Source organism: Bufo gargarizans, chromosome 1 (genome assembly GCF_014858855.1).
Source record: "Bufo gargarizans isolate SCDJY-AF-19 chromosome 1, ASM1485885v1, whole genome shotgun sequence".
In the NCBI taxonomy this organism is placed as follows: domain Eukaryota; kingdom Metazoa; phylum Chordata; class Amphibia; order Anura; family Bufonidae; genus Bufo; species Bufo gargarizans.
In genome coordinates, this window is record NC_058080.1 from 752,031,364 (window position 1) to 752,103,452 (window position 72,089).

Sequence of the window (72,089 nt, forward strand, 5' to 3'; positions counted from 1 at the left end):
ACAGCAGGGTACTGTGAGCTCAGTGTTAAGGGAGCAGGGTACTGTGAGCTCAGTGTTAAGGGAGCAGGGTACTGTGGCAGTCACTGTTTAAGGCGCAGTCGCTATGGAGGTCTCTGTTAAGGGGACTGTAACCTATGGTCAGTGTTAAAAGGTGGGTGTTGGGCTGGTCACTGTTAAGGGTATGGGCCCCTGTGGAACTCACTGTTACGGCTCTTTCACAAGTGCGGGTAATCCACTACGTGAAAGAGAGTCAAGCCCTGTTCCGGACAGCAGAGATATGGAGCATTAACATGATTAATAATGCTCCATGCCTCTCAGGAAAAATTAAATTCGCCACGAATCCAAATTTCCTTACGCTTTGTGGTAACTAATTGTTTTTTTTCCGAAAATGGCGGCTACACGTGTTACAAGTGAAAGTAAGAAAGTAGGAACGCGATCTGACTCATAATGCTGTGCAACCAGCCAATCAGCAGATAGTCATGCCCTGTGATGCCATATCCTATGAGGTCTCTGCCATTTCACTGTGAGCTGAGCATAGGGAGAGACGTGACAAGCACTAGGGACAGTGTCCAAGAAGCTTTTAATTGTAGAATGTTGGATAGGGAGAGTGCAGGGACAGTGTAGGAAGATCATAGTGAGAGTTAATAGACACTGTAGGGAGAGCACAGAGAGACTGCAGGGACAGTGCAGGTTGAGTGTAATTGCCTTGTGCATCTTGTTCGACTGCTGCACCATTCATACTTAATCTGTTCTGCTATACATACACTTACTGTGCATCGGACTCAGCATCAACAGTCTGTCTCATATACGGATGGAGTAGAGTTAACACTCCTGTTTTCTGAGATTTCTGAGTTGTTATCTAATCTAAGCAAAGACCTTCAATTTCTTTTGTCTCAAGATAACGGCGATGAGTTAAGAAATTTGAGTTAAGAGCTGGAGTGCTAACCCTACTACATCTGTATAGGAGCGTATATTTCATCTGCTGTGCCATTCATAATTCATCTCTTCTGTTATACATACACTACATGCAGAATTATTAGGCAAATTAGTATTTTGACCACATCATCCTCTTTATGCATGTTGTCTTACTCCAAGCTGTATAGGCTCGAAAGCCTACTACCAATTAAGCATATTAGGTGATATGCATCTCTGTACTGAGAAGGGGTGTGGTCTAATGACATCAACACCCTATATCAGGTGTGCATAATTATTAGGCAACTTCCTTTCCTTTGGCAAAATGGGTCAAAAGAAGGACTTGACAGGCTCAGAAAAGTCAAAAATAGTGAGATATCTTGCAGAGGGATGCAGCACTCTTAAAATTGCAAAGCTTCTGAAGCGTGATCATCGAACAATCAAGCATTTCATTCAAAATAGTCAACAGGGTCGCAAGAAGCGTGTGGAAAAACCAAGGCGCAAAATAACTGCCCATGAACTGAGAAAAGTCAAGCGTGCAGCTGCCAAGATGCCACTTGCCACCAGTTTGGCCATATTTCAGGGCTGCAACATCACTGGAGTGCCCAAAAGCACAAGGTGTGCAATACTCAGAGACATGGCCAAGGTAAGAAAGGCTGAAAGACGACCACCACTGAACAAGACACACAAGCTGAAACGTCAAGACTGGGCCAAGAAATATCTCAAGACTGATTTTTCTAAGGTTTTATGGACTGATGAAATGAGAGTGAGTCTTGATGGGCCAGATGGCTGGATTGGTAAAGGGCAGAGAGCTCCAGTCCGACTCAGACGCCAGCAAGGTGGACATGGAGTACTGGTTTGGGCTGGTATCATCAAAGATGAGCTTGTGGGGCCTTTTTGGGTTGAGGATGGAGTCAAGCTCAACTCCCAGTCCTACTGCCAGTTTCTGGAAGACACCTTCTTCAAGCAGTGGTACAGGAAGAAGTCTGCATCCTTCAAGAAAAACATGATTTTCATGCAGGACAATGCTCCATCACACGCGTCCAAGTACTCCACAACGTGGCTGGCAAGAAAGGGTATAAAAGAAGAAAATCTAATGACATGGCGTCCTTGTTCACCTGATCTGAACCCCATTGAGAACCTGTGGTCCATCATCAAATGTGAGATTTACAAGGAGGGAAAACAGTACACCTCTCTGAACAGTGTCTGGGAGGCTGTGGTTGCTGCTGCACGCAATGTTGATGGTGAACAGATCAAAACACTGACAGAATCCATGGATGGCAGGCTTTTGAGTGTCCTTGCAAAGAAAGGTGGCTATATTGGTCACTGATTTGTTTTTGTTTTGTTTTTGAATGTCAGAAATGTATATTTGTGAATGTTGAGATGTTATATTGGTTTCACTGGTAAAAATAAATAATTCAAATGGGTATATATTTGTTTTTTGTTAAGTTGCCTAATAATTATGTACAGTAATAGTCACCTGCACACACAGATATCCCCCTAAAATAGCTAAAACTAAAAACAAACTAAAAACTACTTCCAAAAATATTCAGCTTTGATATTAATGAGTTTTTTGGGTTCATTGAGAACATGGTTGTTGTTCAATAATAAAATTAATCCTCAAAAATACAACTTGCCTAATAATTCTGCACTCCCTGTAGATTTACTGTGCGTCAGACTCGGTGTCAACAGGCAGTCTACTCTATCACCGGGTTTATCTGGCTCACCTCCTGCTGCGCCATTCATACTTAATCTGTTACATTACTGATTTAGTTACTGTACACTATGGCCAACAGACAATTGCCTGGGCCCTCTAAAGATACAGGCAGTGGCAAAAATTTAGCTGTAGCCGACACAAGTAGCAGCAGAAGGAGGGTTGGTGGTAGCAGCAGCCACAGCAACAGGCCAGAGCTGCTACTATAATGCAGCGGTCGTGTTTTGACCAACAATCCAGCTGTACTGGAATAGTTGACTCGCTCTTCAACATCATCTCACGTGACAACAGCTTTACGCAGCCAGTAATCAGTGGGTTCCTCTGACACCACACTTAGTTGGCATGGCCCAACAACAACCTCTGTGCCCTCACCTGTCCTGAACCTGTCTCTTGCTTTTGGTGCTCCATTTGCTCGGGAAGTATTGTATGCCACCAGCTCTGCTCCGCATTTCAGTAAACATGAGCTTTTTGAGGACAGTCAGCAGTTACAGGCCAGCATAGACTTGGTGGAGAGGTCTGCTGCAGACTCCTCTGGGCGTGCAGCTACCAATGATGACAGTCAGGGGGGAGCAGATATTGCGAGAGGCCATGGACGTGTGCAAGAGACAGGTGAGGGTGACACAAAATATGACCAAACTGATGTTGATGATGATGTAGCCGATGGCATGTGGGAGACGGGTGAGGAGGGGCCATCGTCATCATCAGGGGGCGAGGGTGGCAGCGCGCCCGTCAGACAGCAGGGTTTAAGCAGGGGGAGATCTGCAGCCAAAGGCAGGAGGGGTACTAGGTCTGCTACGAGAGAGACTACCTCTGAGGAACCCGCTAGCAGTGCACAGATTCATAAAAGCAGCGACTAGCAGGCATCACGCAGTGATGGAGGGAAAATGCCATGCTCTGTAGTGTGGAAATGGCGTATGTCAACACATCAAGCGTCACCATAAAGTGGCGTGGGAAATCCGTGCCACTCATTTAGTGTTATAGCATGATGCAACAACCACTGCATCTCCGGCTGTCCCGCAGCCCCTCTCCAGCAGTCACGGCTCGCCAATGTCGGCGGAAGGAAGATGTCATTCCTTCCCATTAACTTCAATGTCGTCTATAGCTCCTGATGCTCCTCCTCCTCCTAGTCACTTGTTTTGACAGCAATCGATCACTGAGGCGATTGCTAAAAGACTCAGTATGCGTGCACTGATACAATGGTGCAGAAGCTGAATGTGCTCCTGGCCAAGTTGCTGGTACTACAGTCCCTCCCTTTCCATGGAGTTGACTCTGCACATTTCAGAGAACTGATGGCTTGTGTCCAGCCAAGGTGGAAAGTCCCAAGCTGACGTTACTTTTCCAAAAAAGCTGTACCAGCCCAGCACACGTACATTGAGCAGAAGGTGGGTCAGTCCTTGGGCCTCTGGATGTCTGGTAGAGCTCACCCCAGCGCTGACACATAGTAACTATGGTCAAGTACAATATATGTCATTCACAGCCCTCTGGGTGAATTTCGTTCCAGGCCAGGCAAACCAGCAACTTGGCCAGGTGATGGCAATGCCGCCTCTGCATTGTAATAATGGGATTTCTGAGCCACTGTCCTCGTCTGCCTCCTCATTCTCCACCTTGTCCTCTACCTCCCCTCTAGGCACAGTTCACAGTGGTCCATCCACATATCACCTATGTAAATCTAGGTGTCGTCACTCAGTTCTGCACCTGGTCAGCATTGGTGAAAGGAACTACACCGAGGAGGAACTCATCTGCATCATCAATAATGAAATCAAACATTGTCTCCTCACCAACTGGAGAAAGAACCCATGGTTACTGATAACTGGAAGAACATTTTGTCTGTGCTGCGTCAGGGAGAGCTGACTTATGCGCCTTCCATGTTGCACATCTTTAATTTCATTGTCAACCGGTTCCTTAAGTCTTCCCCTGAACTGCAAGAGCCGTTTAACAATGTCCAGGAAACTGTGCATGCCCTTCAGCCACTCTTACCGCTCAAAACACGCCCCCCCCTTGAGCCACAGAAGCAAAATGCTAAGGTCCTTTAAGGAGGCCGCTTTATTTGTCAGCAGAACTACAGGATGAATGATATCATTCCACTCCTTCACGTCCTGGGAAAGATGCTGACAAATTTGATTGGCAAGGAGACAGGAGATGTGGCACTTACATTTTATGTCCACCTGAGCCCTGAGGAGGCTGAAATGCCAGAGGAGGAGAATGACAATGAGGAGGAGGACATAAATACATAAATGCACAGGAATTTTATACACAAATAGGTGGTTTATCTGCCCAAGCAGAGGAGCAGAAGGAGCTGAAGGGTGACAACATAGATGACCCCGACAGACCATGGCAGTATGCAGTGGAGATGGAGGCAGGGAGGCCCTTATAGTCCCTGGTCCAAATGGCCAGATGCATGCAGTCATGTTTGTGTAGCGACAGCCACATTGTCATGAATCGGCAGAGGGATGACTACTGGCTATCCACATTGTTAGACCCTTGCTACCGGTCAAAAATGGGGCATTTTTAAGACCTTCTGAGAGGAACAAAGAAATGGACTACAATAGACACATGCAGTGTAGTCAGTTCGTCACTGCCTACGAATGCCATCGCCCATCCTCACGAAGGTCAGACTCAGGAGAACCTCTTCCCTTACGCTCCACTGCCATTAATGGTTAGGGGGGATGGGGCAAGAGCAGCACTAGCTCCATAAACAGCAAGTTCAGTCTGGAGTCTATGATGAGCAGTTTTCTTCAGCCGTCTATTGAAGAAACCACCTAGCAGCAGCAGGTGGTGGCATATTTGGACTGTCACCCATAATCTAAGATTCCCTAGACTACTGGGCATGCAAACTTTAATTGTGGCTGCAACTGGCCAAGTTTGACATGGGGATGTTTTTCTGCCCGGCCAGTAGCGTGGCATCAGAGCGGGTGTTTAGTGCACCAGGGGGCATAGTTACCCATAAGAGAACTTGCCTTCCCTCCCAAAATGTTGAGAGACTAACCGTCTTAAAGATGAATCAGGCTTGGATCAACCAGGACTTCCAGACGCCTGTGCCTGGTGCAACAGAATAGAATTTTCAGCCACTAATGATCATACTGTAGTGTACTGGTACACTGGAATATTGTGCAAAATGGGCCGTTACTTCTGGCCACGTGCTGCTGCCACCATTCTGATGTCACCTACCTGCTGCCTCTACTGCCATTCCTACAAAGGGGCTTCTTGGCCTGCTGATTTGTACATATTACATGTTTACAAGGATATGCATGCCACTTGGCCTCGCTATTACAGTGGTGTTGTTGGGTTCTGCTACTACTGTGATCTGCCACCATCTTGTGCTGTATGCCACTGCTGCCAATGCTGCCACCCTCACCATTCTGTCATGGGGCCACTATTATCCCTGTTACTGCCACTGCTATTGGCCCCCATACCCACTCTGTTATGGGGCCCCCGTTTGATGTTGACATCATAGTTTGTTTTTCCCTTTTTCTAAACCGTCTGAAAACTGAAAAAATTATGATTCTGTATTTATGGCATCTATAAGGCCTTTTTCACATGGTCAGAATTTGTAAGCCAAAGGCAGGAGTGGGACTAAAACACAGAATAGATACAAATATTCGCATGACAGATTCTCTCTGTTTTGGACCCACTCCTGTTTTGGGCTTACAAATACTGATCAAATACGGACAAAATACTGACTGTCTGAAAGAGGCCTTTAGAGTCGTGCATGCAGGACTTTTTTCCTTGTTAAATTTTTTTTATTTGAGATGTAATTGTCCAAAACGGATGCAAATTGAGCAGAAGTCCTCTTTCACATGCTCAGTATGGTGAATCCGTATTTGATCAGTGTTTGTAAGTCAGAATTAGGAGTGGGTCCAAAACACAGAAGAGATGCACATTTTTCTATTTTATCTCTGTTTTGGACCCACTCCTGGTTTGGCTTACAATTACTGATCAAATACTGACCCTCTGAAAGAGGCTTTATGGATACTTCTGATGGATCAGAAGAACTGAAAAGTAAAGAGTGATGGCTGATTTTTTCACGTTTTTTGATGACTTTTACGCACAAAAAATGTGTCAAAGAACGCCTATAAACAGCCTCTCATTATTTTGAATGGGAGTCAGCACTTGCTTCTTTTTTACACGTGCAAAAAAGAAGCATGTAAATAGATGCAGGATGCCCTATCTTGGGGCAGAATTAGTGCAGAATCGAATTAACGGGAGGCAGAAAAAAAATGGGTCAAAAAAGCATTAAAAAAATTTGTAATTTTGGGGGGTAAAAATTATGCTTGTCATGAGGAAGGGCTGATATTTGTCTCTGGTAGTCCGAAATGCGTAGACAATACTGCTATTTTTGTAAACTGATGGATGAGATTTTACCGCAAGCAAAATAAATTTACATTTCTTTACTAAAGTGGAGCTGGATTTTCTTCAAACTTCTTTTGCATTCAGTCACCCGTTGCCTGACTCGGGTCCTCCGTGCTCACAGCTGAAGGAGGGGCAGGTGAGAGCTGCTGAACTTTCTTTCCTTCTCAAAAATTATGCTTGGATTCATTGATAATTTTTTACATGTGTATTTAGAAAATCTGCCATATGAACTGACCCGTACTGTCACTGCTGCTGCCACCATCCCCACTTTGTCACGGGGCCACTATTGTCACTGCTGCCGCCCTCCCCACTCTGTCATGGGGCCACTACTTGAAACTTGGGGCACTGCACAGTTAAGTCCACGGCGATAAATTGGACCTGACACTAACATTGACCTGTAATACTGACGCACAGTAAATGTACAGAATAGAAGTGATTTAAATGCATGTGTTTGCACTGCCACAACATGCATCAACAGAAAAACAAAATTATCCGGTACTTTATTGGCGCTGCCTCCATTTCTTTATTTTATTCCACTAAGGAGCCATCGCACTGCAGGAATGCACACAGATTTTGATGAATTCATTTGTGACAAATCACATTTCTTCTCGAAGTTCGGCAAATCAACCGAATCGAATTTTTCAAAACTTCTCTAATCGCTAATTACGCAGAAAGACCTGGTCTTTCACATATATAGCCTTTTGGAAATATGGCTTCTTAATCGTTACACAGTATAATTAACCTCTTCCCGACAGAAAATTGATGTACGTCATGATTATTGGGCGGGCACTGGAGCTACAGCTGTATCCGCCGGGATCACTGTAAACGGTGATGTCGGCAGATTATCCCCTTGTATGCCATGTAATAGAGCACCAGAGCACGATGGAAGTCAATGGGAGAACCCGAGCATTAAACCAGGCGCCCCCTGCTCTGAAGAGGAGAGGGTGTCTGTTTCACAGGAAAAGGTCAGAAATGTATGGAAACACCACTGAGATGGTTCGGGAACAGCATGGGGAGGATGTCTGGATGCATCCTGGACTCCCAGGTCGCTGCTGGGAACGATGTTGTCCGAGTAGTACGCCACTTTTACAGACTGACAATAATACGCACAAAACCAGAATAGAATTGATTTTAGAGGAAAAATTGTTAGGAAACATTCTTTCCTGTATATTTACTTGTATATAAAGTGCAAGTGCTGCCAAAAGTTACAAGGAAGAGTCACTCCGATACAACCTGTATATTACATAAGGGAGGGCCTCATTCACATTGTGGTACAATTGTTCAGGTAGTGGGATTCCTGCACTCATAAAGCCTATGCACTAAGTGAAAGGGCTGCCAAAAATTACAAGGAATCGGCACTCCAATACATCCTTTATTACACATAAAGGAGACCATCATACACACCCTTAAAAAATTATGATTGATGGCCTGCTGGTGACCCTCAAAAACATTAGAAGCAAGTGCCTGCTGCTGATCTGACCATCTAAAACATTATGGGCGAGGGCCTACTGGTGACCCTCTAAAACATTAGGGATGAGGGTCTGCTGCTGAGCTGCACCTCTAAAACATTAGGAGCGAGGGCAGCCTAATAAGCATGTTGATATGATGGAGGAGGAGGACGGGAAAAGGAAGATTGAACCATATACCCTTTTTAGTGGTGGAAGGGGTGCATGGGAATACAGTGTATTCAATACACTAGAAAAGCCACATTTAAAGTTCCTTTATGTTCAGCCGCTTTCCTCTGGTGGAGTAGAGAAGTCAGGGGCAATCCAGGCCTTGTTCATTTTGATAAGAGTCAACCGGTAAGCATTTTCAGTTGACATTCGGATGCGCTTATCAGTTATTATGCCACCAGCAGCACTAAAAACCCTCTCTGACAAAACGCTGGCGGCAAGGCAGGCCAGCACCTCCAAGGCGTAGAGTGCCAGTTCGTGCCACGTTTCCAGCTTGGACACCTAATAGTCTTAAGGCACAGAGGGATCATTGAGGACGCTAACACGCTCTGCTACGTACTCCTTCACCATCTTCCAGAACTTTTCTCTCTTTGTGACACTAGGCAGTGCATCAGGGTGAGAGTGCTGGTGGGGTGTCATGAAATTATCCCAGGCCTTGGAGAGTGCTGCCCTGCCTCTGTTGGAACTGCTGTGTTCTCATCTCCCCTCCTCGGTTGCCCAAGGAACTACGTACTCTGCCGCCAGCGTTGTCAGCTGGAAATTTATGGAGCAATTTTTCCACAAGGACCTTCTGGTATTGCACCATTTTGCTAGTCCTCTCTACCACAGGAATGAGAGCTGAGAAGTTCTCTTTGTAGCGGGGGTCGAGAAGGGTGAACAACCGGTAAATGGTGTTGGCCAAAATGTGTATAATGCGAGGGTCACGGGAAAGGCAGCATAACATAGAGTCAGCCATGTGTGCCAGAGTCCCAACAGACAAGACTTTGCTGTCCTCATCAGGAAGATGACTCTCAATCTCCTCATCTTCTTCCTCATCTTCGGCCCATCCACGCTGAACAGATGGAATAAATCTACTATGGGTACTACCCTCTGTAGCGGAGGCAACCGTCTCCTGCTCCTCCTCCTCCTCATCCAATTCACGCTAAGAAGACGAATTGAGGGTGGTCTGGCTATCACCTTGTGTACTGTTTTCCCCCATTTCCACCTCTTCCACTTGCAAAGCGTCCGCCTTCATTGTGAGCAGCAAGCGTTTCAGTAGACACAGAAGTGGGATGGTTACGCTGATAATAGCGGCATCGCCGCTCACAATGTGTGTTAATTCCTCAAAGTTGCGTAAAACCTCACAGAGGTCAGACATCCATGCCCACTTATTGCTTGTGAAGAGCGAAAGCTGACTGGAAAGGCGACGACCATGTTGCAGCTGGTATTCCACTACTGCCCTCTGCTGCTCACAAAGCCTGGCCAACATGTGGAACATCGAGTTCCAGCACATGCTCAGGTCGCGCAACAGTCAGTGAGCTGGCAATTGCAAGCGCTGCTGCAGCATTGCCAAACCGGTGGCAGCTGTAGATGACTTTCGGAAATGGGCACACACGCGGCTCACCTTCACCAGTAGCTCAGGCAAATTGGGGTAGGTTTTGAGAAACCACTGAACCGCTAAGTTGAACACCCTGGGCTAGGCCTGGTATGTGTGTAAGCTTGCCGAGCTCCAAAGCTGCCTCCAAGTTACGGCCGTTAACAGACACAACTATGCCTGGTTATAGATTGAGTGGCGAGCGCCACAGCTCAGTCTGGTCCCTTATACCCTGCCATAGCTCTGCGTCAGTGTGCTGTTTGTCACCTAAGCAAATTAGTTTTAGATTGACCTGTTGCCGCTTCCCCACTGCAGTGCTACACTGCTTCCAGCTACTGACTGGTGCTGCAAGATGAGAATTCAGAGGTGGAAGTGGAGGAGGAGGCGGAGGAGGAGAAGAGGAGGTTGCATCCACTAACGTAGGTGGTGGCGGAAATCCTGATGGAAGTAGGGCACGCAATCCTTGGCTAGGGAACACCTGTGCCATCCCATGGTACGACTTGCTCCCGGCCTCCACAACGTTCACCCAGTGTGCCGTCAGGGAAATGTAGCATCCCTGGCCAAAAGCACTTGTCCATGTGTCAGTCGTTAAGTGGACCTTCCCAATAACTGCGTTGGTCAGGGCACGGGTGATGTTACGGGACACATGCTGGTGTAAGGCGGGGACGGCACAACAGGGAAAATAGTGGCGGCTGGGAACTGGCTAACGAGGGATGGCCTCTGCCATCAGGCTGCGGAGAGCCTCAGTGTCCTCAAGCCTAAATGGCAACATTTCCAGGGCCAGCAATTTGGAAAGGTGCGCATTTAGTGCTATGGCCTGTGGGTGGGTGGCTGGGTATTTGCCCTTTCGTTCAAAGGCCTGGGGTATGGACATCTGTACGCTGCGCTGGGACACAGAAGTGGATGTGCTAGCTGATGGTGCTTGCGAAGGTCCAGGTGCAGGGTGGGAGGCACCCAGGCCTGCGTCTTGGACAGGAAAATGGCCAGCACGTAACACAGGGGAAGAGGAGGCAGTGGTGTGACCTGCAGACACTGATTGTGGACCCAGGAGTTCAGCCCACCTATTAGGGTGCTTTGATGCCATGTGGCGGATCATGATGGTGGTGGTGAGGTTGCTAGTTTTCACGACCCTGATCATTTTGGTACGGCACAGGTTGCAAATGACAATTCTTTTATCTTCCGCACTTTCCTCAAAAAAGCGACAGACTGCGGAATATCTACCCCTTGGCAAGGGAGACTGCTGCAACGGGGTCCTCCGGGGAACAGTTTTGGGCCTGTTTGGTGTCCGCCTTCTCCGTTTCGCCACCCCACTGCCTCTTCCAGTCTGTTGCTGTGCTTGCGGATCCCTCCCCCTTTGTACTGCTGTCAGTAACTTGATCGTCCACCACCTCCTCTTCGACTTCCTAACTCTGGTCATCCTCCTGAATTGTTGACCTTACAAGAACCTCACTTATTGACAACTGTGTCTCATCCTCATCATCAACCTCTTGAGACACTAATTGCCGTTGACCTATTGGCAACTGTGTCTCATCATTATCTTCCACCTCATGAAACACTAATTGCCGTTCCCCACCGTCATCATCTTCTTCTGACTGTGGATGCTCAAGAGTTTGGGAATCAGTGCACAAGATCTCCTCATGTCCCTTTGCAAGCGGGCTTGGGGGGAGGCTCAAATCAAGGAATGGCGATGAAAAGAGCTCCTCGGAATATCCGAGTGTGGGATCACTTGTTTGCCAAGACTCTCCATGTGTCACGGTCCCTCAGGTGACTGATGTCAGGAGATCAAGGAGACTGTCTGAGCGTGGAGGAATCTAACAGCCTCCTTGATTTCTCTTGATTCGGTGTTGATAGGGTTAATGACCACTTCCCTTGTCTCAGCTGTTGCTCAGTGATAATCACTTCTACCCTTTATAGTGTGGCCCCATTATTCTGACTTTGCGGTAGATTGCTTCATTTGGGTTTGGATGAGCTGGTGTGAGGTTGCCTCTGGTGTTCCTGCTTTTCCATCACTACTGAAGTTAAGTGTCGCATTTGTTTGTGTTTTTTTTCTTCCATTGATTTTTGTTACTAGGCCTCAGGGAGACACCTGTTACTTCATCTGGAAGGAACAGGTTGTCTCAGCCCTGACAATATTCTTAGGGCTCTCTAGGGTCTCCAGGGTCCCAGGGTATGGGCATTTCTTCCTTCAAGGGGTTGCTATACAGGTTAGGAGTCAGGGCCAGGTGTAGGGTTTCTAGGAGGTGACCTTTTCCTTTCCCTAGCGTTGAGGCCTAGTGGCTTTCCTTTTCCTTCCTGGTTGTTAGTTTGGTGTTTCCTCCTATACCTCATCCGTCACATAATCTACTGCCCTAACCGACATTTTTTGTTCAGGTCAGTGCAGCTATGGATTCTACATCTGCACTGGCCGAACAGATGCAGGGGCTATCTTACAGATTGAGAAACCACAGTCGGCTGGTTCCGGTGACGGGTACCAGGCCTGCCCTGACTCTCCCGGACAGATTTTCTGAAAGTAGTGACAATTTCATCTGGTTCAGGGAGTCATGTAAATTATACTTTAAGCTGCATCCATACTCTTCTGGGAACGAGCGTCAACGTGTGTGTATGATCATTTCTTTGCTTAAAGATGACTCCCAGTCGTGGGCTTTTTCTATGCCGACTGGATCACCGTCCCTCAAGTCAGTAAGATTACTTTTTTAGAGCCTTGGGTCTTATTTATGATGACCCGGATCGGATCTCTCAGGCTAAAACCAAGTTACGTGGTTTAAGGCAGGGAGGGCGCTCCGCGAAGATCTATTGGTCTGAATTTAGGAGATGGGCTACGGATACGAAGTTTAAGGATCCTGCTCTCCATAGCCCATTCTGTCAGGGTCTATCTGAGAAGCTGCTGGACGCGTTGGTATTTCATGAAAATCCTGATTCATTGGAAGCAGCTATGTCCCTTGCTGTACGTCTTGATAGACGCCTGAGGGAGAGATCTAGGGGTCCTCACCCTCAAGACGTACTGTCAAACAAGGTGGCGGCTTTCTTTGAAACTTATGGTGGAAAGACACCTGTGGTTGTGCCTTGTGATGTGCCTGTGCAGATAGGGGGAGCGACTCCTGAGACTGCTAGCAAGAGCTTTGGTTATATGAAGGGAATCTGTTTTTGTTGTGGAAAGGAGGGACATTTTGTAAATAATTGCCCGTACATTCAGTGTCAAGGTGAAAACAAAATAAAAATGTTTAATCCCCAAATAACTATTGGTGGTGTGGGTGGGGAGCAAAAAAACGTACTTTTGTCATTTACTGGTAGTACCCGATTTCTCCTGTCTGCCAAACTGGCGCTAGAGTCCAAAACGGTCGAAATCAAGATGTTTATTGATAGTGGGGCAGGGCTTAACCTTAATGATGGACAGTTCGTTTGCTTTCATGGCTTGACTACTAGTGCACTAGAGAGAAGCATTTCTGTCTTTGTAGGCAATTAAATGATAATAACATAGGACTTACTTTTACGTTCACAGTGGATCCCTGTCAAATTACGTTCCTTGATCTGCTCATAACTAAACAAAATGACGGACACCTTACAACTAAGATGTACCGGAAATCCACTGCTACTAATAGCTTATTACAATTGGTAAAGTGGCCATCCATACGCTCTGAGTCGGGGCATACCTAAGGGACAATATCTTAGGGCTAGAAGGAACTGTTCAGAACCACTCGACTTTAAACATGCAGCCGACGGTCTTAGAATGAGATTCAGGGCCAGAGGCTACCCTGATTCAATTCTTAGAAATGCATATCATCATGAGCGATGCTCTGACCGTAATACCCTATTGGTCCCCAAGGAAAGGAATACGGAGGAGCATATAACGAGAATTGTCGGCACCTTTGACGCTGGCCATAGGGAGGTTAGAGATATCATTAATTGGTACTGGTGCATTTTGCACACAGACCCCGATTTGGCGCAATTGGTTGGTGAATCCCCCTCGATTACATACCGGAGGGGCATGAAACATCAGCGATCGTGTGGTTCACAGTTTTCTTTCTTCTCCGCAACAACGGACGTGGTTGCCCCCAAAACCATCAGGCACTTTTAGATGCAGTGTATTGCATGCGAGTCAATACAGCTGTGGAAAACTTTCCGTAGTTCGACAACTCAGCAGACCTATGAAATAAAATCATTAATTGCAGGACGACAGCTGTGGTATACCTTATTACATGCACCTGCGGTTTGCAATACGTGTGAAAAACTATTCGCGAGTTTAGACGCAAAATAGGGGAACATCTCAATGATGTACGCAACAATAAGGATACCCCGATTTCCAGACACATGAACGAGATGCATGCAGGGAACACCAATCTTATAAGATTTCAAGGGATTAAACAGATTAGGCAGATGCCACGAGGAGGGGATCTGGAAAATAGACTCTTGAGAAAATAGCTCCAATGGATTTTTCGGATGGATACGGAGACCCCAAGAGGGCTAAACGAACGCAGCAGCTTCATTTGCTTTATTGAATAATACAGCGGTTCTGGTATTAATTTTATCTGTAGTCCCTCCTCCTCCTCTGCGGGTTATACCGCAATACGCATCCTGTTCTCTGCTCCATAAAGAATACTCATCCTATTCCTTGTTCTATGAAAATATCAGGTGTATCATTAGCTGATTTTTTTTCTCTTTTTTGTTTCATTTTTCTGTAGCTTTATGCCCCTAACATCATGAGCCCAGATGACTGTGGGTTTCACATTCCTTGTTAACACACTACTAACAGTCTCTTTTGGACTACTGTCAGGGCCTCTTCTAGTACATCTGCCACCCATTATATTCATCATCACTCTGAGGGGGTTAATAAGTTAATAAGTCGCCTATAGGTCCCCTAGACTAACCTGTATGGGAGCCTGGCCGCATCGCAGTGCGATCGGGAGCTTGGCTGTGTGAGTGAATCTCGGTCACGCCCTCCTCCTTGGATTGGCTGCTTCACACAGCGCCCACCCTCCTCCTCACATGCGATCCCGTACAAAATGAGCTGGTGTGGTCGGCGCGCTCACGGCCATCATAGCGCCGCTAATGCTGCGACCCACACTTGCAAGCGTTCCCCGCTGACTCCATGACCATATAAGTGACTGTCAGAAACTGATCCCTTCGGTTGTGCCTGGTGTTCCTGATGAAGTGTCCCGCTGATAGGGGCACAGAAACGCGTAGAGCACATGCAGGGCATTCTAAACTGACACTGGATGTTGCGGCTGTCCACGAGCGCAGGGATTGATAGTATATTAGCCAAGCATAATAGCGCTCAGTCTCAAATGGATACTTGGCTGTAATATTACATAGGAACATAGAATGTGTCGGCAGATAAGAACCATTTGGCCCATCTAGTCTGCCCAATATACCGAATACTATGGATAGCCCCTGGCCCTCTCTTATATGAAGGATGGCCTTATGCCTATCCCATGCATGGTTAAACTCCTCCACTGTATTTGCAGCTACCACTTCTGCAGGAAGGCTATTCCATGCATCCACTACTATCTCAGTAAAGTAATACTTCCTGATATTACTTTTAAACCTTTGCCCCTCTAATTTAAAACTATGTCCTCTTGTAGCCGTTTTTCTTCTTTTAAATATTCTTTCCTCTTTTACCTTGTTGATTCCCTTTATGTATTTAGCAGTTTCTATCATATCCCCTCTGTCTCGTCTTTCTTCCAAGCTATACATGTTAATATTGTCTTTATTTTTCCCTGACGCTCTTGGCACATCTCTAATCAGGTCAATAAGGGCTAACACATATTTTTTGCCCCAATCTGATATAGAGTTTTAGTGCTCAGACGGCCATCTTGTTGTGAGACCTGGTGATTCACCCAGGATATATAAGTAGCGTCTGACACTTACATTATTAGTGGTACTCACTTGTGGATGCATTAAAGGTCCAGTGAGTTTACAAATTACCACAAATTTCTCTCAGATTTGGGAAGTGGCTCAGGGCAGAGATACAGACGTACAGTATTATACATAGGTACTGCTCTGACCACTTTAGGGCCAGTGGGACTGTGGGTATCTTCTCACACAGTTACATTATGGCACCTTTTCCTTTTCTGCCTAGTCCTAGTAAGGGCATTTGAGCTGAGTGATTTTAAACTATTTTCTAATAAAGTATTCCTTTTCACTGTACATTTAGGCAGTGATACAGTCCTGCTTGCTACCAGAAGTAGGTGCGGCAGTTCTGGTTTGTGCTGGTTGAGACTCCATGTTGGAGCTGCAAGAATTCTATCCTACAGATGTACTAGAGTTAACACTTATGATTTATGAGACGTGTTATCTAAATTAAATGCAGTTAAGCAAACACCTTCAATTGCTTTGCAATCGATTTTGTCTCAAGATAACGCGATGAGTTAAGAAATTAATTTAAGAGCTTGAGTGTTAATCCTGCTACATCTGTATTCCTGCTACATCTGGCTGAAGAGAAGTCTGACTAAAAAGTGAAGTGCAGCATAAAGAAGAAGCCAAGTTATCCAGTCAGCTTGTCAGTACAGCAGAGTAAGAAAAGGATATAGCAAAGTTGAGTTTGCCTGCCAGTTTAATGCTAAAGCCTGCTAGAACCAAGACAAAGCCTGTAAACTGTTTGAAGAAGCATAAATTCAAAGTAAAGCTAACACTAAATTTAATCTCAAGGTCTGGACTCAAATTATTCAAACCCCTCAATTAATCCTCCTTATTTTTGCTTCAGAGCCAAAGCCTGGGGTCCAGCAGTATCCAGGTAAGAGCACCGCGACACAGAGACATTTAGGCCGCACTACAGCACTCGGCATTCCTACTACACCTGGGATGCGATATAGAGGCCCTGGGGTAAGGCACTCGTTGCACTTCTCCTACTGCCACCCACCATCTTGTGCTGTCACTACCACCGCTGTTGCGCCCCACTTTCTTGACCCCTCATGCTGTCGCCGCTCCCCCCACTATGTGACTGGGCAACTGTGTTGACTCCTCTCTCTGTTGCCACCCTCACCATTCTATGACAGGGCCACTAGTGTCCCTGTTTGGCCTTGTTGACATCATTTATTTTACCTTTCTTCTGATCTGTCTGTCACAACCAGACAGCTGAGAAGCTCTGACAGAGGCCTTTCAGAACCTCCTCCTTGAGTTTCTGTGTTGTGGTATTCAGCTCCTCCTCTCGTTAGCCTCTCTCAGCTGTCATGTGTTGGACTAATTGCTTCCCTTTAAATTCCTCCCCAGAAGGCTTTTCTGGGCGGCTTATACTACTTCCTGGAGTGTGTGTGCATGCTGACTCTGGTCTCCTGTTTGCTTCAAAGCTAAGTGTTGTACCTTTATCTGTTATTTTCTGTTTGCTGGATCCCAGGTGACCCTGACTCCCTCCGTATCTTGTGTAGGGAGCCGGTGGTCGTGTCCCCTCACTATTGTAGGGTGCTCAGGGCTTTATAGTCAAGGTTCATGGATATGCAAACCTCCACCATTAGGATCTTTGCATAGGCTGAGCAGCCAGGGAAAGTGCCAGGTCTTCTGCAGGGGTCTCCCTTGGTTCCTTAGTTTTGGGATCCAGCGAGTCATTTATACATGTTGCTTTGCCTTGTTTCCTGTACACCGTCCGTGACACTGTCAGAAGAACCAAAAAATAAAAAACACAACGGATCCTGTCTTTAGAGCATCCGTATAGACCTCTATCACACGATCAGTATTTTGCATCAGAATTTGATCATGTTTGAAAGTCAAAAAAAGGAGTGGGTCCAAAATGCAGAAGACATGCAAATATTCTGATCACGTGTCATCTCTGTTTTGGATCAACTCATTTTTTTGGCCTTACCAATACTGATAAAATACTGACCAAATACTGACCGTGTGAAGGCAGATACTAAAAAGACAGGATCCGTTTTTTGGGGGGTTGTTCAAAAGAAGGGAAAAATAAACAGTAATGTCAACACAAACTTACTGCTGACACCCTCTCCGCTCAGTCATTGGCCCTCTACTTCTAACAGAACAGATTCTGTAGAAATCTATGTGGAATCAGCTGACGATGGTGTAAAAGGAGTGCGCTCTTTCACTCTATAGTGGAACCTTAGGCCACTGCACGGTTCTTTATACCTGACGCTAACATTGACTTGTAAGGCTGAGTTCACATTTGAGTTATTTGGTCCGTTTTTAACCTTTAACTGATCAAATAAGGGAAAAATTAAGTGACGCCTGTCACCTGCCTGTCATACTGACGCAAAGTAACTGTTTCACTACCACAACAGGCTAGCTAGGCATGTTTCTGCAGTGCACAGTGCCTGGAAATAGACTATTTATATTGTAAAAATTTGGTGATGATAATGCCACATTTCTCTATATTTTTTAGTATTTTTCCTTTCTACAGTCTGTCAGCTCTGCAACTGCCCCCCCCCCCTCCTCCTCCTCCAGACTGAAAGGAAGAGGGGGGGGGGGCTGCTTTAGCTGCTCATATTTCTGGCTTGGTACCAGCTAGAGATATGGGGTTTGTATTGTTTGAAAGCTGGCATTCCAAGCTTTCAAACAATACCAGAATACCAGACAGCATTATCTTCACTACATGGGAAGATATCACTGTTAGAAATCCTGGGAGCAGTGAATGTAGCTGAAAGTGAAAGGAAAAGTAGGTTTTACCCATGATAATTCCCGATTCGATTTCTAACAGTGATATCTCCTGCTTATCTTGGACTTCAGCTGTCATTTTGGTCTTGTATGAAAACCGGTCATTTTGGTCCTGCATGAAAGTTACATGCTTCTAGCTGCTACCAATAAGGAGACATCAGCAGCTAAAGCAGCCCCTTCCCTCCACATCTGCCGACCCCAACTCAGGCAGAACAGTTAAAGGGGTTGTCCAAGTTATTTTTTTATGCTTTCTATGTTTCTAACTAGGCAAATGTAACAGCTTTCCAATTAACTGACTTTATCTCCAGTGGCTGGTTTCTTAGATTTCACTGAGGGTCACATGACCTGTGATGTCAGCTTCTCTCCCTGTGCTGATAATGTTCGTGCACAAACCTGAGAGATCTGTACATGAGAAGTCACTGTGCTGGCCACGCCCCCCTACACTGCCGTCTGCTGCTTATTGCTCTCTCCCAGGATTCTTAACTCCTTCAGCTGCACAGACTCAGGGCAAAAGTGTTTACTGTGTAGCTGCAGGCAGTGAGTAGACAAATGCTGGGCACAGGAGCTGAAAGAGAAGTTCTGCAGAGCATTGCAGGTAGGGGGAAGATCCTGTGTGTATTAGTAGTGTCATTGTACAGCTAGGACTAGTAGTTCTATACATACAACATGTTGCTGATTTTCCCAGCAGACAGACATGTCACTCAGGGTAGTACTTGTATTCACTCCCTTAGCAGTACAGGGGAAGGGGCAGAGATTGTTTTTATTGCAAGTAAACAAAAGGGCAGAAGAGAACCAGGGAAATGCGGACATAGATATTTTTTTTTTTAGTTATAATATCGTTGACCATCAGATTTACAGTGCTATATCTTTTTTTCCCACAACTTGACCAACCCCTTTAAGTACTTTTCCCACAGCCAGAGCTGAGCTCAGGCAGAACAGTTAGGTGGTTAAATCCACAATACTTTTTCTTTATGTATCTCAGTCACAGTTGACTTCAGATAAATATAATTTGGGCATCTGGCAGGTCCAGGATAATTTCACCCCAAAACAATCATTCTTGAAGGCTGTTAGGCTCGAGCCAATGGTGACATATGTCATGTAATATGAAGATCGGAATGTCACATTGTGATACGGCATCTAATGATTGTCAAAGAGGTTACAATATGAGTTGCTGTAGCGGACACAGGTTGTATAAAGGTCATCATAGAATGCAAGTCATGCAGAACTGCATCTTGCCTGCAATTTTTCTGCAATTTAGGTGTTTTTTTTTACAGCCAAAGAAGCAGATATAAAATATAGCAAGTTATAGACAAGTTGTGTGACTGTTCTGAGACCTGTTGTTTTGCGACACATGTTCCCATGTAGCCCCAATTTTAATGTTTGTGAATAACATAGGAGTAAAATTTTATCTTGCTTTTACAGCATTTCAGCATTACAGATTCTCAGCTGTGTGACTTCGCTCATATTTAACAAGATTTGATTTCTGTGTAAAACATTTCCCTCAGCTTGGAACGTGAATATGGCTTCTCTTATATGTGAGTTCTCTCATGTCTAAACAAAAAAGCCAGTGGAGATAATATATCCAAATTCATATCACTTTATTATATAAAATATAGAGAGAAAGGGCAAGATGGAAAAAGTATACAGAGAAGCAAAGGGCATATATACCACTTGACTATCATGTATCCCCACAAGGCTGGTAAGCACTTAACGGGTACCAGTTCCGTGCTGTGACACACAACCATCCAATATGCACCAAAGAGGTGTAAAGTAAAACGTATACACGTCCCAATGGGGAATTACACAATATATTGCAATTACCTCAAAAGAAATTCATGGATGTTAGTGCGATCCACAGCCAACGTCCATGGCAACCATTAGCAACATAAAAATATATAGTGCCTGGTACCAAAATATCCACAGGCTATTCTACACACAGCACGCAATAATATGTCTGTATAGCCTGATCAATAACATAGGCCTAATATAGAAGCTGTATATGGCAGTGTCTATAATGGCGTCTCAATAGACACTTAAGTCCTGGGACGTACCTGAAGACATGACCAAGCCCAGATGGATGTATAGCCCTAAGCGCAAGACCTTGAGGTGACATGATAGTCCAGTGGTATATATGCCCTTTGCTTCTCTGTATACTTTTCCCATCTTGCCCTTTCTCTCTATATTTTATATAATAAAGTGATATGAATTTGGATATATTATCTCCACTGGCTTTTTTTGTTCTGACATTGCATGTTACTCCAGGTGGAATGTTGTGCTTCTCAACTATAGACAGAGAGGTTTTTTGTAGGTTAACAACTTCTCTCATGTCTACCAAGATATATTTTTTGCTTATAACATTTCCCACATTCTGAACAAGAATATGGTTTGTCCCCTGTGTGAATTCTCATGTATAACATGTGATTTATCCGTAAAACATTTCCCACATTCTGTACATAAATATGGTTACTCCCCTGTGTGAATTCTCTCATGTTTAACAAGAGGTGATTTCTGTTTAAAACATTTGCCACATTCTGAACATGAAAATGGCTTCTCCCCTGTGTGACTTCTCTTATGTTCAACAAGATATGCTTTCTGTTTAAAACATTTGCCACATTCTGAACATGAAAATGGTTTAACCTCTGTGTGAATTCTCTCATGTTTAACAAGATATGCTTTTTTTTTAAAACATTTGCCACATTCTGAACATGAAAATGGCTTATCCCCTGTGTGACTTTTCTTATGTTCAACAAGATGTGCTTTCTGTGTAAAACATTTGCTACATTCTGAACATGAAAATGGCTTTTCTCCTGTGTGAATTCTCTTATGTTTAACAAGATTTGATTTCTGTGTAAAACATTTCCTACATTCTGAACATGAAAATGGCTTTTCTCCTGTGTGAATTCTCTTATGTTTATCAAGATTTGATTTATGTGTAAAACATTTCTCACATTCTGAACATGAATATGGTTTCCGTCCTGTGTGACTTCTCTCATGTGTAACAAGATGTGATTTTTTTGTAAAACATTTCCCACATTCTGAACATGAAAATGGCTTCTCTCCTGTGTGACTTCTATTATGTATAACAAGACATGATTTATGTGTAAAAAGTTTCCCACATTCTGAACATGAATATGGCTTCTCTACTGTGTGATTTCTCTTATGAGTAGCAAGATATGATTTATCTGTAAAACATTTCCCACATTTTGAACATGAATATTGTTTCTCCTCTGTGTGAGATCTTTCATGTCTAACAAGAATAGATTTATCTGTAAAGAATTTGCCACATTCTGAACATGAATACGTTTTCTCTCCTATGTGAATTCTCTTATGTGTAACAAGCTTTGATTTTTGTATAAAACATATTCCACTTTCAGAACATGAATACGGGTTCTCTCCTGAGTGAATTCTTCTGTGTGTAGAAAGACCTGAGCTTTTTGTGAACTCTTTACCACAATGAAACCTTTCACCCCCTTTCTGACCTATACTTGAGGTAACAATCTGTGATTGGTCAGGAAAAGGTTCCTCATGATTAGAGGGATAATATGACAGATCTGTACTTTGAAGTCCTGGATGTACATTAAGGGCAATGAGGTTTTCTCCTGTAGAGTGCAGCTTGATATCTTCATCTTCTACATTATAATTTAATGATAACATGACGTTTTCCTCAGAATTCTTATTTGGATTCTCTGTGAAGATAAAAATTGGAATGTGTGATTTTTTCCCCCTCAAACAATAGAGCAGACAAACTTCTAACATTCCTATTAGGCTGGATGTAAATACAGTAAGTCATTAATTGTGAATGCACTTCTGGCTTTGGTTAAAAAAAACTGCAAGTGTGATTCCCGCTTTATAAAAATTTCTATAACACTGCTGCATGATGCCTTCGTCTTCTACTTTACAAATCAAATTAATGTTTTGGGGTCTGATCTGAAAGGTAATCAGGTATTTTTTGTACTGGCACACACTATAAGGGGGTATTTTTTTGTACTGAGGCACATTTATGGACAATGGGGGCATTATTACTATTTGGGACACTGTTAAGACTATGTACTCTGGCAGATTATTATTTCTATTGGTGGGACTTTTGAGGAGGACTGTTTCTGCAGTATAATATTGGGGCACACAACAGATACAGTATTAGAGTTGGCAGGATGGGGTGTTCTGAATGTGGGAGAATGATGGAAAAGTAGGAAACTAAGATGTTTGTTTGTCAAACTCTGCAGAGAGAAGAGATGGCTGAAAGAAATCACCATGATGGTCTGGTCTGCATGGAGAAGATGAGGAAGGAGAGTATCTATATCAGAGGAGACGTCACTGGATAAAAGAGGTACATATGTGGGGCTGTATTCTCCTGTACGATTTGTAGAGCTGTATGTAATGTTTTCCAAGTATGTCTTTAAATTTTTTTTTACTATTGATGAACTATCCTCAGGAAAGGTCATCAATATCAGATCAGCGGGAGTCTGACTTGACTCCTGGCACCCTCGCCGAGCAGCTATTTGAAGAGAAGGTAGTTCAACCTTTTCTGCTCTGTTAGGTTGAGTTGAGAATTTGGCTGGGGAGGGGGGCTCATTTCATTTTTTACCTTAGGCAGTAGAAGGGTTAGGTACTCCCTTGCCACAGACCCTTGTACCTGATGAAGGGGAGTGATTCCCCTAAACGCATTGTATTGCTGCAATAAAATACTGTACTCCTGATCCTGGTGACCTGTGGACGGTTCGTTGCGCCGTGGGATGTTTTGCTTTCTGCTAACTACTTACCTTCTTGGGGATCCCAGGCATCTCTGATAAGAAGATTCCCTCTGAACCCGTGGCTACAGACCGCCATTTCCAGGTTTTCAGGTCCCCCCTGATGAGCATATATTAGAGTTGTGCCTAACATTAGCACAACCCTACAAGGTGAGCCTTGCAATTTATCATTCTTTTACCCTTTGGTTCTCGCAGAATTACCCTAAGGTGCGCACATCTGTTTCATTACAGTACAAACCAAGCCTGCTTACCGATAAAGCACTGGGGGGAAGGGGGCAAGCTGGACTCTTGTACCAGGGACCATGAACCTAGTCTTAGTTCCTGTTTAGACTGTATCTGTGGTTTGGGTGAATTTTCAAGTTCCAGAGCCTCCTACTGTTTGCATCAGAGTTCTTGATTCTTAAAAGGACTGCTGCCAAGTACATCAGGACCATCCCAGGAAGTAGCGGTCTGGTCACCCTGTACAGGGGTTAAAGGGTGAATACTGGGGAGGTGCCAGAATAACGTCCTTAAGGTTTTGCCCAATGTCAAACTGGTTACTTGGCACAGTGGTTCCACAATCATTGATCTATTACAGATGCCCACAACATCAGCACTAATGTAACCTCAAACCATCAGAGATGCAGGCTTCTGAACTGTGCGCTGATAAGCTGGATGGTCCATATCCTCCTCAGTCCGCAGGACACAGCATCCGTAGTTTTCTTTTTTTTAAAGGCCCATTTATTCAAAGAAACAGTATGTAGAAGGAAGTTCAGTATGCAAAGCAAGTACAAAATATAGCCATGACAAATATACATTTCCAGACAATAGGACAATTAGCCATCAATAGTAAAGACGCCAGTTTCCTTAAACTTTTCTTCATCTTAAATACATAGAAATTAACTAAACATTGTGCAACTGGGCTTCAAAGTAATAGAATTAAAAGACGGTCGCCACCAACAATAGCCTTAGAGGTTTTTCCCTAACAACAGTAAAAACAAACCAACCAAAAATCAGAGAAGGGGAAGAAAAAAAAAATATGGAAAAAAAAGATGGGAGGGGGGGGGGGGGAGCGCAACCTGTCTAAAAGAGGTAAAAGCTAGGGAGCCAAAAGGTCCCAAACCAGTGGGAGGGAATCCTTAAAGGTCTCCAGACCTTGTCAACTTTATCAGGACAACCTTAGGATAAATAGGTAAGCTTAAAAAGTGGGAGTACCGTTTCACCTCTCTAAACCAGGCATTTTTGGTGGGCCTCTCTGGGTGCTTCCAATTATATAGGATAACCTTTTTGCATAATAAATAACAGTAAGAGGAAGGTCATCAACGAGCCCAAAGAGGCAAACCTTGGGACTCAGTATATTTGGCATGGTCATATTAGTCTTCATAAACCCCAGAACCTCTTTCCAATATGCCCTGTAAGACTCTACAGTCCCAGAACATGTGTAGCATCGTGCCATCCGCCAGCCATCCGCCATCCGGGACACTCAGCCAAAGGCAATGCCCCCATAACAATCCAGTCTGTGAGGGGTATAATAAATCCTATGTGTAAACTTAACACGTAATAACTGGTCTCCGTAGCAGTCTGGAGAGCATTACAATCATCCTCATCCAGATCTGGGATGTCCCTTTGCCATTCCTGTAATATTTTATCTCACATGGGTGTAAAACTCCGGGTGGTATATCCATAGAATGCTGACAGTGGTTTCCTGAGGTCTTTATTGCTCGCCATACCCTCAAGGAGTGGAGTGGTGAAAAACAGATCAAGGCCCCCAAATTGTGCCCGGAAGGCATGTTTCAGTTGATAATAATTATACAGTACATGACTAGGAAAATTATAAGTGGCCTGTAAATATTGGAAGGAACAAAGGGACCCCCTATCTGTGATATGTGCAAGAGTAGTAATACCATGCCGCCTCCATATCTGCATATGGGGGAACCCTTGGTTCATCTGACCACAGGACAGTTTTCCATTTTGCCTCCATTGTAAATGAGCTTTGGCCCAGAGAAAACGGCGGTGTTTCTGGATTGTATTGACATAAGACTAATTCTAAGCTTTACGGCTCATGCACACAGCTGTAAGTGTTTTACAGTTTGCAGATTCGCAAAACACTGATTCTGCCCGAGGCACGCCACCATTTATTTTTGTCTCCTGCAGAAATGTCCTATCTCTGTCCACAAAACGGACAATAATAGGACATGTTCTACTTTTGTTGTGGAATGGACATACAGACATGGACACGGAATGCACACGTATTAATTTCTGTTTTGCTTGTGGCCCCATTGAAATAAATGGTTCCGCATATGGGCCGCAAAAAAATGGACACAGATAAAAAAACTTGCATTTGTGGATAACATGGTGAACTGTGGTCACAGACAGTGATTTCTGGAATGTTCCTGAGCCCATGCAGTGATTTCCAGTACAGAATCAGCCTGTTATTAACACAGTGCTGCACGAAGGCCCGTAGACCACGAGCATCCAATACTGACCATCGGCCTTGTACACATGGATTTCTCCAGATTCCCTGAACCTTTTGATGATATTATGTCCTGTAGACGGTGGGAAATTAGAGGTTCCTCAACTTTACTTTGAGGAACATGATTTTGAAATTACTCCACAATTTTTGATGCAGTTTCTCACGGATTGGTGACCTCTGCCCATCTTTGCTTCTGGGAGACTCTGCCTCTCTTTATACCCGGTCATGTCACTTAGGCCTCATGTATATGGCGGGTCCGCAATACACGGGACATCGGCCGCGTGCACCCCGCATCACGGATGCGGAACCATTCACTTGAATGAGTCCGCAATTCCGGAGATGCGGATGCGGAATGGAGGCACTGAACCCCACGGAAGCACTATGGAGTGCTTCCATGGTGTTTCTGTTTGTGCCTCCAGAACGCAAAAAAATAGAACATGTTTTTTTGCGGTGTAGACGGATCACGGATTCATTCAAGTTGAATGGGTCTGGATCCGTCCCAGTCAGGTGCACGCAAATTGCGGTCCTCAATACACGGAACGGACGCACACGCCGTGTGTATGAGGCCTTAGTTGCACATTGCTCCTCCAGCTGTTTTTTATTAGCACCGCTTATTTTTTCAGCCTTTTTGCTGCCTCTGTACAAACATCTTGAGATGCGTTATGGTTTTTTATGAATTGGTAAAATGTCTCACTTTCATCATCTGTTCTATCATCTATTGTACAGAAAACCTGGAACTATGAGATTTACAGATCATTTCCTTCAGTTCTTATTCACATTTATTTACAGTTTAAGCTGCGCCCCAAAGTTTGTCACTGCACACACGTGTACACACTGCACATGACGGGTCTTACCTTGTGATATAAGAGGCTGGTGCTCCTCCATTACATGTCACTGCACACACGTGTATACACTGCACATGACGGCTCTTACCTTGTGATATAAGAGGCTGGTGCTCCTCCATTACATGTCACTGCACACACGTGTATACACTGCACATGACGGCTCTTACCCTGTGATATAAGAGGCTGGTGCTCCTCCATTACATGTCACTGCACACACGTGTATACACTGCACCTGACGGATCTTACCCTGTGATATAAGAGGCCGGTGCTCCTCCATTACATGTCACTGCACACACGTGTATACACTGCACATGACGGCTCTTACCTTGTGATATAAGAGGCTGGTGCTCCTCCATTACATGTCACTGCACACACGTGTACACACTGCACATGACGGCTCTTACCCTTGTGATATCAGAGGCTGGTGCTCCTCCATTACATGTCACTGCACACACGTGTATACACTGCCCCAGACGGGTCTTACCCTGTGATATAAGAGGCTGGTGCTCCTCCATTACATGTCACTGCACACACGTGTATACACTGCACATGACGGCTCTTACCTTGTGATATAAGAGGCTGGTGCTCCTCCATTACAGGTCACTGCACACACGTGTATACACTGCACATGACGGGTCTTACCTTGTGATATAAGAGGCTGGTGCTCCTCCATTACATGTCACTGCACACACGTGTATACACTGCACAGGACGGCTCTTACCTTGTGATATAAGACGCTGGTGCGCCTCCATTACATGTCACTGCACACACGTGTATACACTGCACAGGACGGCTCTTACCTTGTGATATAAGACGCTGGTGCGCCTCCATTACATGTCACTGCACACACGTGTATACACTGCACAGGACGGCTCTTACCTTGTGATATAAGACGCTGGTGCGCCTCCATTACATGTCACTGCACACACATGTATACACTGCACATGACGGGTCTTACCCTGTGATATAAGAGGCTGGTGCTCCTCCATTACATGTCACTGCACACACGTGTATACACTGCACATGACGGCTCTTACCCTGTGATATAAGAGGCTGGTGCTCCTCCATCATGGCCTCCTTGTACAGATCCTTGTGTCCTTCTATATACTCCCACTCCTCCATGGAGAAATAGACAGTGACATCCTGACACCTTAGAGGAACCTGACAACACAATGACACCGTCATCACCCAGACCCCTCCAGTGCTGTTACTGGAGAATTTCCCAGTATTCCCAGCAGTGTCACCTCTCCAGTCAGCAGCTCCATCATCTTGTGGGTGAGTTCTAGGATCTTCTGCTCATGTATCAGGGGGTGAGGGGGAGGCTCTGTGATGGGGTGAGGGGTCCTGATCCGCCCTCCTGACTCCTGGAGATGGATGATGGGAGTCACACAGTCCCCCGATGTCTTCTTCACTATTGTGTAGTCCTGTGGATGGAGAGAGACACTTAGGGAATAAACACTTCAGGGCCATGTGCTCTCCTCCGGCCCTTTCCTCCTCGTACAACGTGCCTACTTACCTTCTCATGGCTCCTATATCATGACTATTGGTCACTGGTCACATGATACCTCACTCACCATACTGGGGGCTGATCTTCAGGTTCTCCATCACTTGGAAGGTCTGGAGACCGTTCTACAGGACCCCGGACTCTTCCTATCACTTCCTATGATGGATTCTCCTTCCCGATGTCTGACTTGTTACAGAATACAATAAAGAGGAGAGAAATCTAGATAAGTTTACCTCTCCGCTCAGCAGGGAGATGATCTCCAAGGTGAGGTCTAATATTCTTCTGCTAATCTCCTTCCTGTCCATCCTTGGTGGCTTATTCAGGAGAAGGGTCGTATTGCTGGTTTTCTTCATCCCCACTCCAAAATAAAAAAAGGAAAAAAGGAATGAGCTCCGTGTGTATCTAAGCTCCTGGCAGTGAAAACCTCATTCACATGGAGCAGATTCTCTGATCCAGCACTGAATGATGACAACCCCCACTCTCCCCACTACTCCTCCCCCCATCATACTAATCTGAGAAGCAGAGAAGGATTCCTTGTGTGTAATGGAGGAGAATCTCCAGAGGTGACATGTCTGAGCTCTCCACCACACTGTCTCCTCACAGCTCATCTTACCTGCAGGCTGGAGGAATGGCTGATACCAGAGAGAACAAGAGCCCTGACTACCGACCAGGACCTGCCCAGTATCTGCTGCACTGCCAGAGCTGAAGGACCTGGGGTGATGTCACCGTTATGTGATCAGTGCAGGGGCGGGGTCAGCAGTGGGGAGGATAAGAGGTGGTGAGAGGGGACTGGGATGATGGTCATGTGACATGATGACACATGTATACACTGCACATAACGGCTCTTACCTTGTGATATAAGAGGCTGGTGGTCCTGTTGGAGATACAATTTACAGCTTAGTCTATTGCTAGATTAACTGCATTTTATAGTTCTAACACTAGATGTCGCTGTTACTAATGCTCACTTGTAGTCTCTCTATGCATTTCTATGATGTGTTGTATTTTCCTGTACATTGAGGTGAACTCACTGATTTCTTTTTCCTGTCTGTGACATTCACCCTGTAAGGTGACCTTCTGTTATTGCACGCATGGTCCAATAAAGCCAGTTTGTGTTACTCCAGAATGTCTGATCTGAATTGACTCCGCTGCACCCAGCAATCATACTCTGCAACAGATTATGGGCCCAGTGACCGGATAAAGCCCAGTGACCAGGTGCGGCCAAGACAGAAGAAAACCCTGACCAGGAGTTCGGCTGATGCGGAGATGGACATAAGGAGGCTTTACAGTGACATCTCCTGTAGAGAAGTAAGACTGTTTATATATAAAGGAGGGAGAATGTCCGGAAACTCAGAGGTTAAACTCTCAGTGGCCAAGCTGAACAATGACAATTATCAGCTATGGAAGCTTAGGGTGGAAATGCTATTATGTGGGAGGTCACCACCACAGCGAGGCCACAGGACAATGATGAGGACAGGCCACCATAAACTTACTAGCGGAGGATGCTCAGCTCATTCACATACGCCATGAGGGCACAGTGAAAGGCATGTGGGATGTACTGAAAAGACTGCATGAAAGAGGTTTTGTTCTGTGTATATTGTGATATCAACTTATATATTTAAAAAATCTGGAGATCACTACAGAGGTTTAAGCACACTATCGACAATGATGGACTATCTACAGTATCTCCAATAAGTATCGAAGGTCCATTAGCGCTAGAATTCAGAAAGTGCCGGCACTAGCTATGGACAGAGCAGAAACACCTGCAAAATCACAGACACCTGCGGGTGTGAATACCAGTAACTAGAAACCGCACTATATGTATGTGTACATCGAGATATCGGTGCATCCAAGGTGCGGTAAGAGCCCGATACCTTTTTATATAGAAACAGAAGACGTTGTAGCCATATTTTAACTCGAAAAACCATTGGAGATTGTTTGTAACAACACGTGGATCACCAGACTACTACAAGTACCAGGTGTCTTCTTCGGGGCTATTGACTATACAGACATCGCTAAGGAACTTTCTTCTATTACAATTTAGCAGTGCGTGAGCTCTGCACTGCAGTAAGGCAGAGGGACCGAGACCGTGTGTGAACACACATCTATGTATATGTAATATGTTTTTTTATGCATTTAATGGTATAAGCTTTAATGTTTTTTTAGGGGCAATATATATGTAATATTAATCTGTAGCGGATCTCCTGGCACCCCGACTGGGTACCTCCGTTGATGGATGCTCCTAGTGCTTCCCGAGGGCTCTAAGCACTCCGCTCTACGCAGGGGCGTAGCTATAGGGGGTGCAGAGGTAGCAGTCGCTACCGGGCCCAGGAGCCTGAGGGGGCCCAGCAACCCTTGTGCCGCATATGAAGACACCAGTATTATAGAAAGTGCATGTTGTTCAAGTTAGACCTCTGACTGGAGGGAAGAGGTTAGGTCAAGAATTGGGCATGGGGCAGGGCTCCCGTTTCAATTTCTGCCTCAGGCAGCACAAAGGCAATGTGCTTCCCTGCCCCTGGCCACAAAGCACTGAGGGAAGGGGGGCCCATGCTGAACTCTTGCACCAGGGCCCATGAGCCTTTAGCTACGCCCCTGGCTCTACGCCAAAACCACCACAGGAGCCAGGAACAGGAACAGCTCTTACAAGAGCTAGGGGTTATAGCCAGGGGAGTATACAGCGTATAGCAATCCCCACACACATGAGACAAAGCTCTATGTTGAATGTAAAACAGGAACTCTCTTTATTGAAGATCAACTCAGTATATATACAGTTAAAGAAGTCTAACAACATAACGCAATCAACCATGGACAACATGCAAACAGACATCTTCACCCCTCCATAATGAATGAATAGGGAGGGAGGAGACACATGTGATGGGATTATCTCTTGAGTGTATCATGGTGATCTACTCATCTAGGAGTCGGCTGCTCCTACAGTCAGCTATCTTAATCCCATCACTAACACAATCAGTGGGAGTCTCAGTGCAGAGTTAACCCCTTTTTGTGTTGCTGAATTCACACCCTGCACCTTTAATGGGCAATAGGAAATATGTGGCATATAAATTACACACATAAATCAGGGTTCATAGTTCATTGTAACCCCAAAAGGTCTGAGGGGGGTCTCCATAGTTCTGGGTCCATAGTCCGTAGAAAGGAGGCTGGCCCTCAGGTTTCTCCAGTAGGCCCAGTGACGATTTAGTTCATCACATAATGTAATAAAGTGTCTTGCGTTATATTAAGCCGGTCATTTGGTACACACTTGGTATATATATGGATTAGCAGACCGAGCTATACTTCGGTGAGCACTCTATTTCACATATTGTTACTTCCCAAAGTCAGTCAGAAGAGATCTTCAAGACCACTTGACCTAGTTCACAGTGATGTATGTGGTCCCCTAAAGCCACCTACACCTGGAGGCAACAGGTACATAGTGACTTTCATAGACGACTATTCAAGATACACAGTCACCTACCTAATGCAACACAAGAGTGAAGGTCCTGACAAATTACAAGACTGTGTAGTAAAGACCAGTAACAAGTTTCAGAGGAAGCCTCTCATACTTCGGAGTGATAATGGAGGTGAATTCACAGGACATAAGATACAAGAGTACTTAAAACAGAATGGAATAGAACATCAAAAGACAGTCCCATACACACCAGAGCAAAATGGGGTAGCTGAAAGAAAGAACAGAACTCTGATTGAAATGATCAGATGTATGCTGACCGACTCTGGACTACCACAAAAATACTGGGGTGAGGCGGCAATGACAGCCACGTATTTGCAGAAGAGACTTTTTGCCAGAACAGTGGAGAAAATTCCACATGAACTGTGGCACAATGAGAAGCCAAATTTAAAACACCTAAGAGTTTTTGGATGCAAAGCATTCATCTACATTCCTGAAGAAAAACGTACTAAACTCCAAAACAGAGCATTTGAAGGCGTCTTTGTTGGATACAGCGACAATGTTCAGGGTCACAGAATCCTAAAGCCCAAAACAGACAAGGTCACCATTAGCAGATCTGAGAGACAATGTAATGACAACAGAAGAAGCAAGAACAGAAGAGAAAACGGACACTGACCAGCCCATCTCTGTAACTTCTGAACAAACAGTTGAATTGAGTGGAGACTCTACCAGGACTGAAGAGCAGACACAAGAAGGCTCAGAACCGAGACGCTCAACGAGAGAACACAAAGGTAAACCACCTGTATGTCTCTCATACAAGGCAAGCACTGCCAGTGCCAATGAACCTGCAACCTGGGAAGACATATCTCAGCTTTCAGAACTGGGAAGCCAGTAAATGGATAAAAGCTGCTGAGGCAGAGATAAAATCCATTTCATGACACTAAAACATAGACACTTAGAGAACTTCCACCTGGAAGGAAAGCCATAGGCTGTAAATGGACTTTTAAAGTGAAGTACAACGCAGATGGAATAGTTGAACGATACAAAGCAAGACTCGTAGCCAAGAGATATTCTCAAAAATACGGAAAGGACTATGATGAGACATTTGCGTCAGTAGTCAAGAGCGCTACAATAAGGACTTTGCTGACAGTAGCCGCCACAAGGAAAATGCAAGTGAAACATTTTGATGTGAAAACTGCGTTTCTACATGGGGGAGTTAACAGAAGAAATCTACATGGAACAACCACCAGGGTTCAAAGATGAACAAAGGCCAGACCTAGTGTAAACTTCTCAGGAGTATATATGGTCTAAAGCAATCAGCCGGAGCGTGGAATAGAAAAAGAAATGAAGTGCTTACACATCAGGACTTTCAAAGGAGTAAAGCAGACCCCTGCTTATACACAAAGAAATTGGCAAACAGTTGGATGTATGTGCTTATTTATGTGGACGACGATATCCTGAGCAAGAAGGGGATGAAGCAGAAATACTGAAAACCCTAAGTCAGCACTTTGAGACCAAAGATCTTGGCAACGTAAAGAATTACCTCGGCATCCACATTAAGAGAGAGGAAGATGGCAGCTTTCTTCTGAACCAAAGACTAAGGCCTCTTTCAGGCTGGATAAGGTCCGGATGCGTTGCGGCAAACCCGCGCGAGTAGGTACACATCTGCAGTCAGGTTTGACTGCGATTGCGTTCCTTTGTTCAGTTTTTATCGTGCGGGTGCAATGCGTTTTGCATGCGCGTGATAAAAAACTGAATGTGGTACCCAGATCCGGACTTCTTCACTGAAGTTCAGGTTTGGGTTCAAGGTTGTGTAGATTGTATTATTTTCCCTTATAACATGGTTATAAGGGAAAATAATAGCATTCTGAATACAGAATGCATAGTACAATAGCGCTGGAGGGGTTAAAAAATAATAAAAAATAATTTAACTCACCTTTTTTTTTTTTTTTTTATAAATCTTAATTAAAATTTTTCAATTCTTACAGAATTTTTCACAAAACATCTTGTTCTTACATAGTTACATAAGTTAATTACATATAAATATTTCCCCACCTCCCCACCCGTAGTATGTCGGTTGCTGCAAAACAGAAAAAGAAAGAAAAAAATTAAAAGAAAAAAAATAATAATATTGCCGTCCTCCCTCCATTGCCCCTCCCCCCTCAGTTTTTATTTAGCCACCTCCGCCACAGCCTGGAAAATCTATGTTTTTTCTTCAACCCGGTCAAATAGAACTCCTCACTGGCTAGCGACATCCTTGTGCGCTTCTCCCAATCTTTAACTGTAGGGGCCTCACTCCCCCCCCCCCCAGTGCCCAACTATACATTTCCTGGCTTGGAACAGTCATTTGGTTGCAATTTCCCTGTGTTGAGACCCTTCCACACCATCCAGCACCCCCAAGATGCATTCCTCAAAATGTCTGGGCACTATAAACTGAGGGTATTCCTCTATTTTTTCAATTATCTTTGCCCAGTAGTTTTGGATTTTTATGCATGTCCATAATATATGTATATCGTCCGCCCCAATCTCTCCGCACTTATGGCAAGTAAAGACTTTAGTACTATAGTACTTCATTAACTTTTTAGGAGAGTAGTAGAGACGATACAATATATTAAATTGGATTATTCTATAAGAGAAATTCCTTGAAACCATAGTCTTTGCCTGTATAGCTCAATACAGAATGCATAGTAGTGCTGGAGGGGTTAAAAAAACTAAAAAATAATTTAACTCACCTTAATCCACTTGTTCGCGCAGCCGGCATCTCTTCTGTCTTCATCTGTGAGGAAAAGGACCTTTGATGACGTCACTACGCTCATCACATGGTCATTCACATGAGCCATCACCATGGTGATGGATCATGTGATGAGCGTAGTGACGTCATCAAAGGTCCTTTTCTTCACAGATGAAGACAGAAGAGAAGCCGGGCTGCGCGAACAAAAGGATTAAGGTGAGTTCAATTATTTATTTATTTTTTTTAACCCCTCCAGCCCTATTTTACTATTCATTCTGTATTCAGAATGCTATTATTTTCCCTTATACCCATGTTATAAGGGAAAATAATAATGATCGGGTCCCCATTCCGATCGTCTCCTAGCAACCGTGCGTGAAAATCGCACCGCATCCGCACTTGCTTGCGGATGCTTGCGATTTTCACGCAGCCCTATTCACTTATATGTGGCCTGCGTTGCGTGAAAAACGCAAAAAATAGAGCATGCTGCGATTTTCACGCAATGCACAAGTGATGCGTGAAAATCATAGCTCATGTGAACAGCCCCATAGAAATGAATTGGTCTGTATTCAATGCGGGTGCAATGCGTTCACTTCACGCATCGCATCCGCGCGGAAAACTCGCCCGTGTGAAAGGGGCCTAAGCCTTAGCTGTTGAGAAGGGGTGTTGGAGATAAAACAACTACAGCTTAGTCTATTGCTAGATTGACGGGTCTTACCTTGTGATATTAGAGGCTGGTGCTCCTTCATTACATGTCACTGCACACACGTGTATACACTGCACATGACGGCTCTTACCTTGTGATATTAGAGGCTGGTGCTCCTTCATTACATGTCACTGCACACACGTGTATACACTGCACATGACGGCTCTTACCTTGTGATATAAGAGGCTGGTGCTCCTCCATTACATGTCACTGCACACACGTGTATACACTGCACATGACGGCTCTTACCTTGTGATATAAGAGTCTGGTGCTCCTCCATTACATGTCACTGCACACACGTGTATACACTGCACATGACGGCTCTTACCTTGTGGTATAAGAGGCTGGTTCTCCTCCATTACATGTCACTGCACACACGTGTATACACTGCACATGACGGCTCTTACCTTGTGATATAAGAGGCTGGTGCTCCTCCATTACATATCACTGCACACACGTGTATACACTGCACATGACGGCTCTTACCTTGTGATACAAGAGGCTGGTGCTCCTCCATTACATGTCACTGCACACACGTGTATACACTGCACATGACGGCTCTTACCTTGTGATATAAGAGGCTGGTTCTCCTCCATTACATGTCACTGCACACACGTGTACACACTGCACATGACGGCTCTTACCTTGTGATATTAGAGGCTGGTGCTCCTCCATTACATGTCACTGCACACACGTGTATACACTGCACATGACGGGTCTTACCTTGTGATACAAGAGGCTGGTGCTCCTCCATTACATGTCACTGCACACACGTGTATACACTGCACATGACGGCTCTTACCTTGTGATATAAGAGGCTGGTGCTCCTCCATTACATATCACTGCACACACGTGTACACACTGCACATGACGGCTCTTACCTTGTGATATTAGAGGCTGGTGCTCCTCCATTACATATCACTGCACACACGTGTATACACTGCACATGACGGGTCTTACCTTGTGATACAAGAGGCTGGTGCTCCTCCATTACATGTCACTGCACACACGTGTATACACTGCACATGACGGCTCTTACCTTGTGATATAAGAGGCTGGTGCTCCTCCATTACATATCACTGCACACACGTGTATACACTGCACATGACGGCTCTTACCTTGTGGTATAAGAGGCTGGTTCTCCTCCATTACATGTCACTGCACACACGTGTACACACTGCACATGATGGCTCTTACCTTGTGATATTAGAGGCTGGTGCTCCTCCATTACATGTCACTGCACACACGTGTATACACTGCACATGACGGCTCATACCTTGTGATATAAGAGGCTGGTGCTCCTCCATTACATGTCACTGCACACACGTGTACACACTGCACATGACGGGTCTTACCTTGTGATACAAGAGGCTGGTGCTCCTCCATTACATGTCACTGCACACACGTGTATACACTGCACATGACGGCTCTTACCTTGTGATATAAGAGGCTGGTGCTCCTCCATTACATATCACTGCACACACGTGTACACACTGCACATGACGGCTCTTACCTTGTGATATTAGAGGCTGGTGCTCCTCCATTACATATCACTGCACACACGTGTATACACTGCACACACGTGTATACACTGCACATGACGGCTCTTACCTTGTGGTATAAGAGGCTGGTTCTCCTCCATTACATGTCACTGCACACACGTGTACACACTGCACATGACGGCTCTTACCTTGTGATATTAGAGGCTGGTGCTCCTCCATTACATGTCACTGCACACACGTGTATACACTGCACATGACGGCTCTTACCTTGTGATACAAGAGGCTGGTGCTCCTCCATTACATGTCACTGCACACACGTGTATACACTGCACATGACGGCTCTTACCTTGTGATACAAGAGGCTGGTGCTCCTCCATTACATGTCACTGCACACACGTGTATACACTGCACATGACGGCTCTTACCTTGTGATATAAGAGGCTGGTGCTCCTCCATTACATATTACTGCACACACGTGTATACACTGCACATGACGGCTCTTACCTTGTGATATAAGAGGCTGGTGCTCCTCCATTACATATTACTGCACACACGTGTATACACTGCACATGACGGCTCTTACCTTGTGATTTAAGAGGCTGGTGCTCCTCCATCATGGCCTCCTTGTACAGATCCTTGTGTCCTTCTATATACTCCCACTCCTCCATGGAGAAATAGACAGTGACGTCCTGACACCTTATAGGAACCTGACAACACAATGACACCGTCATCACCCAGACCCCTCCAGTGCTGTTACTGGAGAATTTCCCAGCATTCCCAGCAGTGTCACCTCTCTAGTCAGCAGCTCCAACATCTTGTGGGTGAGTTCTAGGATCTTCTGCTCATGTATCAGGGGGTGAGGGGGAGGCTCTGTGATGGGGTGAGGGGTCCTGCTCCGCCCTCCTGACTCCTGGAGATGGATGATGGGAGTCACACAGTCCCCCGATGTCTTCTTCACTATTGTGCACTCCTGTGGATGGAGAGAGACACCTAGGGAATAAACCCTTCAGGGGCCATGTGCTCTCCTCCGGCCCTTTCCTCCTGGGTACAACGTGCCTACTTACCTTCTCATGGCTCCTACATCATGACTATTGGTCACTGGTCACATGACACATCACTCACCATACTGGGGGCTGATCTTCAGGGTCTTCATCACTTGGAAGGTCTGGAGGCCGTTCTCCAGGATCCTGGACTCTTCCTATCACTTCCTATGATGGATTCTCCTTCCCGATGTCTGACTTGTTACAGAATACAATAAAGAGGAGAGAAATCTAGAAAAGTTTACCTCTCCGCTCAGCAGGGAGATGATCTCCAAGGTGAGGTCTAATAGTCTTCTGCTGATCTCCTTCCTGTCCATCCTTGGTGGCTCATTCAGAAGAAGGCTCGTATTGCTGGTTTTCTTCATGATGCCTCTCAAAACAGGAATAAAGGTTAATCAGTGAGTCCCATGTCCCCGATAATGAGGCCGAGAAAAAGTACAACTCATCCTGCAAAACTCAGACCCTCATAAAGCTGCACTGACGGGAAAACTCTGAGCTTCGGGTGAATCTAAGCTCCTGGCAGTGCACAGTGTATCTAAGCTCCTGGCAGTGAAAACCTCATTCACCCCCAGTCAGTCACTAGAGCCGCAGACATGGCTCCTTGTGGCTGACTGAGGGGGAGAAGCACCCGGCTGCCACTGGCTCACCTTCAATTCACAAATTTCTTTCCTCTCCTGTCCCCATTTGTTTTGCAGGTGGCGATGGGGGCGTGGCCGGTGAGGTCCGGTGTTCTAACAAAAATCCTTACTCGTGAAAATACCTTACCCCTCGTGACTTCCGGGGGTGTGCGCCCCAGCGCAAGCGCACTACCACGGCACAGGTAAGGTAAAATTACAGGGAGCGCTGACTCACGGACATCACTCGTGTGCCCTGAGGGGTAAGGAGATGTGACGGTCTTTTCTCCTTACCCGCGCACTGTACACGTGCGGATTGTGAAATCTCCTTACCTCACAACGGTTAGGGTTTAGGGATACGCCCCCCAATATGCTGCAACCACCACCCACCCCCCGGATGGCTGATAGTGCTGGGAGCAAAAGAAGATTTCACAATCAGCGCGTGCACAGTGTGAGGGTAAGGAGAAAAGACCATCAGATCTCCTTACCCCTCAGGGCACACGCGTGGTGTCCGTGAGTCAGCACTCCCTGTAATTTTACCCTACCAGTGCCGTGGTAGTGCACTTGCGCTGAGGCGGACACCCCCGGAAGTCACGAGGAGTAAGGTATTTTCACAAAGCAAGAATTTTTGTTAGAACACCGGCTTTCTTGCGTGAAGCCAGTGGCCACCCTACCCATCATACTAAGCTGAGGAGCGGAGAAGGATTCCTTGTGTGTAATGGAGGAGAATCTCCAGAGGTGACATGTCTGAGCTCTCCACCACACTGTCTCCTCACAGCTCATCTTACCTGCAGGCTGGAGGAATGGCTGATACCAGAGAGAACAAGAGCCCTGACTACCGACCAGGACCTGCCCAGTATCTGCTGCACTGCCAGAGCTGAAGGACCTGCCCAGTATCTGCTGCACTGCCAGAGCTGAAGGACCTGGGGTGACGTCACCGTCATGTGATCAGTGACTCTCCTGGCTAGCTCCGCCTCCTTCACTGATCACATGACGGTGACATCATCACAGGTCTTTCAGCAGTACATTCACTGTAGAGAAGAGAGCGGCTGACGAGTCTCGTTAATTTCTAATGATAATTTGTTTTCCCTTAGTCCTAACAGTGGCACAGATGGGGTATTCTGCCCCTGTGGACTGGTTAGGACAGGTGGAAGTTTTAATGAAACAATAAAAAAACTGACATACACACGCCCTCCCTGCCCCCAATAAAGAGGGGTGTGACCCTCAGAACCTTGTTTAATTACAAGTAGACAAAAAATAACCACAATTAATAAAAAAAGGGGGGAAATTTGTGTGCCACTGTTAGGACTAAGGGAAAACAAATTATCGTTAGAAATTAATGATTCCCTTACGTCCTAACCAGTGGCACAGATGGGGATTTAGCAAGTAGAAACCCCCATGGGAGGGTCCTCATGCCTGGCGGAAGATAACACTGTCCGGCCAAATGAGGAATAACTATGTATTCTAGTATCCACTCTATAGTGTGAGATAAAAGTGGAGTGAGAACTCCAAGAAGCTGACTTACAGATCACGTCCAATGGGATCGAGCTTCTCTCTGCAAAAGAAGTGGCCACTGCTCGAGTAGAGTGGGCCCTTACAAATTCAGGGGGCTCCGAGCCCTGAGACATATAAGACTCCCGAATTGCCTCTTTAATCCAGCGACTGATGGAGGGCTTAGAGGCTTTCCTCCCCTTATGGGTACCGGAAAAAAGGATAAGGAGGTTTTCATCCTTCCTAAATACCTTGGAGCGTTCCAGGTAAATCCTAAGACATCTCGCAATGTTGAGGGTATGGAGCACTCTTTCCTCAGAGGAGGGAGGTGGAGCCAATGTTGGCAGGGAGATCACCTGGTTGATATTGTCAAAGGAAGGAACCTTTGGGATGAAGGTAGGTAAAAATTTGAGAAGTACCCGATCCTGCAGGAACTTCGTATAAGGCTCAAAGGCAGAAAAAGCCTGGAGTTCCCCAACTCGCTTTGCAGAGGTAACAGCCAACAAGAAGGTGATCTTCCAGGTCAGGAACTTGAGTCCCGCCTCCTCTAGGGGCTCAAAGGGGGGAGATGATAACTCCCTGAGCACGACCGACAAATCCCAAACCGGGATAGGTCTGATTACTGTAGGCTTTAATCTTGAGGCTCCCTTCAGGAATCTCTTGATAAGGGGGTCTTGAGAAACAGCTCTGTTGAGACAAGCAGAGATTGCTGAAATCTGCACTTTAAGGGTAGCTGGTGATAGCCCCCTGTCCAGACCATCTTGAAGAAATTGGAGAATCATCGGGATGGAAGCTTCAGCGGATCTTCTACACCGATGCCTTCTACACCAGGATGAAAAGATCTTCCAGATTCTGGAGTAGGCCTTATTGGTAGCTTCTGATCTGGAGTGCTCTAAGGTTCTCAAGACCGACCATGATAGCCCTTCTATCCGTGGAAGGGACTGGTCAACCTCCAGGCCGTCAGGTTGAACATTTGAAGATTTGAGGAGATCTGAGTGTCCCCCGACACCAGTACTCTCTCTGGGGGAAGCCTCAGAAATTGACCCCGACTCATCTGTAAGAGTTGGGTAAACCAAGCTCTTTTCGGCCAGTATGGGATAATGAAGACCTCTGGATGAAGTGACCATTCTCCGGTTGGAAGACCTCGGCTCAGGCGATCCGCAATCACATTGAGAACTCTGCGAATGTGAACGGCTGATAAGTGGGTGAGGTTCAATTCTGCCCAATCCAAAATCACCCCTATCTCTCTCAGGAGACTTTGTGACCTCGTGCCCCCCTGCTTGTTGATGTACAGCACAGTGGTCATGCTATCTGACTGTACCTTCACTGCCTTCCCTCGAATGAAGGGAGCAAAATGAAAAAGAGCTAGTCTGATTGCTCTGATCTCCAGGAGATTTGATGACAATAACCTCTTCTGAGGTGTCCAAGTTCCCTGGACTGTCATGTCCTGCAGATGCGCACCCCAGCCTACTAGGGATGCGTCTGAAGTAAGTATGATCCAAGAGGGCTGGATCAGGGACTTGCCGTCCTTAAGGTGGGACCACCACCTTAGAGAGGATCGGACCTTGTAAGGCAGGGAGAGCACGGAATTGAGTCCCACTAAACTGTGATTCCACTTGGCTAGTACTTCCGACTGGATGTAGGTGCCATAATGCCCAAGGTACCGCCTGAGCGGTTGAAGACATTAGTCCCAACATTTTCATCCATGTTCGAATCGTTACCTGTCTTGGTACAGAAAGAGAACGGGCTGTCTGTTGCACGGATTGCCTTCTTTCGGGAGTGAGATGAATCGTCATCCTGACTGAATCCACCATGAACCCCAGGAACCTTACCGAGGTGGCTGGTTGAAGTTGGGATTTGTCCCAATTGATTATCCATCCCAACTGATGCAGGAATGTGACAGCCTGCTGGATGTGTTGGGACAGGATCGCCTGGGAAGGAGCTCTGAGGAGCCAGTCGTCCAGGTATGGAACTATACTCAGGCCTTGAAGCCTTAGCGCGGCCACCACAGAGACCACCACTTTGGTGAAAGTGTGTGGGGCTGAAGAAATCCCAAACGGGAGGGCCACAAACTGAAAATGTTTTAGGACCCCCCCCCCCCCCCCCCGATGCTTACCGCGATCCTTAAGAATCTTCTGGACCCAGGATGGATGGGAATATGGAGATAAGCATCCTTGAGGTCTAAGGTTGCCAAGAAATCTCCCGGCATAAGAAGATTGGTCACCGACTGGATAGTTTCCATACGGAACTTCTTTTGTTTTATGAAACAGTTGAAGAACCTCAAATCTATAATCATCCTCCAACCTCCTGTATTCTTGGGTACCAGGAAAACTGGGGAGTAGATACCTGTTCCCCTCTCTTGGAGAGGAACTTCTTCTAAGGCCCCCTTCTGGAAGTATTCTAGCAATCTTTTGCTTGTTGCTAGGAAGAAGCCTTGTTTGGACGAACTTGTCCGGAGGCAGACTGCTCAAGTCTACAATGTAGCCCTGAGAAATTACACGCAGGACCTAACTGTCCTGGATATGATCCTGCCAACAAGGTAGAAAGTGCTGTAGGCGACCGCCTACGGGAATGTGGATTTGCAGTCAGACCGGCTAAATACCAAGAGCCTCGAGGAGGCCCGCAATCAGAGCGCCGAGGACTTCTTGGGGGGTCTAGAACCCCGAGAGGATTTTCCTCCTCTACGGGAACCCCAATTCCTCTGGGCTCTGGATTGAGGTTCCGCTCTGGAACCATACCCCTTGCCCCGACCACGAAAGGACTGCTGGGGAAGGGACTTGCCCTTCTTGTCCGACAGCCCCTCCATTATCTGGTCAAGCTGGTCATGTATTCTAGTATCCACTCTATAGTGTGAGATAAAAGTGGAGTGAGAACTCCAAGAAGCTGACTTACAGATCACGTCCAATGGGATCGAGCTTCTCTCTGCAAAAGAAGTGGCCACTGCTCGAGTAGAGTGGGCCCTTACAAATTCAGGGGGCTCCGAGCCCTGAGACATATAAGACTCCCGAATTGCCTCTTTAATCCAGCGACTGATGGAGGGCTTAGAGGCTTTCCTCCCCTTATGGGTACCGGAAAAAAGGATAAGGAGGTTTTCATCCTTCCTAAATACCTTGGAGCGTTCCAGGTAAATCCTAAGACATCTCGCAATGTTGAGGGTATGGAGCACTCTTTCCTCAGAGGAGGGAGGTGGAGCCAATGTTGGCAGGGAGATCACCTGGTTGATATTGTCAAAGGAAGGAACCTTTGGGATGAAGGTAGGTAAAAATTTGAGAAGTACCCGATCCTGCAGGAACTTCGTATAAGGCTCAAAGGCAGAAAAAGCCTGGAGTTCCCCAACTCGCTTTGCAGAGGTAACAGCCAACAAGAAGGTGATCTTCCAGGTCAGGAACTTGAGTCCCGCCTCCTCTAGGGGCTCAAAGGGGGGAGATGATAACTCCCTGAGCACGACCGACAAATCCCAAACCGGGATAGGTCTGATTACTGTAGGCTTTAATCTTGAGGCTCCCTTCAGGAATCTCTTGATAAGGGGGTCTTGAGAAACAGCTCTGTTGAGACAAGCAGAGATTGCTGAAATCTGCACTTTAAGGGTAGCTGGTGATAGCCCCCTGTCCAGACCATCTTGAAGAAATTGGAGAATCATCGGGATGGAAGCTTCAGCGGATCTTCTACACCGATGCCTTCTACACCAGGATGAAAAGATCTTCCAGATTCTGGAGTAGGCCTTATTGGTAGCTTCTGATCTGGAGTGCTCTAAGGTTCTCAAGACCGACCATGATAGCCCTTCTATCCGTGGAAGGGACTGGTCAACCTCCAGGCCGTCAGGTTGAACATTTGAAGATTTGAGGAGATCTGAGTGTCCCCCGACACCAGTACTCTCTCTGGGGGAAGCCTCAGAAATTGACCCCGACTCATCTGTAAGAGTTGGGTAAACCAAGCTCTTTTCGGCCAGTATGGGATAATGAAGACCTCTGGATGAAGTGACCATTCTCCGGTTGGAAGACCTCGGCTCAGGCGATCCGCAATCACATTGAGAACTCTGCGAATGTGAACGGCTGATAAGTGGGTGAGGTTCAATTCTGCCCAATCCAAAATCACCCCTATCTCTCTCAGGAGACTTTGTGACCTCGTGCCCCCCTGCTTGTTGATGTACAGCACAGTGGTCATGCTATCTGACTGTACCTTCACTGCCTTCCCTCGAATGAAGGGAGCAAAATGAAAAAGAGCTAGTCTGATTGCTCTGATCTCCAGGAGATTTGATGACAATAACCTCTTCTGAGGTGTCCAAGTTCCCTGGACTGTCATGTCCTGCAGATGCGCACCCCAGCCTACTAGGGATGCGTCTGAAGTAAGTATGATCCAAGAGGGCTGGATCAGGGACTTGCCGTCCTTAAGGTGGGACCACCACCTTAGAGAGGATCGGACCTTGTAAGGCAGGGAGAGCACGGAATTGAGTCCCACTAAACTGTGATTCCACTTGGCTAGTACTTCCGACTGGATGTAGGTGCCATAATGCCCAAGGTACCGCCTGAGCGGTTGAAGACATTAGTCCCAACATTTTCATCCATGTTCGAATCGTTACCTGTCTTGGTACAGAAAGAGAACGGGCTGTCTGTTGCACGGATTGCCTTCTTTCGGGAGTGAGATGAATCGTCATCCTGACTGAATCCACCATGAACCCCAGGAACCTTACCGAGGTGGCTGGTTGAAGTTGGGATTTGTCCCAATTGATTATCCATCCCAACTGATGCAGGAATGTGACAGCCTGCTGGATGTGTTGGGACAGGATCGCCTGGGAAGGAGCTCTGAGGAGCCAGTCGTCCAGGTATGGAACTATACTCAGGCCTTGAAGCCTTAGCGCGGCCACCACAGAGACCACCACTTTGGTGAAAGTGTGTGGGGCTGAAGAAATCCCAAACGGGAGGGCCACAAACTGAAAATGTTTTAGGACCCCCCCCCCCCGATGCTTACCGCGATCCTTAAGAATCTTCTGGACCCAGGATGGATGGGAATATGGAGATAAGCATCCTTGAGGTCTAAGGTTGCCAAGAAATCTCCCGGCATAAGAAGATTGGTCACCGACTGGATAGTTTCCATACGGAACTTCTTTTGTTTTATGAAACAGTTGAAGAACCTCAAATCTATAATCATCCTCCAACCTCCGGTATTCTTGGGTACCAGGAAAACTGGGGAGTAGATACCTGTTCCCCTCTCTTGGAGAGGAACTTCTTCTAAGGCCCCCTTCTGGAAGTATTCTAGCAATCTTTTGCTTGTTGCTAGGAAGAAGCCTTGTTTGGACGAACTTGTCCGGAGGCAGACTGCTCAAGTCTACAATGTAGCCCTGAGAAATTACACGCAGGACCTAACTGTCCTGGATATGATCCTGCCAACAAGGTAGAAAGTGCTGTAGGCGACCGCCTACGGGAATGTGGATTTGCAGTCAGACCGGCTAAATACCAAGAGCCTCGAGGAGGCCCGCAATCAGAGCGCCGAGGACTTCTTGGGGGGTCTAGAACCCCGAGAGGATTTTCCTCCTCTACGGGAACCCCAATTCCTCTGGGCTCTGGATTGAGGTTCCGCTCTGGAACCATACCCCTTGCCCCGACCACGAAAGGACTGCTGGGGAAGGGACTTGCCCTTCTTGTCCGACAGCCCCTCCATTATCTGGTCAAGCTCTGCACCAAAGAGTTTGCCGGGTTCATATGCCATGGCACAAAGATTATGTTTTGAGGTCGTATCGGCCTTCCAAGGTTTCAAACAAAGCGGACGCCTGCCCGCGGTTGAAAGAGCCATGGACTTGGAAGCCAGCTTCAATTGTTGTGGAGCTGCATCACACAAGAAGTCTATGGCAAGGCTGGCCGTCTTACATGAGGCCAGAATGTCGTCCCTAGAGACCCCCTGGTCCAGGTCAGACTGAATCTGTCACAACCAGACAGCTGAGAAGCTCTGACAGAGGCCTTTCAGAACCTCCTCCTTGAGTTTCTGTGTTGTGGTATTCAGTTCCTCCTCTCGTTAGCCTCTCTCAGCTGTCATGTGTTGGACTAATTGCTTCCCTTTAAATTCCTCCCCAGAATGCTTTTCTGGGCGGCTTATACTACTTCCTGGAGTGTGTGTGCATGCTGACTTTGTTCTCCTGTTTGCTTCAAAGCTAAGTGTTGTACCTTTTTCTGTTATTTTCTGTTTGCTGGATCCCAGGTGACCCTGACTCCCTCCGTGTCTTGTGTAGGGAGCCGGTGGTCGTGTCCCCTCACTATTGTAGGGTGCTCAGGGCTTTATAGTCAAGGTTCGTGGATATGCAAACCTCCACCATTAGGATCTTTGCATAGGCTGAGCAGCCAGGGAAAGTGCCAGGTCTTCTGCAGGGGTCTCCCTTGGTTCCTTAGCTTTTGGATCCAGCGAGTCATTTATACATGTTGCTTTGCCTTGTTTCCTGTACAGAGTCCGTGACAGAATCTGGGTGAATCTAGCTCTCAGAAAGTTCGCCACTTCGGACGACGAAATCGCAACCGAGGCGGAGGCCGAGGCTGAGAAATAAGCGCGCCTAAGGGCGCAGCCCGCCTTCCGGCCCATTGGGTCCTGCAAACTTGACCCGTCGTCTGATGGGATCAGGGTCCTTCTAGATAACTTTGCGATTGCCATGTCCACCTTGGGGACAGGCCCCCAGGAAGATACTTGATCCTCTTTGACCGGAAACACAGCCTTGAATCTTTTGGTCAACACTGGACCCTTCTCTGGCTTTCTCCACTCTGTTTTCATCAGAGACAGGAGAGAATCATCTGCTTTGAAGGCCCTAGGCCCCCTAGAGGCAGAGGATGAGGCTTCCCCCGGATCAACGTCCTGGTCCCCCGACCGGACGGATTTTAGTAGCCGCTGGGCCTTCTCCAGCGGAAAAAGATATGAAAACCGTCCTCCTCATCCGAGGAGGGAGAGGCTGAACCTTCTCTCGCCTCCTGACCCCCCGAGACCTCCATGGCCCGATGGGGGTAGGAGGGACGATGGCGTTTGGAAACCAGGTTATTCTTCAGCTCCTGTATGGAGGCGTTCACCTGGCTCATATTAGACTCCATATACCCCTTCACCCAATCGACTACGTCGTGGACCGATGGCTCCAGCTGGGGGAGAGTCTTTGCCCTACAGGGTGGGCACTGGGAAAAATCATAGGAGTCCTCCAGCACGATCTGGCAGTCATTGCACTGCAGGTGACGCCTCTTGCCCGCGGACTTCCTGCTGGGCTCTCGCTCACCGTCCCCGGTAGAAGACATGGCTGAAAAATAGAAGAGGCATGAATTCAAGCATAATTCAAGAAAAAAAGAGCTTTAACCGCAAGCTTCAGGATCTTTACCCAGAAGATCCTAGCAAGCTCTATCGTAAGAAAAAAAGGTTTTCAGCACACAGAGGTTCGCAAACAACTCTAGCACCAACACCACACACTCAAGGTTAACAGAACTAACTGCGCACCAGGAGACTGAACCTGGAGCTTCACCAAGTTTAAATAGGGTTGTTTAAGGGCCAAAAGAAAGCCCCGCCCACAAAAGGGGCGGGGTAAACCTCTAAAGTTTATTTCTTGGTTCTGAATAACCAAACTCCTTGCTCTGGACCCCAGAGAGGGACCCTGAAACATCTAAAGGCCCCCCACGGCCTTAGACAATAAAAATACTCCCCCGGCCGACGCTACTGTGATCGGACGGAGAAAACCCGGAAGTGACGTCACCTGACGTCACTTCCGCAAGATGGCGGCGCCCAGCCGAACATGCGGAACGCCGCTACCGCCGCTCCAGCCCCGAAATGAGGTAAGCTCAACAGGGATAGGGCTCTGAACTCCCAGAGCTGAACCCCAGCTAAGGCCTGAGCGATATCCTCAGGCCGCATAGGAGGAGCGGCCCCGCTCCCAGAGGGAACAAGATAACAAAAAGGGAAAATACACTCTCTCCACCGCAGGGATGGAGGAGTGCACCACCCGTCCTGTCCTGTCCGCAGGACAGAAAAAAACACAAGGTTCTGAGGGTCACACCCCTCTTTATTGGGGGCAGGGAGGGCGTGTGTATGTCAGTTTTTTTTATTGTTTCATTAAAACTTCCACCTGTCCTAACCAGTCCACAGGGGCAGAATACCCCATCTGTGCCACTGGTTAGGACGTAAGGGAACAGTCTTTCCTGTTCTGCTCCTGTGCTGGATACTGAAGCGCACGACCCAGCGTAAGGCTTTAGGAGAGGTCAGGACCAGGCAGGATCACATTTTTACTGCATGGTTCTGTCAAAGTGCAGAGGGCAACAGAGAGAGCAGAGCCTCTAGGTGTAACGACAACGCCCCCGTTGCTCCTAGAGGATCATTTGCATGTATTGAAACATCATTCTTCTCAGTAATGCTGCACATATGGACATGGGACCAACACTGTATAATCGTATCTGTATTCTGTAATAGTTAATTATGTATATACCGGTAATCGCATAATCAGCGCTACTTACAACTACAAGCGCTCGGTAGGTAGCAGAGAGGAGGGAGGAGGCAGGCCGGGAGGACGGGCGCTGGCAGCGTGAGTCACTACGTCATGTGCCCACACCGCCTGTTTCATTCATAAAGTGGGCGGCGCAGGCACGTGACGTAGTGAGTGACGCGCCGCCCGCCCGTCCTCCCGGCCTGCCTCCTCCCTCCTCTCTGCTACCTACCGAGTGCTTGTAGTTGTAAGTAGCGCTGATTATGCGATTACCGGTGTATACATAATTAACTATTACAGAATATACAATGAGCGGGGCCCGTGTAGTAAAATACAGTCACTGCACGGGCCCCGCTGTCATTATAAATGCAGATGCCGGCCCCTCCTCCCTCACAGCTGATACACCCGCCGCGTGGCATCGCGGCGGGTGTATCATTGAAAATATGGCAAAATCAGCAGCATTAGCCCCATAAGACGCACTGCTATTTTTCCCCCACTTTTGGGGAGAAAAAAAGTGCGTCTTATAGGGCGAAAAATACGGTACCTGCAATATCTTCAGGTTGAGAGGTTCTTCCCTAAGGTGCCACAGCCCTGGAGCTCGGTCTATTCTGACTAGTGGATCAGGTGGTAAATCAAGGATTGGACTGAATGAAGCCTGAAGGGCATCGTGGACATTTTCAGAGTCAGTTGAGAGAACTCGGGGAGAACTCTAACCCCTAAGTTATAGTGATGGCCTCTGTTATCTGTGTCCACTGGGGTCTTTTCAGTTCACACAAGGCCTGAGTTTGAGCGTCTGAATTATTGTGGATTTGGATTTAAAAAAAAATATATAAGACGTTCTTCCCCTGGTTGTTCAGTACGGCCTGTGGCAGCTTTCAGATCCTCCCTGACCTCAGTAATTTCAGATCCGCACATCTCTGACCTCTGAGATAAGGGACTGAAAATCTTGTTTGGTTGGAAGAGATTTTCAATGTTGTCGGATGTATGATCGGGGCCCCTAGGGATCCCTGCACTAGAATTGGGGCCATATTTTATTTCAGTGTTCGTTGCGTTTTCTTTTTGCACCCTGTATGCGGAACCATTCACTTCAATGGGTCTGCTAATAAAATGGAAATGACTCCGTGTGCATTCTTCCTTGCTGATTTGGAAGGTGAATGTTGCTATGGCACATAACAGATATATTTAGTGTTAGGAACCCGTCTAACTAGAGATTGCCTTGACGGTCGGCAGACGGGCTCAAATAATTTTGTACAAAACGATTTGCCAAATATCTCTAACTTATTAGTTCAGCATTTGATATTATGATGCAATTTTGTACTTTATTTGGTTTGCAGTGAGCTGTTGCATTCCTTGTTTTGTTTAACAGTCTTGTTCTCAGCCATAGCAACGTGCCCCTGCGCTTTGGGATGTGCTGACTGACCCCCTTTTTTCTCTGCAGTTTGTGCTGGAGGTGTGGCTGCCTCTTTAGTCGTGCACTCCTGATCAGCTCGTTTGTCCCACAGGTTGATTTTAATTAGTGTTAGTATATAGCCTGGCCCACTCCCCATCACTCACTGAAGCTGCATGGCACCAGGAGAGAGATAGTGTGTGGACTCTCATTGCAGTCCTTGGTGACCATGTGGCGCCGGGGGTGGTGTGGAGTGGGCCCGGCGTGCATGCTGGTGACTGCTTTCCCTGGATATAGTGGAGGCCATTTTGGCACCGAAAAATGACGGAAATTCAGGCGGATCCAGCATGTAAGTGGAACCTGCACTTTCTGAATTGTATGATAGCTGCTATGGCACATAACAGATATATTTAGTGTTAGGAACCCGTCTAACTAGAGATTGCCTTGACGGTCGGCAGACGGGCTCAAATAATTTTGTACAAAACGATTTGCCAAATATCTCTAACTTATTAGTTCAGCATTTGATATTATGATGCAATTTTGTACTTTATTTGGTTTGCAGTGAGCTGTTGCATTCCTTGTTTTGTTTAACAGTCTTGGAAGGTGAATGTGTCTGCCTTTAAATCCCACAGCAAACCGAGGCTCCGCTGCATAAGAAGGGAGTCGGTGCTAAGATACAAGTCCTTTAGCTAACTTGAATAGTCTTCGGGTGAGAAGGTTCCCATTAACTCACGGCTGTTGGAGGCGATTTTGTGCAACCTCAAATTAGATAGCGCAAACATTTCTTGAGTCCTTTTGAGGGCACTGATTGCGGTCTCATTCGTGGATGTGGATTTCAAGCAGTAGTCCACATAGAAATCTTTTTCCACAAAGGATCTGACGTCCGACCAATACTTTGCTTCACCCTCTCGGGCTGAATGTCTGAGACTGTAGATAGCGACTGCAGGGGAAGGACTGTTTCCGAAGATGTGCACTCTCATACGGTAATCTACAATGTCTTCATTGGGGTCGTTTTTGCGGTACCAGAAGAACCTCAAGTAGTTTCTGTCTTCTTCCTTGACGAGGAAGCATTGGAACATCTGTTTTATATCGTCCATAAATGCTAAGGAATCTCTGTGGAAGCGTAAAAGTACCTCTAGAAGTCTGTTGTTGAAGTCTGGACCAGACAGTAAGACATCATTTAGTGAGACGCCTTCGCACCTGGCGCTGGAGTCGAATACCACTCCTATCTGTCCTGTTTTTTTAGGATGATACACGCTGAATATGGGTAAGTACCAACACTCCTCGGAGTCTTGGAGCATGGGTGCAATTTCTGCATGGTTTTTCTGGAATATTCTTTCCATGAAGGTAAAGAAATGTTCTCTTGTCTCTGGTGTAGGATGTTGTTGTGGCACATGTGCTCCGTTGCCGGCATCCTCCATTGTATGCATTTTTGCTGGGGATTGCCATTAGCAACGGACCACATGAGGAGGATTTACTCCCCGGTTATATATACGCTACAGTATTTTGGGTTTCTGAGCACTTCCTCCGATTTACACCACTTTATTCAGTGATTAAAAACGCCAAGTGACTGATAAAGCACTAAGAACAGGAGAACAAGTTGTGATGTGCATCCTGTACCAGTAAGCAAAGAAGTGCAAAGATAAGCGTGTAGTTAGCAGAAGTTTTATTTTAATGTGAAGTTTGTTTCTATAACCTTGGGGGGGTTGGTTTAGCTATCGGCTAAATGCATCTTTTTGCTCCTATGATATAGAAGATGTAATCTTAACCAGTGATTGCTTCAGCTTCGCATCCTGACTTTGTCGCAGTCACTCCGAGCTCGTACTTTCTGCTGATTTGGACCTCACACAACACCAACAGGGTCTTGATTAAGGCGACCCCAACAATCCCAAAGGGAATCATCACCGTTATCAACAATGGGATATAGGGAGTATTATACAACAATAGCCCACTGTCCAATAGGACTTGCAGATAGAATATACCGCGGTACCCGACCACCACGTATTAGAGAAACTAGACTGCACACATATCGAGCTGACCTCTATACTGTGATCAGATCTGATGGTCCATGGGATAGATAGCACACGTGGAATTAGTAGCAATGTTGCCTGATACAGACACGTAGTATTTCCACCACGTTCTAGTGGATAATTGCCCAAGGTGGATGATGATGAGGAGCGTGATGAATACTGGTTAAAGTCCAACACTGGTGTGAACACTACGTTACAAACATACAAACCCCAGCACTACATGTCCACACACATCCTGATCACTCTACTCTGAACCACTACCCCAATGTTGATAAGCTATATCCTGAATCACAATGTTGGTGGTTGTAGTGGTGCAAATGTGAACTGACCTCTATGTTGTGGTCACAGCTGATGGTCTATGGGATAGATGGCACATGTGAAATTAGCAACAATATTGCCTGATGTAGATACGTAGTATTTCCAGCACACCAGCGAATAATCGCTCAGTCTTGGAACATAAAAGGCAGTAGATCGGCTGTCTATGGGTAGTTGTAGTGGTAGTAGCAGGAGCAGATGCGTACTGTTAACAATGATGGCCACAGGAGATTAGCAGCGAGGAGCAGTGGTGGTGGCAGCTGCATCCATATGGTACTTGCTGGCAGACAGGCAGAGGCATGATGGCAGCAGCCAGGATGGTAGGCAGACAGCAAAAGTGTGACAAGATGGGGCATTGTCAGCAAGGACAGATCTAAGTGTAAAAATACTTTTCAATCTATGCCTGGTTTATTTTGACAAAAGCCATGTTTTGGACACTGACAGAGGACAACTTGGTCTGTTTGGGTGTCACCATGCCCCCTGCCATGCTGAGAACCCTCTCTGAGATGACACTGGAGGCAGGGCAAGAAAGAGAATACTGGGCAAATTCAGGCCCCTGATCAATTCTGCCTGTTCAGAGGTATATGGGGTCAGGGAACACCAGTATGCATCTAAGACAAGCCAGAGCCCGGAAAGGCCTGAACCTGGGCATTGAGGTCTCGGCCTGGCGCGGCCCGTGAGGAAACTGCTCTATCATGTTGAGGAGTCTGAACTGGCTCCTGCTGCTGCAGGTTTTGCTGCTTGTGGTGGCAGGAGGTTGACTGTCATTTCAAGCTTGTCAATCCTCACATGGTAGAAACCTCTCAGAGACAAGTGTTCTGCATTCTGGCTGATCTGGATTCTGTTCACTACTACAGATTCTCAACTAGGTTGAGTATTGTACCTGGAGGGCCGAAAAGTCAGTGGACTCTTTGAATCCCTTCAGAGGTCTCTCTCGTCAAACCTCAAAGAATTTAAAAGGGTTTTCCAGGATTTTTTTTACTGATGACTCATACTCTGGATAGGTCATCAGTATCTGGGGTCCGACACCCGGGAACCCCGCCGATTAGCTGTTTGAGGAGGTACTGATGCTCCTGTGAGCGCTGCTGCCTTTTTGCAGGTTACCAAACACAGCACCGTATATTGTATAGTGGTTGTGATTGGTATTGCACTCGGCCTCATTCACTTAAATAGAGCTGAGCTACACCTAGGCAACATGACGCGTCGTGACCGGCCTAGAAAAAGCAGAGAGAAGGCCACAGCACTCACAGGAGCGCCGCTGTCTTCTCAAACAGCTGATTGGTGGGGGTCCCAGGTGTCGGACCCCCACTAATCAGATACTGATGACCTATCTTGAGGATAGGTTATCAGTAGGATAATTTTGGACAGCACCTTTAATGCTATAGAAGATGCTGTTTGACTCACCCCACAGATTCAGGGGGAAGCAGTCTGTGTAAGAGCAGTCACTACAAACATGGTGGCACCAGATCAGAACCCCTTCTTAAGGAAGTGGGAAGGAGCATGTCATGGACAGAACTGAAACTGATTCATCTGTCTGCTGTACTTATTTGAGGCTCCCTCAACACTTTTCCTGACCAACAGAGTCTAGCAGTTCCAGGAAAATGATCTCTGAATCCAGAGATTATCAAGCAGATTGCCAAGATGTGGGAAGTAACAGTAATTTAACTCAGGGCAAATAGGTTCAGTGCCAAGATGGAAACATTCCTTTAGTTTTATCAGGAATACAATACCTTGGCAGCTGATACCCTGTCCATTCCTTAGAGGTTCAGCCTGGCTTACATTTTCCTCCGGTTTCCTCAATACCTAGAGTTCTGATGAAAATTAGGCAAGACCAGGCCACACTACAGCCATCATACCGTTCCAGCTGAAGAGGTCAACTCGGGCAGATGAATCAAGAAGGCTATTGAGACTTTCCCTAGTGCAGATGTCTAGGGCACTCAACTCTGCCAAGATCTGGAAAGATTCAGTCTGACAGCCTGAAGGTTAACAAGCCTCTATTATACAGTTATAGAGGCCTGTATGATACAGTCATGAAGACCTTGCCACAAACGGTCATGTTTCCCAAATCATTGAGATGAGTCAGGGATGTAACTGGAGACTTCCCACACTGCAGATTGTGTGTGTCTAGGGCACTGAACTCTGCCAAGACCTGAGGATCATCCTCTATTACTATTTATAGGCCTCTTTGATTCAATCATGAAGAAGTTGCCGACACTCTGGTTTTCAGTCCATGAAAAAGGTGTTCTCAACTCATTCAAATACATCAAGGGTATATCTGAAAACGTCCCTATTGCATATCAAGGGACAGGACCTGGACAGACACTATAACAAGCTAGTGGCCTCAGACAAAGTCATGAGAGGCCAGGTCTCAATCCACGTAAAAGATCAAGTGAATCTATTCAGCTTGAATTCTACTCATGGAGTGGATAGTTCCAAATCACAGATTATCAGCCTCTTAGGCATCCTGCAGGAACCATTTGGAAACAGCATAAAGTTTATGGACCTAAAAAGAAAACATTTTGTCCATTCTGCAAGTTTATCCTTGTCACAAGAGTCCTTGATGAAAAGGTTACTGAAAGGTTTTCTAAGATGTAGCCTTCCATACTTAGATTTTTGTCAAAATAGGACTTGGTCTTAGTCCTAAAAGTTTTAAGATCATCTCCTTTTGAACCTCTCAATAAGGTCCCACATAAATACATGGTCTAAAATGTTTTTTCCCATCTGGCCATGACCACGTGGAAACCTAGCATTTATGCCTCCAGAGGCGAATAGTAAACTGGCAGATCCACCCACCCCGCCAATGTTGTAGATTTCCAATGTCCATGTCAGAAAAATCAAGAACAAATTATTTATATGTTGTAGAAGTTTGCTAAAGATCTGGCCTTAGATTTTAAACTTTGCATGTATAAAGGTACAGCCAGGCTGGTTAGACATACATAAAGGTACGACCAGGCCTGTTAAGCATATAAAAAGGTACGACCAGGCCTATTGCACAGTGAAATGCACACAGGACTCTCTCCTACCCTCCAGTTCAGGCAACGTTCTCTACCTTCCATAAAGGACAGGTCACAGTGTGTGAAGCGGCTACACACCCCTCCTGCTTAGCACACACGGACATCTCATCACCGAGTAGGCTCACCAACCCAGGATCCGCAGAGGATCTGTCAGTATCTTGCTCTCTGGATTTATGCCCTCCATGCTGTGGGACGAGCTTTCTTAGACGAGGCAATGCAGGGCCTGGAGCTGGTGCTCAGTGAAAGTTCAAGATGCCAAGAGCCTGAGCAAGGTGCCTGCTGGGCAGGACTCCACTGAGTGAGGAGTATAGGCTGCTGCCCGGCTTCTGCAGTTGTCCTTCCCTGCCGCTCTTCTATGCATACATATAATAAACATAGTTTATTATGTGGATGCATAAATGATTGGGATGGTAGTAGCACTGCAGGGCAGGCAGATTGCCTGTAGCACATGTCCAGTGAGGAGAAATAGGGGGAGCCAGAGGCCAGTCCGACACAGATTGCTGCTCCCCTGCAGTGTTAGCCGAAGTGCCACCCAAGGCCACCGCCTCACTTTGCTTCATGAGCGGTGCACCCCTGGCCATGACATCTGCCATGAGAAGAGAGAGATGCTTGTCTTGTCATCTGCACATCAGATTCCTCCCAGACAAGCTTTTTGGTAATGGTATTATCAGACTTTACTCCAAAGGAATGTTTTTTGGTAACTATAATTCCTCCTTTCAGAGTCTGTTATGAGCTTTTTATGCTGGAGTTAAGAGATCAGTTAGGTTTAAAATGTATTACTTAATTTCCTGAAGGAACTTCGAGCAGTGTCCACCTATTGAGCTGATGAAGTCTGATCCTGCTAGATCAGATTTTTGTGAGTAGCACAGTGGGTTCAATTTATGGTTCTCAGAAGAGACTGCTTTGTGGCGGACTATTTCAGTGCCACCACACAAGAGGGCCCTCGCTATGGTTGTGCTGCTGGTTAAGAAGTAATGGCAGCGCCGATTTTTAGGGTTAATCTGTTTTCCTTTAGGCTAAGGCTCACAATAACTGATGGAAATAACTGACCAAATAACTAAAGGATGAACTCAGTCTTAGTCCTAACAGCAGCACAAGCTTTCATTCCTAAGTATGTCAATTCTTTATAATAAACACAGGGTAGGAGGCATGGAGAAGGTATGCTTATATAGGCTCAGGGGTATTTAATTAATTAGTGATTATTTTGATTCAATAAAAAATTAAATTTTTTATACTAGTAGACCGGGGCAGAAACACCCCATTATTGTGCTGCTGTTAGGACTAAGGGAAAACAGATTAATATTAGAAAGTGATGCTTATTTTTTACAGATTTAATATTACCCACAATCAGGGTTTGATATATTGAGAAAACCTTTCTTCAGTGCACTGTACCCAGAAGACGGCTCACTGTTGGGCGCTCTCCTTACTGCATACATCCATAAAACTGTCCCCATATAATGTAAAACTAATAATAATCTTTATTTATATAGCACCACCATATTCCACGGAGCTTTACAATTCAGAGGGTTCATGTACAAATCAAAATAGACATCAAGAAGTAAGGATCCTGCTCACAACAGCTTTTAATCTAGGAGGCAATGGGGGTGACAAAAAGGGTAAAACTGATTGTTTTATAAAGTGGTCCGGCCACCTTAGTACTAGATAGAGCAGTGCAGATGGAGCTGCATCAGCCAGTACACTTAGTGCACAGATTACTGTCAAAGATGGTGTTCGAATATGAAGAATAAAGGAGGAGGGAATAAAACAGGGAGCGGACAGTTTAGGGAACATAATAAGCCTGCCTGACAAGATGTGTTTTTAAGGCGCATTTGAAGCTAAAAAAGTTGTGAATTGACCTGATTGTCCAGTCAGTGCATTCCAGAGAGCTGGTGCAGCAACACAAGAAAGTCTTGAATACGAAAGTGAGAGGTAAGAATTATGAAGGATTATAATCTTTGGCAGAACGGAGCGTGCGGTAGGGTTGTAGACAGAAATGAAGGAGTATATATAGGGAGGTGCAGGACCGTGGAGAGATATGTGACTGGCACAAGCTAGTAGCATCAGTATAGCGGGTGGACATAGATGAGCTTGGCTGCTGCATTAAGGACAGACTGAAGGGTGGAGAGTTTGGTGAGGGGAAGATAGATTAGTAATGTGTTACAGAAGTCAAGAAAAGAATGAATCAAAGCAATACGTTTTGTCTGTTTCCACTGTTAGAAAAGGGCATATTCTGGAGATGTTCTTGAGGTGTACAGTCATGGCCAAAAGTTTTGAGAATGACACAAATATTAGTTTTCACAAAGTTTGCTGCTAAACTGCTTTTAGATCTTTGCTTCAGTTGTTTCTGTGATGTAGTGAAATATAATTACACGCACTTCATACGTTTCAAAGGCTTTTATCGACAATTACATGACATTTATGCAAAGAGTCAGTAATTGCAGTGTTGGCCCTTCTTTTTCAGGACCTTTGAGACCATGCCCAGTCGGATTGCAATCAACTTCTGGGCCAATTCCTGACTGATAGCAACCCATTCTTTCATAATCACTTCTTGGAGTTTGTCAGAATTAGTGGGTTTTTGTTTGTCCACCCGCCTCTTGAGGATTGACCACAAGTTCTCAATGGGATTAAGATCTGGGGAGTTTCCAGGCCATGGACCCAAAATGTCAACGTTTTGGTCCCCGAGCCACTTAGTTATCACTTTTGCCTTATGGCACGGTGCTCCATCATGCTGGAAAATGCATTTTTCCTCACCAAACTGTTGATGGATTGTTGGAAGAAGTTGCTGTTGGAGGGTGTTTTGGTACCATTCTTTATTCATGGCTGTGTTTTGGGGCAAAATTGTGGGTGAGCCCACTCCCTTGGATGAGAAGCGACCCCACACATGAATGGTCTCAGGATGCTTTACGGTTGGCATGACACCGGACTGATGGTAGCGCTCACCTTTTCTTCTCTGGACGAGCCTTTTTCCAGATGCCCCAAACAATCGGAAAGAGGCTTCTTTGGAGAATATGACTTTGCCCCAGTCCTCAGCAGTCGATTCACCAAACTTTCTGCAGAAGATCAATCTGTCCCTGATGTTTTTTTTGGAGAGAAGTGGCTTCTTTGCTGCCCTTCTCGACACCAGGCCATCTTCCAAAAGTCTTTGCCTCATTGTGCGTGCAGATGCGTTCACACCTGCCTGCTGCCATTCCTGAGCAAGCTCTGCACTGTTGGCACTCCGATCCTGCAGCTGAATCCTCTTTAGGAGACTATCCTGGCGCTTGCTGGACTTTCTTGGGCGCCCTTAAGCCTTCTGAACAAGAATTGAACTTCTTACCTTGAAGTTCTTGATGATCCTATAAATTATTGATTGAGGTGCAATCTTAGTAGCCACAATATCCTTGCCTGTGAAGCCATTTTTATGCAACGCAATGATGGCTGCACGCGTTTCTTTGCAGGTCACCATGGTTAACAATGGAAGAACAATGATTTCAAGCATCACCCTCCTTTTAACATGTCAAGTCTGCCATTTTAACCCAATCAGCCTGACATAATTATCTCCAGCCTTGTGCTCGTCAACATTCTCACCTGAGTTAACAAGACGATTACTGAAATGATCTCAGCAGGTCATTTAATGACAGCAATAAAATGGAGTGGAAAGGTTTTTTGGGGATTAAGTTATTTTTCATGGCAAAGATGGACTATGCAATTCATCTGATCACTCTTCATAACATTCTGGAGTATATGCAAATTGCTATTATAAAAACTTAAGCAGCAACTTTTCCAATTTCCAATATTTATGTAATTCTCAAAACTTTTGGCCACGACTGTAGACAATAGCATGCAAGTGATTGTATATGGGAAAGAAAAGAAGAAGAAAAAGATCTGGGACAAACATAAACCCAAAAGAGTGAGATACTGCCCCAGAGTTAGGATAGTACCACAGACTGAAATTGAAATATCAGGTTTAGGTGGGTTAGTAGAAGGTGGGAAATAGAGGTAGTTCAGTTTTTGAGAGAGAGGACATGATATTAGAAACAGCTGCCAGATAATCACTGGTGTTTTGTAGAACTGCTGGAGTGATATACTGAAAACCAAATCTGAGGATAGTCTGTCTAGTCGCTGCTGTGGAGACAGAACAGAGTAGAGGGCCTACAATGAACCCTGAGGAAAGATATACTGAAGGAGTGACCAGACAGATAGGAAGAAACAAAGGGAGAGCAGTGTCCTTAAGGCCAATTGAGCATGGTGAAGAGGAGCTTGTGGTCTAATATATCAATTGCTGCATAGAGAGCTCCAGAAGAATCAGTAGAGAATAGTTGCCATTCTTTTTTACTGTCAGATGACTGTTAGACACTTTGCTAATGGTATTTCTTTAGAGTGTAGAGGAATGGTTAGAGACAGGTCGGTAGTTAGCAAGTTAGCAGCAGAGGTTGTGTGAAGAGATGTTTATTTTTAGTAGTGGGGTTATAATACAATGTTTAAAAGATGATGGAAAGATGCCAGAAGAGAGAGGTTAAATACTGTATTTAGTTGACTAATGACAGTGGAGGTGAGGAAATTGATTCACTACTGTAGGTCGTGGGTTGAGAAGATGATGGAAGCCTGTTGACTTCTTCTGTTATAAGGTCAAATGAAGACAGAGAACAAGAAGTGTGAGATGGAGGGGGATCGAAGCCGGTCGGAGATTGGGAGATTATTTCCTGCTGGCAGTTTTTTTTTTATCTCTGAAGTAAGTGGCCAGGTCTTCAGCACAAAGATCAGTGATGGGCACATGCACTTTAGGGCTTAGAAGGGAGTGAAAAGTATTACAGAACCATTTTGGTTATTTGAAAGTGAGGAGATAAAAAAGGTAAACTAGTTTTTTTTTGCAAGGTGGGGGCAGAGTTGTAAGTATTAAATATAAATTTATAATGGAGAAAATCTTGTAATTTTTTCCATAAACATTCAGCACACCTAGAGAACCACTGGAGAAAATGTATTTACGTGTGTGCCAGGATGGTTTTGAGGGTGTGGTTGTAATGATTGGCAGCCAGATCCACACAAGAGGGGCTGATATCTTTTAATGGCTAACTGAAAAATGACCTTTTCAGTTAGCCATTAAAAGGTATCAGCCACTGAAGAATGTCATTCCTTTTTTTTATCTAATAGGCTGCTGGGAGTTAATGCTGAGTAGGTTTCTTTATGTGTAAAAAGTAGGACTAATGAGAACAGCGAGAGATTTATATAGTAAAGGAAAGAAGATTGTGGTCAGAAAGTGGGAAGCATCAGCCAATAAAGTCAGAGAGTGAGCAGAGGCATGAGGAAGTGAGTTGTTTGAGGCAGAGAGAAGGAGGTTATAGAAGGAAAGTAAGGCTAATGGGGAGATTGGATCATCAATGGGGATGTTGAAACTACTTCTCCCTGTCTCCTCGCCAAGTAATTCTGAATTTCAGTGCAGTTCCCTGACTGTATCTGTCATCTATTTCCGCAATGCACTCACTAACTCCTATACAGACACATTTCCTTGTCTATCAGGTTCCATACTGTGCTGCCACTGCTACGAACCCTACATCGCCACACATCTCCTGCCTTGTCCGTCAGGTTTCATACTGTATTGCTGACATTGCAGCTACTACTGCCCCTGCTGCCATTACTACTACCTCTACACAGCCACAAATCTTCTCTCCTGTCTGTCAGGTTCCATACTGTAATGCTGCCCTTGCAGCTACTACTGCCCCCGCTGCCTTTTCTACTATCCTTACACAGCTTCACATCTCCTGCCTTATCTGTCAGGTTCCATACTATACTGCTGCTGCTCCAAAAAATAGGTAGAATGCTTGATCGAAACAAGCCACGTTACATTCCCTTTTGCGGGCTCTTGCCTCGGGGAAATGTTCTGTACAGATTTGGTATTGACGCACCATAACATAAGGGGAGAGGGAGACTAGGGAGGAGGGGATAAATTCAGTGCACACCCTGGTGACAAACATGTATAGCTGGCCATTACAGTTAATTTTATTAGTAAAAAGCTTGTGAAAGATTCCCTTTAAACAGGCTGTTTATTGACTTATTTATTTGAATCTGACCCAAAACATATTTCAAGACATGTACTCATCTGTACTTTTATTCAATGTTACATTTCTGATGTTTAACAAGACTTGATTTTTGTGTCAAATATTTCCCACATTCTGAGCACCATATTGTCTCAGGTAGTATCTGTGTACAAGCTGAAGAGCACAGACTTTAGAGGAAGGAGATCTCTCCTACAGCTCCGTCTCCATTAGCAGCTAGGGTCCTCCCCCGACATTTCTGATGTTGAACAAGACTTGATTTTTGTGTAAAATATTTCCCACATTCAGAGCACGAATACCGCTTCTCTCCTGAGTGAATTTTCTCGTGTCTAACAAGATTTGATTTATCTGTAAAACACTTTCCACATTCTGAACATGAAAATGGCTTTTCTCCTGTGTGAATTATTTCATGTCTAACAAGATGTGATTTATTTTTAAAACATGTCCCACATTCTGAACATGAATATGGTTTCGGTCCTTTGTGATGTCTTTCATGTACAAGAAGATCTGATTTCTTTGTGAAAGTTTTCCCACATTTTGAACATGAATACAGCTTGCGTCTTGTGTGAAGTCTTTTGTGGTTAACAAGACTTGATTTCTTTATGAAACACTTTGCACATTCTGAACAGGAGTATGGCTTCTCCCCTGTATGAACTCTTCTGTATGTAGAAAGAATTGATCTTTTTGTTAACTCTTCAACGTGTTGAAACCTTTTAACCCTGTCCTGACCTGCACTTGTGGTAACAAACTGTGACTGGTCAGGAGAAGGCTCCTCATGAATAGGTTGATTATGTGATAGATCTGTACTGTGAAGTTGTGGATATACATTAAGGGTAAAGAGATTTTCTCCTGAAGAGCGCAGCATGATATCTTCATCTTCTGCTTTATAATTCAGTGATAACATGAGGTTTCCCTTCCCAGAATTCATACTGGAATTTTCTGTTAAGATAAAAATGTAAATTTGTGTTTTTTTTTTCTTCCAAACAAGAATGCAGACAAACATAACATTCTTATCAGGCTGGAAGTAGATCCATCAGGAAGGAGAACTAAAAGCCATTGATTTTGAATGCACTCCTGGCTTCGATTTAAAAAAAAGTGCACCAAAAACTGAATGTGCAACTCCAGCCTTAGAAGACTTTGTTTAATACTCTGAGAAACTTCAGGATTCTGGTCTACACCGGTCACCACTTATATCACAGAAATGTAGTTCAAGAATTAGAAAAACCCAACTATGTCTGGCAACCAAACCGTATAAACCTAATACATTTGGCAAAGTGGGCATCAGTTTAATACAAGTTAACTTAAGGATCTGTTAACACATTCCTCAACACAAACTGCAATTCATTATTATATTGATCTTTCAGACTTCATTAGAAAAATCCATGCTATGATACCTACCTAGGGTTTAGCTGATAAACACTTGTGCCCTTGACCCAATCCCATCCCACTTCATCCCTAACTTCACCACTATAGTTATCCCTGACCAAACACACCTCTTCAACTTATCGCTAACCCCTGGCATCTTCCCTTCCTCTTTTAAACATGCAACCGTCACACCTATACTCAAGAAACCTTCCCTGGACCCATCCTCTCTATCCAGCTATCTTTTAATTGCTCCCATTTGCATCCAAACTCCTAGAACAACATCTCGAATTGTCCTCTCACCTCTCGTCCCACTCACTTTTTGATCTGATGCAATCCGGCTTCAGACCAAATCACTGCACTGAAACTGCCCTAACCAAAGTCACCAACGATCTGCTAGCTGTCAAAGCTAAACGTCACTACTCTGTGCTCCTCCTTCTTGACCTTTCCTCTGCCTTCGACACTGTTGACCACTCTCTCCTCCTACAAAGCTTCTCTTCAAAGACCTAGCCCTCTCCTGGATCTCCTTGTACCTCACCAACAGAACCTTCGGCGTTTCCCATTTATACACTACCTCCTCATCATGCCCCCTTTCTGTTGGTGTCCCTCAAGGCTCTGTCCTGGGTCCTCTGCTTCTCTCCACTTATAGATTCGGCCTGCGACAGCTCATAGTGTCCCATGACTTCCAATACCACCTCTAGGCTGACGACCCTCAAATCTACCTCTCCAGCCCAGATGTTGCTTCCCTCCTATCCAGAATCCCAGCGCATCTGTCAGCTATATCTTCATTCTTCTGTTCCTGCTTCCTAAAACTCAACATGGAGAAAGGTGAATTAATTGTCTTTCCCCCATGTCACTCAGCCCCCTACCTGACTTGTCCATCACAGTTAATAGCACAACACTTTCTCTAGTCTCGCAGGCCTGCTGCCTGGGAGTAACATTGGTTTCTTCCCTGTCCTTTAAGCCACACATCCAAACCCTCACCTCCACCTGCCGTTTCCAACTTAAGAACTTCTCGTATTCACGCCTTCCTCACCCCTCATTCAATTCAAATACTAATGCATGCTCTCGTCATCTCCCATCTGGACTACTGCAACATCCCCCTTTGTGGCCTTCCATCCAGTACTCTCGATCCCCTCTAATCTATTCTCAACTCTGCTGCCAAGTTAATCCACCTCTCCCCTCGTTTCTCCTCTGCCTCCCCCCTCTGCCAATCTCTTCACTGGCTCCCCATCGCCCAGCAAATTCAGTTTAATATACTTACAACTACATATAAGGCCGTCCACAACCTGTCTCCTCCTTACATCTCTGACCTGCTTTCTCTATACAGCTCCACACATAATCTCAGATCCTCACAGGACTTCCTCCTCAGTTTTTCTCTCATCTGTTCTTCATACAATCGTCTACAGATTTCTCACCTGCCTCACCCTACTCTGGAACTCACTACCCCAACACATCAGGCTCTCCCCCAACATCCAAAGCTTCAAGAGTAACCTGAAAACCCACCTTTTCAGGAAATCCTACCATCTGCAATGAGCATGCTTCCTCCACACTGCCACTAGAGCACCCGATAGCCTCACCTACTGTGTTCTCCCTTGCCCTTATAGATTGTAAGCTCTTACGGGCAGGGTCCTTTACCCCTCTGTACCAGTCTGTTAATAGTTTCTTGTTTACTGTGTTTTTTATTTGTGTCACCCCAGCTGGATGTACATGGAATTGATGGCGCTTTAAAATAAATGATAATAAGCACTGTTTTGTGTACCTCCTCCTCCGTTGCTGTTGAAATCTCACACTGCAAACCCCTTTAACCATTACGAAGATGTATGGACTATTTCAAATATATCTTTACTATCCCAAAAAGATTAACCCTTTCCTGCACAGTGGCGTACATGTAGTTCATCATGATAACACAGGCACAAAACTGTGCACCAAAAACAATACAAAAACTGTGGATGTGACTGACTGTCATGTCCTGCAGGAGCAGCTGGGATCAGAGAAGAATCTGATCAATGATTGCTGTCACCTGGATAAAAGAAAAACTGGCAGCAGCCGGTGATCAGATTCTCCTCCTGCCCTGAAGGCACCAAGGACAGAATCTGAAGTCACTTCGTTGTGGAAATTTTATTATATGGAATTATGCGGACATTTTATCTTAGGATGTGTGTGTGTGTTTTTTATAGATTGTCATCGGTCTCCCTGTGTCGGATTTAACCGAGGAACGCTCTATCAGAGGGTACTTGGGTTGAATCGGGACCAGCGGTAAAACTGTCAGTATGAAAACCTTCTCATGGGCTTGGAGACATGTTCTCAGTGTGTAGGGGGACGTTTGCCGGTTTGTAAAGCACGAAGTGCAATGCGCTTGGCTTATTCACTTTAGAGAAGTGAAGTCTGCATAACGAGAGATACATAATATACCTCTGCTGCGGCTTCGCTATCCTTTTCTGGATACATATCTGCTTTTAAGACATGCATATCTACCTTGTCGGTATACTCATACCGTATATTGACAATAGCCGTAGCAATGTCCCGCAGATAGTCCCAAATCTATAAGAACCAGTAGAATGATCTTCACTAGATACTGGTCACTTAGAGCAGTATTGAATGGGTTTCATGCTGACAGTGATGGGGGATGGGCGGCCACCTGGCTGGTCAGACAATGGACATGACTTAATCTTCCTTATACAGGGATGAGGTGTGTGCATTGCACTGTTTGGCCATGTTGATGCCATCCCCTGTCCTTTGACATGTACCTGTACTTTCTTGGCTGACTGGCTGAAATTGTAAAGCCATCTCCTACTGGGCGTCGTTCTATTGCCTTAATAAAGAAGGAGTCTGGAGCCGATTGGGGTGTGCTCAGCAAGAACTCAAGATTATAACATCTTTGTCTGTGTCGTGAAGAGATTTACCTTTCCTTACACAAAGTCTGATGCGATGCGAGCGGATTTCTATTACAACTTTCTCCATTCATGATTCCATACCTGTGGTGACATCTCGTGGAATGTCCTCCTCCACCTCACTCTTACACAGGGGATCGCCCATCATCCTCTCGTCTTCATCCTCCACTTTAATATCAGTCAGATCTTCCCCCTGATTTGTCATCTGTAACAATTCAGTACAATACAGCAGACAGGTGGGAAATCTAACAGATCCACATAAGAGACCCCCACAATCTATGACCCCTCTATGACTGCAGGACCCCCCTATATAGATGTGTATAGGGCTCAGCTCCATCTACCTGAGGATTCTCTGGGACCTTCTCCTCTGGACAGTCCTGGGAATACAGAGGACGGGGACATCTCTCTGGTGGATTTCTCCTCCGAGATCCATCTGTGGAGACACAAGCACACAGTGACTGAATACATGGCCTCCTGTAGATCTGTCTATAGATCAGACACTTCTCTCAGCTCCTTCACTTCTAGGTTTAGTTATCAGGGGAAATAAAAATATTCTGCTCCTCACCACCTGTACCGAGATCCCAGCACCTAGCAGACCACAGGCCTGAAGCAACCTTTGGTCTGTGAGAGTGAATGGTGGGCAGTGGACAACAGCTCCTTCTCCACATTAGTACATTCTGAGGAAAAAGGTACTCTTATATAGGGCAGAGGCAACCTTTTAAGAGCACTCTGCAGCACCAAATGACACCTCTGCTTATGGGGTAAATTTCTAGAGAGAGAAATCACATTGAAGACCTTTATCCCAAAAAGTCCATGGATAATGTAAAACAACTACTCCCAGTCTCCTCTCCACCAGGCTCCGAGGTGTTTGAGAAAGCTCTACATCTATATCCTCCTCCAAATTTCCTTTCCCTGGGAAGATAATTCCTTTCTCCTAAGGAGCTGTTATAGTGAATGGGGGAAAAAGACAAATATCTGATGACAATTCCTGGATATTTTCACTGAGTCCATGTCAGCCCCATGAGAGAGACTGCCGCCCTGCTGAACAGGAACCCTGGAGATCGCTGAAACCCCCAATCTCCATTGTAGGAGGATTCATTACAAGGACAGTTACACCCTTCTCAGTATATACACCCATCAGCCATAGCATTAATACCACTGACATGTGCAGTGATTATCTGGTGACAATAGAAAAAAAGCAAAGTGTAGCAGCACAACGGCAAAAAAAAAATATACCGTTCCTTTATGTGGTGGTCCCAGCCATGTTGGAAGCCAGTCCGTAGCTCCCCCAAACATAAGTAAACTTGTAAAGAAACCACAGCACTCTCTTGTCTTCAGTGTCCAAAGGTTTATTCACCAATACAGTGCGACGTTTCGACCTGTGTGGTCTTTCTCAAGCAACTGGTCTTGCTTGAGAAAGACCACACAGTTCAAAACGTTGCACTGTATTGGTGAATAAACCTTTGGATACTGAAGACAAGAGAGTGCTGCGGTTTCTTTACAAGTTTACCTATCTGGTGACAATGGCGTCCGTCAGATCAGAGTTGATGTTGGAAGAAGGAAAATAGGTAAGAGTAAGGATCTGAGCAACTGGGTATGTGGTGATTAATACCTATCAAAAGTGGCCCAAGGAAGGACAACAATTTAACCAGTCACCTGGCCATGTGCCCACAGCTCACTGCTGTCATTCCTGTCCACCACTGAAAGTTCCTAAAATGGGCTTCTGAGCTTCAGAAATGAGCAACTGAAGAATGCAGCCTGGTCTGATGAATCAGGTTACAACATGTGGACGGCAGGGCATGTGTCTCAGTTATCTTGTGAAAAGATTGTACCAGGTCAACCTGATTTCATGTGGGTATGATATGTACCACCTACCTAAACATTATGCAGACAAGTACTTTCCTCCATGGCAGTGGTGTCCCCTAATGGCAGTGACCTCTTTAAGCAGAATAATGTCCAGCCAACCTGCAAAAACTGTCTAGGAATGAGGAACATGACAAAGAGATCAAGGCGGTGACGTCTCTAGATGCCCAGATCTCCATCTGATCGTCATCTGTGGGATGTTCTGGAAAACAGGTCTGATCTATGGAGGCCGCACCGAGCAACTTACAGGACCTGCCTTAAAAGCTAGTCTCCCCTTGTTTGTAGACATGAGCTATGGTCACTGAATGAACGTGAGGAGAACCACTCTAAACTCCCTTATATGATGAAAATCCTCCTCCTGAGCCATATTCTACCTCCCCTGAAGTGGGAAAGATGCAGGTAGCTCCCATCCTGATGGACTTGTATCTGAGGCAGTTACTATGTGATTCCTTTTACCCATTGCCCTCCGTCATCTGCAAAAAAAAATGCAATTCTACCATAGTTTTATGCGTTTCATTTTTACAGCATTCCTTATGCGGTAAAACTAACCTGTTCCCTTCATTTTGATACAAGGAGTTGGTGCTCCTCCATTACATGTCACTGCACACACGTGTATACACTGCACATGACAGGTCTTACCCTGTGATATAAGAGGCTGGTGCTCCTCCATTACATGTCACTGCACACACGTGTATACACTGCACATGACGGGTCTTACCTTGTGATATAAGAGGCTGGTGCTCCTCCATTACATGTCACTGCACACACGTGTATACACTGCACATGACGGCTCTTACCTTGTGATATAAGAGGCTGGTGCTCCTCCATTACATGTCACTGCACACACGTGTATACACTGCACATGACGGCTCTTACCTTGTGATATAAGAGGCTGGTGCTTCTCCATTACATGTCACTGCACACACGTGTACACACTGCACATGACGGCTCTTACCTTGTGATATAAGAGGCTGGTGCTCCTCATTACATGTCACTGCACACACGTGTACACACTGCACATGACGGCTCTTACCTTGTGATATAAGAGGCTGGTGCTCCTCCATTACATGTCACTGCACACACGTGTATACACTGCACATGACGGCTCTTACCTTGTGATATCAGAGGCTGGTGCTCCTCCATAATGGCCTCCTTGTACAGATCTTTGTGTCCTTCTATATACTCCCACTCCTCCATGGAGAAATAGACAGTGACATCCTGACACCTTACAGGAACCTGACAACACAATGACACCATCATCACCAAGACCCCTCCAGTGCTGTTACTGGAGAATTTCACAGCATTCCCAGCAGTGTCACCTCTCCAGTCAGCAGCTCCATCATCTTGTGGGTGAGTTCTAGGATCTTCTGCTCATGTATCAGAGGGTGAGGGGGAGGCTCTGTGATAGGGTGAGTGGTCCTGCTCCGCCCTCCTGACTCCTGGAGATGGATGATGGGAGTCACACAGTCCCCCGATGTCTTCTCCACTATTGTGTATTCCTGTGGATGGAGAGAGACACCAAGCTGAAAATAGATGGATTACATTTACCAGTAATCTGTTCTTCCAGAACCCATAACAGCACCCATGGAGAGGATCTCCCCCAATCTGACAAGAAACCTGCAACATAAAAGCCGTACATGCTTCTCCACACCTCATTTTCTAGAAACCCAGCTGAATATTAGACGGGGAAGAAAGCCCTACCTAATTTAAATAGCCTTAAAGTTGACTATCCCTTTTTACGCTCTAGTGAACGACACAGAAAAACTGTCAGAACATAATACAAAAAAATATGGGGAAAAGAAAAGGATAGGATATTAAAAACGTTTGGCCCAGAAGCAGAGAATTTTGTCCGAGGGGCCCAAGAGCGGAAGTACCATAACTTTCTTGGTCAAATTGGTATCTCTTAAGAAAGAGAAGCAGCTGACTAGCGCCACCTTTTGGAAGTGGCTCCCTCTGAGTAAAGGTCTGACTTTCCAACAAGACTTGGGATTTGACAAAGGAATATGGCCAGGCCAGATATCCTTCAGTAGACAGTTTCAGGGTGCTTGCCCCTCGTCAGTATGGAGTAGGAGTCTGGCCTGGCTATATTCCCTTGTCAAATCCCAAGGCTTGTTGGAAAGTGGGATCTTGATATGGACCTACCTCCAATAGGTGGGGCTAGAGAGATGGTTTTCTTTCTTTCAATATTAGTTTCCAATGGACACTACCAATAAGTATCCATACCATGGAGTACTTCCAGTTTCATAAAAGACGTGTCTCTAAGGAAGTTTAGCACCCTGCCCAAGCCATTGTCACGGTCCCTCCCATTACAGAGGTTAGAAGATCTGAGAGACTGGTGGCACGTGAGGTTATCCGACAGTCTCTCTGTTTTCATTTCTTGCAGTGTTGTTGTTGGTAATGACCACACCTCTTGTCTAGGGTGCAGTTTGTGGTCATTACTGCTACTCTATTTAGTTTGGACTCACGCTTCATACCATGCGGTTGATATTATCTGCCTGGAGTTGGAAGAGCTGTGTGTCGTTCTTATCAGAGTTCCTGCTCATCCATTTTCTATTGAAGATAAGTGTTCTTTGCTTTGTATTCTGTTGTTCTCATTGCTCGTTGTTTACTAGGCCCCAGGGAGACGCAGGTTCGTTTATCTGGGAAGGAACCAGTAGTCTCAGACCCTGTCACTACTCCTAGGGATTTTCACGGTTACTAGGGCCTAGGTTTACAGTGTATGTATATTCCCACCTTCAGGGTCTATTCATACTGACAAGTGTTAGGGCTAGGTTCAGTGTTTCCTAGGTGGTCACCCGTTCCCTTTCCTTAGCCTTGAGGCCTAGTTCCTGGTCATTCTGGTGTTTATCCCCTACCCCTACATTGTGACAGCCATTGGCCAAACTGGAAGCTTATCAGATGATTTTGGCAGGCATTAGATATTTTTGTGGAATTTGTTCACCATCATACTAACTTATATATGTCCAAAGCATGGCGGTCCGCTGTGGAGCCTTTTCATTATGTACATGCTATTGAATTGCTTTCCCCATCTCACAAACCTTTTGTATAGAGTAGGAATGTACACTACCAGTCACTTTACCTCCAACATGGCTGCAGTTATTGCTGCCTGGTGGTTTTAGGGGAAAAAGGGGTAAATGATGTTTGGTCACCCGTTATCCCACTCTGGAGAAAATTTGAATATTTTTAGAATATTTGTAGACCTGCGACAATCCTGCAATCCTCTCTATTCCGATGCTTCCAATTGATGCACACCTGCGTAGAACAGTTAAGTAGGGGGCCTTTGAGTTTAGAATGTAGAATGGTGGAAAAGATTGCCTGTCAAAAGACTCAATGAAACCTGTTGCTATTTTTTTATATAGTTCTCATAATATATGTTCAATCTGAATAGAGGTCTTACTTTGTAATTATTGCCCCCCATGGTTAATTCAAGAGATATGGTTACATGGTCCGATAACGACCTGACTTCATATTTCATTGATTTAATAAGTCTGAGATCGTTTTTATTTATCAAGGCCAGGTCTATCCTAGACATGGAATTTCCAGATTTACTTATACAGGAATACGCTCTTTTCCCCTTTCCAACCCATCCCCATACATCCACATAACCTGCTTCCAGACAAAATCGTGCCAAAGGGGACCGTTGGGCTGAAGTATAAGTATCTCCCCCCAAAGAGATCCTATCTATTTCTGGATTCATAACACAGTTAAAGTCTCCAATAAATAGTGAGGGGCATTCAGGCCACTGATCCACAAAGGTTAATAAGCAATTAAGTACGTATAAAGAGAAGGGGGGCGGAATATAAACAAAAGTTAAAATACACTATCTTCCAGAGAGTTGCCCATAGAGAAAAACATACCTCCCCTGCTTATCGATAGAGGATGCCTCGCAGACAAATTCAACTCCCCTATAAATCAAAATTGTAACACCTCTGGAGTAGCTAGTAAAGTTAGAAGGATAAGGCTACTTTCACACGTCATGAACGGATCCGTTTGTATTATCTGTAACATAGCCAAGACGGATCCGTCATGAACTCCATTGAAAGTCAATGGGAGACAGATCCGTTTTCTATTGTGCCAGATTGTGTCCGACAAAACGGATACGTTGCCATTGACTTGCATTGTGTGCCAGGACGGATCCGTTTGGCTCAGTTTCGTCAAGCGGACGGCAAAATGCTGCAAGGAGCGTTTTGGTGTCCGCCTCCAGAACGGAATGGAGACTGATCAGAGGCAAACTGATGCATTCTGAGATGGTCCTTTTCCATTCAGAATGCATTAGGGCAAAACTGATCCAATTTGGAGCGCTTGTGAGAGCCCTGGACGGATCTCAAAAACGGAAAGCCAAAACGCCAGTGTGAAAGTAGCCTTAGTCTGCGCAGCCCATCCCCTACCGAGCCGAAAAACCAACTCCTCTGTAGCATGAGTCTTCACCAAGCAAACAATCGCAGGTAGATGTCTCTGGACCTGGTCAAAAACTGCCTGTCTTTTAATCTTATCCCCAAGACCTCACACATTCCAGGTAAAAATTCAAACCATTAAAACTTTTAATGGGGCAGGCTCCACAATAGATGAATCGTTTAACTCTTCCATCCTCACCGCCTCATTCTGAAGATCCTCCTCCATTACTTCAACCACTTTGAATCCCGCATTTTTTCTTCCATATAGATCAGGCATCCCTTTTTGTCCTGCTCTTGTAATAACATTTGGGGACTTTAAAAACTGATCTATTTTTGCATATTTTAGTGTTTTCTGCTGAACTTTTTGAGCCGAAAGTTCCACTGAACGTCTATTTTACTTAGGGGCCATCTCCTTCCCCCTTTCCTCTTCCTCTGTTTTTATATACAGGTGAAACTCGAAAAATTTGAATATCGTGCAAAGTTCACTTATTCAGTGATGCAACTTAAAAGGTGGAACTAATATATGAGATAGACACATTACATGCAAAGCGAGATATTTCAAGCCTTTATTTGTTATAATTTGGATGATTGTGACTTTGGGGTTTTCATAAGCTCTAAGCCATAATCTCAGGTACCCTTTGCTCAGGGGGTATGGATTAATTAGCTGACTAGAGTGTCATACTTTGAGCCTAGAATATTGAACCTTTTCACAATATTCTAATTTTAAGTTGCATTAATG

General features: G+C 45.5%; 1 protein-coding gene, 1 long non-coding RNA gene and 1 pseudogene across 2 annotated transcripts; all 3 read right to left on the reverse strand.

Annotated features, from left to right (window-relative positions):
- Positions 1–20,813: 20,813 nt before the first annotated feature.
- On the reverse strand, positions 20,814–21,556 carry LOC122925145 (annotated as a pseudogene).
- Positions 21,557–28,025: 6,469 nt separating this feature from the next.
- LOC122925167 lies at positions 28,026–37,112 on the reverse strand. The gene is made up of 3 exons (XR_006387549.1): positions 37,067–37,112; positions 28,381–28,505; positions 28,026–28,067 (listed from the first exon to the last, which is right to left on the reverse strand). It is a non-coding gene; the product is annotated as an uncharacterized LOC122925167 (long non-coding RNA).
- Positions 37,113–60,822: 23,710 nt separating this feature from the next.
- LOC122925141 (gastrula zinc finger protein XlCGF71.1-like) lies at positions 60,823–65,235 on the reverse strand. The gene is made up of 2 exons (XM_044276670.1): positions 65,178–65,235; positions 60,823–61,776 (listed from the first exon to the last, which is right to left on the reverse strand). Exon 2 carries the CDS (start codon positions 61,763–61,765, stop codon positions 61,010–61,012), a length of 756 nt encoding a protein of 251 aa, XP_044132605.1. The 5' UTR covers positions 61,766–61,776; positions 65,178–65,235; the 3' UTR covers positions 60,823–61,009.
- Positions 65,236–72,089: the final 6,854 nt, after the last annotated feature.

Bases quoted from the DNA above. Each gene is read 5' to 3' on its own strand.
- LOC122925141 (XM_044276670.1), bottom strand. From the start codon at position 61,765: ATGAATTCTGGGAAGGGAAACCTCATGTTATCACTGAATTATAAAGCA.